The sequence below is a fragment of the Emys orbicularis genome, chromosome 1 (genome assembly GCF_028017835.1).
Source record: "Emys orbicularis isolate rEmyOrb1 chromosome 1, rEmyOrb1.hap1, whole genome shotgun sequence".
Classification (NCBI taxonomy): domain Eukaryota; kingdom Metazoa; phylum Chordata; order Testudines; family Emydidae; genus Emys; species Emys orbicularis.
The window spans coordinates 241,562,987-241,635,075 of NC_088683.1; the positions used below are offsets into that span (position 1 = coordinate 241,562,987).

General features: G+C 42.4%; 2 protein-coding genes across 2 annotated transcripts in view; both read right to left on the reverse strand.

The window, feature by feature from the left end:
* Window positions 1-311: 311 nt before the first annotated feature.
* Window positions 312-33,627, reverse strand: GYG2 (glycogenin 2). Its single transcript, XM_065423441.1, has 9 exons — window positions 33,414-33,627; window positions 16,489-16,630; window positions 14,412-14,586; window positions 12,965-13,127; window positions 9,523-9,649; window positions 6,469-6,691; window positions 4,770-4,907; window positions 3,054-3,164; window positions 312-473 (listed from the first exon to the last, which is right to left on the reverse strand). Exons 1-9 carry the CDS (start codon window positions 33,625-33,627, stop codon window positions 312-314), a joined length of 1,455 nt encoding a protein of 484 aa, XP_065279513.1.
* Window positions 33,628-45,063: 11,436 nt separating this feature from the next.
* XG (Xg glycoprotein (Xg blood group)) overlaps window positions 45,064-72,089 on the reverse strand; it is a 30,538-nt gene continuing 3,512 nt past the window's right edge. The window contains exons 2-8 of the mRNA XM_065423452.1: window positions 55,295-55,336; window positions 54,863-54,913; window positions 53,088-53,156; window positions 48,943-48,999; window positions 47,015-47,053; window positions 46,543-46,662; window positions 45,064-45,104 (exon numbers count right to left, since the gene is read on the reverse strand). Of these exons, the coding sequence (XP_065279524.1) occupies window positions 45,064-45,104; window positions 46,543-46,662; window positions 47,015-47,053; window positions 48,943-48,999; window positions 53,088-53,156; window positions 54,863-54,913; window positions 55,295-55,336 (419 nt within the window). The remainder of the gene's footprint in view (window positions 45,105-46,542; window positions 46,663-47,014; window positions 47,054-48,942; window positions 49,000-53,087; window positions 53,157-54,862; window positions 54,914-55,294; window positions 55,337-72,089) is intronic.

Consider the following 72,089-nt stretch of genomic DNA (forward strand, 5'->3'; position numbering starts at 1 on the left):
AATCTAAGGATCCTCTGGAAGTTTAATGTTATTACTGCAGAATACTATAGGACTTTTTCCTTAATGCAGGGATATCAAGTGGAGATGTCACAATTTCTGCACTACTATTTCATGAGGCACTCTAGGTCAACAATCAATATGAGGCACACACCAGAGTTAAAAAATTAGTGGTGCTAGGTTTGCAATTTTTTTCTTAAAATAGAGGAGGTCCATTTTAACTTCAATATCAAAGGAAGATAAACATCCCAGGGGTTGCATGTACACCACAAATGCAAACAGTGGCTGGTCAATATATTGCATTACAATTAAGTCTACTTTAAAAATTTATCCAATTTCTTTTTAATATGTTCAAAAGCATCCTTCCCCATGTAGTCCATACGGCCTTCCTCCCACTTCTTCCGTTCATCTTCTGCATTTGGCTCTTCCGGTTTCAGCTGAGTGGACAGCTCAGAAATAAGATGGGTAGTCTCATCCTAGGAAAGGAGACAGGACAGTGCAAAGCAGTCACTTCATTAGCCTCATTTTAGTGATGGGCTTAAAATCAGTTTCTACATTTTAATCATCCAAGTCAAAAAGATCTTGAAGAGATTGTTCATTATGATTTCCATGATGTGGTAGCATTTCCCCAGCTGTATCACTTACCAAAGTATCTTTGAAAGAGTCAAACATATTTCCTGGTCTTAACTCACAATCTGGCAAATTCAGAAATGCCAACAAAACTGAGGTTTTTAATGAGGATACATATGAATAACACTCTGCACCTGTGTAGAGTCTGAATAACTTTAGCAGGACTCCACATGGATGGAGATATCTAGACTAGCAGATCCCAGTGCCAGACTGGGATCAGAGTTTTGTCTGGTCTCCAAAGAGTTAATGGACAAGGCAGTAAGAACTCAAGCTAGAAACAGCAGCATGTGTCGGACACCAGTCTCACTACCCATGCTGAAACTCTTGTAAATTTTAATTAAAAACGACCATTCAATGCACAGATAGTTTGCGCCTCTGAGGGATATTTCAAATTTGCCAATTTTGGTTTGGAGACTCAATTAGCAAGGGTTATTATGTGAATAAAAGATAATGAACAAGTACTGATCATAATTTAATCAATGAAAGGGAAATTAATATACTGTGAAAGGAATTTCATTTCTGTAATACCTATGATAGACCCACCCTGTTCCACATGCATGATTTAAACAAAAATAATATTCCAGACTGACCTAGGACCTCACCCTGTACTCCACTACTCATACAAATAGCCCTTACTCATGCAAGTATGATGATCCAGAATGCAACTGCCAATTTTCATAACATATATCAAAGATAAAATGCATCTGTAACAAACTATTCTGTTTTACTCCAGATGAAGATCTAAGATCTTCCTTTCTGGACACGTCAATTAAGCATCATTTATATAAAAAAAGTATAATGTAGGGAAGAAAAATTATTAATTGACCTGACAAAGAAGTCAGTAATAAAAACCAAGGATCAGATGAATATATAGCAAAGGGTAGAATGTAAAAATTCCTAACATCTGCTTAAATAAAATCTATATGTAAAGATGATGCACAATGCACAGGTTAACGGAGATAGGGATTTTACTTTACAGTAGACCATAAATCAAGTCATTTAAAGGATAAAGTGAAATTCAAGTCAAAAATATAGACCGTCTTACAAGCAGAAAAGGACGGAACAGTTCATTCAGCTTGAGAGTGCCTCCTGCTAAATTACTTCAATCTTAATTGTCCTGATAGCATGACATAACCCCTAAGTAAAAATTAGGGGGGGGGGGGAGGGGAAACGCATGAAGCTATTTAATGTAGTGCCTCTCCAAACCATGTGGGGCAGACAGCAATATTACTATAGTATTAATGGTGTATGCCTGACATGCGACTACTGATAGAAACTGAAGAACCACAGGAAGATTTCAGCAGAGATACATGTGTTAATGAGTTCCTAAATCAGATTAAAAAAAAAAAAAAAAAAAAATCACAGGAAACTTATCTGGCATTTATTTTGTCTTCCTTGTCTGACTGTTATACTATTGGTCACGTTTGTAAAGTATATCACAGATAATGTTTCATCAGAAATTTTACAATCCTAAAACTGTGTCTAATATTTTAAGCCTTTTTATATAGTACTCACCAAATTTAAAATATTGTGGATTTAATACCAACCATCTAAATACTATGGCAGCTGATAAAGGAGGAGTTGAAAGTTTGCTCCATCTGAATACACTGCTCAGGAAGGCACACCAGGAAGCAGCTCCTCTGATGTTATGAGCAAAGGAGAACTGATTGTTAACTCATTCAGAAGGGTCCACATAACCCTTTGAACCCTTGCAAGAAATTCATAATAAGGCAGCTTCAAAATAAAACTCTTTCTGCTCAGCTCCCATTTCATTTACTTGAGGCCCAACAACCAAGGAACAAACGTTTTACAGAGTATACTTACTCCCTGGAGATATGCACGTGTGACAAAATCTGGCACTTATTTCTTAAGTAAACATATAATCCCTACTAATACATGTTAACCCATTTACTTACCTTTATTACATGGATTAAAGCTAACCTTTGGATATTAATGACAGAAGGTTAAATATTATGGGTTAAATCCTGGCTCTGTCCAAGTCAGTAGCAAAACTCCCATTGACTTCCACGGAACCAAGATTTAACCTATTATATGTTTTATCTTAAATTATTTCAGCAGATAGTACATTTGAGCTTTAAACACCAATTATTATTGAAACAACTATTTATTACAAGATACCCAAGACTAATTTCAGAAATTTACCACTTGGGGTGGAGCAGGGGGAAATATACATTCAGATAAAAAAAAAAAGTACAAATATTAAAAAGAGCTTCATAAACAAGGACTGGAAATGGCTAAGAAATTATACAGAGAAATCATTTCTATATCTGCCTGATTAGCTAAGACATACTTATTTGTTAAATTAAAACATAATTTGCTGATCTCTCCCAAAATTGTGCTGGCAAAGAATGAAGTAAATGCACAAAGACTTGCAACAAGGGTGGAACACAAAGAGCTGCATATACCAGTTTCAAGGTTTGCTGAGGGGCAGGATGAAAGGCAAGCTGTTCCAATGGCTGGTCTGGCTCAGGGAGACTGTCTTCAGAATTGTGTTGTTCAACTTGAGGTACAGGTGGCTGAAATGTAAAGTTTTATTAATTGTTGCTTTTTCCTCACAGTTTTTACATTAACAGAATTGGTACAGTAGAAAATAATTTCAGCTGGAGGAGTGGGGGATGGAGAAGAGACGCTAAAAATTCAGTTTGCTCTAAGGCCAGATGAGCAATTTCTATCTACAGAATGAGAGTAGATCAAGGTGATCCATAATAGAGATAAAGTACAGAAACTGTATTCAGGCCTGCATAGGTTATCAGAAATACACATTCACCTCTTCTGGCAATCAGAGCATAGAGCCCTTAAGCTCGAGTGTCTTCTCACTTACACCAGAGTAAAACAGAAATAACTCCATGAGGTCAACGGAGTTAGGCCATTTTAAGTGAGAGGCCCTTAATCTTAATTTACATGATCTTTTGAAGGATTCATATTTTATTTGAATGAAAAATTAAATGAGTAGCTTGTATACAACTAGCAATTTTTAAAAACCCAAAGAACCACGTTGTTAAGCAACATGTTTTAGAATTACCACCCAGTAGTGTATATGGTAATAGTCTGGGTCTAACAACATTATGACACCATCAGAAAGGTCCAACAAAAATTAAAATCCTTTAAATAAATTCAGTTTTTAAAAAGCAATTCTTGCAAATAGCCCATTTGCAGTCTCTCTCTAAAAACTCTAAAAAACAAAAAAATACCACACTTTTCTACAGTAATGGTCAAGAAACACTAAAATAGTGATATGTTTACAACACACAAACATAGTATCATTATGAAGCGTTGACACAGATTTAGCCATTAAAAATTAGGAAAATTATATTTCATTTGACCACTGTACTGGGAGTGTAATCAGTAAAAACAAACAGCAGGTGACACTGAAGCTACAATTTGATTTACTTTTGCTCAATCTACCATAATATAGCAAGTAGTATAAAACAAAAAATTTTATGGCTAGTAGCCCTGCATGGTATGAAAGTGATATTATGGACAAGGCTTTAAGGTGCCAGGATGAACAGAATAATGTACACCCAAGTGACCTCACTCCAGTGAGCATAAGCAATTCCAATTAAGTAAACTGATATACACAAGTGTAAAACAAGTATTCAAAGAGGAACTCAAACTGTCTTGCAGAAGTGAACGGTACATCTATATCAGAGGAATGCAGTCTAGGAAAGAGTCTTTGAGGAATACACTTAAGTTTTAAACAAATCTCTGTAGATATTAATGATAAAAAAAGATTCCAGCTTTAAATGTATACAGTGATAAGAATACTGTAATTCAATAAGGTTAACTTGGCAATAGAATTTCCCTAGGATTTATTTAGCACCCACTAACTTGTCAATCAATATTCTCTTGGCACTGTTCAATACAAATGTTTTAACCTCCAGATACATCAGAACCATTCTTGACTGAAGATTAAAGACAATACATTTTCATGATGAGACTTGAATTCATTTCGGAATTCAAGCACAACTCAATTGAGGAGGATGTTATCAAGAACAAATGCTTAAATTAAATTCTGTTTAGAGGCTTATGTATGTGTCATCATAAACATGTCCATCACTGGTAGTGCCCAATATATAAAATATACATAGATATTCACAAGAAATAAAAAAACTTGTATTTACAGTTTTAGTATCAAACTCTTCAGGTGGGCAAGTAGTGATGTCTATTTCAGATGTCTGTTCTGGAAACACAGGGATTTGCAGAGAATTGATAAGAGGATTCTCATTTTTCGGTCTAATTTCATCTCCATTGAAAATGTGCTAGAAAAAACAAATCACATCACTATAAGAAGAATTTTGCAACAAATTGTTTTATGGTACGTGTGATTTAACAAATTATAAAAAATATTTACACTTTCTTCATGACACAAGGTTCTACTGTGGTATTTTCTTGTTGATTGTCACAGGCCCTATAGAAGTTAAGGAATAAAGAGCTACAGGGGTTTCTTTTATCCCCAGACTGGGGCATAGGTTTCAGTGCAAGTCTCCTACCCAAACTTTGTAGCCAATCCAACACCCATTAAAGTCAATGGAAAGACTCCCATAGACTTCAGTAGGAGATGGATCAGGCCCTTAATACAAACCTTAAAGCCACCCCTGTCCACTGAGAAGAAATTATTCAATTTCCATACTAACTTAGTTCTATTGTTTCTTTATTGTACCAAGTATTGGAGGGACAAAAGTTAGGCAAACAAAAATTGCAAATATCCATAACCTGCAGCTCCCCTTCCTCACTTCTCCTTCCCAGTTTGCTAGGCATAAGAAAGGTTTTACAAACCGATTCTCTTCACATCAGTGGCAACAATCCAACTGTTTTTATGGGCCTGTTGAAGTTTTTATGATTATCATCATCCAATTCTAAACACAGTTGTGAAAATCCATTTACATGTATCAAGGAGATGCAATTAATAATGTGTATCAAAATCAAAGTATTCTCTGCCCCCACTACTTCTACTTGCTGATTTATCTCTTTTGAAACCACAATCTAATCTACTGATCAGCAACTAGTCTACTCTACAAAAACAACAAGGAGTCTGGTGGCACCTTAAAGACTAACAGATTTATTTGGGCATAAGCTTTCATGGGTAAAGACCTCACTTCTTCAGATGCAAGTCTACTCTAGCCACTTTAAATATGCAAATTAAGAGTATATTTCTTGATGAGAAACTAATTTTTTTTTAAAGTTTTACTTTTAAATTAAAATTGAGGTGCCAAACTGCTATAGCTTTACAGCATGCTTTCCGCTGTAAAGCTATAGCAAACTCTTTCCTCAACATAAACATTCAGACCTTTTTCAGGGCAACTTTATTCAGTAAGTTGAGAAGCTATGACCCACATACGAACAGTTACAATGCAGTTCTGAAAAGGTAAAGTGACGGTATTCCGAAGCCAGGTCTTCAGCTGATGTAAATCAGCTTAGCTCAAAGACAGTAGAGCAATGCTGATTTACACCAGCCGAAAATATGGCTGCCAGGCTTTTTGGGAAGGTTTAAGTGTCAGTTTACAAACATTATTAATCAATTGTCTTTACTTTTAATACAAAGGGGAAAAAATCTTTGGAGCACTAATAATAACAACTATACCTCTGTGCAAAGTATTAGCTTATCACATCCATCTCTAGCCAGCATCTGCATTTAAAAAAAAAAAAAAAAGTCACTGCAGATTTATTGCCATTCAAAAGCCATCGTGCTTTCCCATCTCACTCATCTCCCCATGCTAAAAAAGAAGTCAAGATGGTAATTTATTTTTATTTATTGAATTTTTGTTGGTGTTTTGATTTTGGCATATTCCTGTTAGTCTCCTTTCCAAGATACCACTTTACCTTTTGTCCCTGGGATTCCAGGTCTTCCATCTCTGGAAGTTTTTCTAACAAAGGCAATATGCTAGCGTAGTATATCTTCCACCAGAGTACAAGATATGAGAACTGATGCTGAGATCCTGAGGTGGAGCCATCTTGCATAATTGTTCTTGTTTGAGGGTTGTACTTGTAGTGCCAGGGCTTTGCTGACCCCAAAAAATGAACTACCTTTGCATCTCTGCCAAAACTGTGGAGGAAAGAAATACAAAGTTGTGTTATAGGAATGAATACATTCTCATTGGCATTTAAGAAGAAAATGTGTATTCTTGGTGCTATGGCAGGTGTGACATCTTGCAACAACTACTCGTGACAATCATTGACCTCTTATTAATGTAACTATCACCAGATGTGATCTCAGTTATGCAGAATAATTGAAAGCTATTGAATTAAATTATTTTATCTTATTAATCTGAATTGCTTTGCTTGAAAGAAAGGAAGGAAATAAAAGAGACTGCATTGTCACTTGTTTCCTACTGCTGATTCCAATGGAAATAGTTCATGAAGGAAACTGAAAGATTAAATTTCATCTCTCTTCTTGCACATTCCCTTCCAAACTAATAAAAATCACTTTACTGAATATCAAAGCAGCAAAATTCTTGATTATTGTGGTTCCAGTATTTAAGTTATCCAATGAAAGTTTCACACGAAGTTCATCGTAATTCACACTAATGGATCATTCATGACCCATTTTTGAAAAAAATTCATATAGTCATGCTTATAACAGTGTACTACAAAAGTTTATTAAAGAGAAAAAAAGAAGAGCATTTGAAATCATATAATAATTGCTAGCACCAATTTTGCTTCAAGGAAGAATCTTATGGACAGATTTCAATACCCTTACACTGTGAGCAAGGGCGGCTCTAGGCACCAGCAAAGCAAGCACGTGCTTGGGGCAGCCCATTTGCAGGGGCGGCAGGGATCCAGCATGGGAGCTGAGAACCAACAGGGGGCCCTGGGAGCTGTAGTTCCTTGGTTAGCTCCCTGCCTATAGAGCCAGCCCTGGAGCAGGGAAAGAACTACATTTCCCAGCATTCCCTTGGCCACTATCAACAGGAAAGAGGGGGAGGGAGTGAGGTAGCTGAGACCTCATGCTGCAGTGAATGGAGAGCTGCACTGTGAGTAGGGATACCATATTTTAACATTCAAAAAATAGGAAACTGCACGGGGAGGGAGGGTAGCCCCACCCTGCCACCAGCCACTCCCTCCGACTGCCCCCCACAGAAACGCCAACCCATCCTGCTCCCTGTCCCCCGATCACCCCCTCCCGGGACCCCTGCCCCTAACTGCCCCCCAGGATCCCACCCCCTATCTAAGCCTCCCTTCTCCTTGTCCCCAACTGCCCCCTCCTGAGACCCCTCCCCCAACTTCCCCCCAGGACCCCACCCCCTACCTGTCCCCTGACAAACTCCCGGGACTCCCATGCCTATCCAACCACTGCCTGTCCCCTGACTGCCCCCCCAACCCCTGACCCATCTAACCCCCCCTTCTCCCTGCCCGACTGCCCCCCCCGAACTTCCGCCCCATCCAACCCCCCTGCCCCCTTACCGTGCCACTCAGACCAGCGTGTCTGGCTCCATGCAACGCCAGACACACTGCTGCATACATGCTGCCGTGCTCCCCCGCAGAGCCACAGCCCTCTTTCCCCCCCGCAGCACCTGCCTTCCAGATTTGAACACCTCAAAATTCAGGAGTGCTCAAGCTCAGTTTGGGCAGCTGTTACTTCATTTCTCCCAAATCAAATATACTGATCCACTGTAACTTGCTGTAGAAAAAGTAGGATAAAATTGAGCAAGAAATGCTTCCCAGAGGTTATTAGGACTGGAATTGCTATTTTCAACAGCCATTGCCTTTTTTGTTTGTTTGTTTAAAAGGAAGACAGTGATATTGCATTGGCAAATTCCCCATAGAAAGAAAGAGGAACAAAAGAATAATAAAGGCACCTCAACTTTTCTTCATTTATGTAGGACAGTCTTATAATAGGCATCCAGATATCCTCCAATCACACAAGCTGAAAATTGTCCCACTTTACTGCAGTTCTGTAACCATATGGGAACCAATCCTGTCTGTGTTCTGTGCACATCTAAAATTCCTGCTGAATGACCTGCCCTAGGAACGAGTTACCAGTGACCCAGGGCTGTGGCGGAAGGAGGGTGCAGGGGGGGGGGGGGAAGAAGAGAGCCCAGGGCTGGGGCGGCAGGAGGTGTGTGGGGGGGAATGAGGGAGCCCAGAGCTGGGGTGGCAGGGGGTGTGGGTGGGGGGAGAAGAGCCCAGGGCTGGGGCAGCACGGGGGGGGTCCAGCGAGGAGCCCAGGGCTGGGACGGGGGGCAGCAGGGCCGGCTCCAGGCACCAGCTTGGCAAGCAGGTGCTTGGGGCGGCCACTCCGGAGAGGGGCAGCAAGTCCAGCTATTTGGCGGCAATTCGGCGGCCGGTCCCTCACTCCCGCTCCGAGCGAAGGACCTTCCGCCGAATTGCCGCGGCAGATCGCGATCGGGGCTTTTTTTTGGGCTGCTTGGGGCAGCCAAAACCCTGGAGCCGGCCCTGGGGGGCAGCCAAAAATTTTTTTTGCTTGGGGCAGCAAAAAACCTAGAGCCGGCCCTGACTGTGAGAAACTTTAATGAAAATCAATGGGGCTACTTTTGCAGTAAGAATATCAGATCTGTGCCATTAGGTAATCTGTGGTCTGTAGAATATAAGGAAAGTGTCACTGAAGTGACATATCAACCAACATATATCAATTTAAGTAATACGGTTTCAACTTTTACTTTTGTTCTCTATTGCAAGAGCTATTTAACAATACTAAGTGTTGAGAAATCTTGGTATTCTGCATCAGAGCAGATGCTAAAGGCTCTGCATTACTGTATTCCAACTTCTTATCACATGACTTCACATTGTGGACTATTGTGTTAGACTAACTTATAATCAAGTTTCAGACTGGGTCACTATCCTTCTCTTATAAATGGGCAAAATATATTAAAGGGCTCTATAGAATTGCAATCATCCACCAGTAATACTACTTACTGTTTGAAAGCAGGAACATACGTGTAGATAGCACTACTGCTTAAGTTGTAGATAAATGGTAAATGTTTGCCAATATCTGTTGTTGCCCAGTTACTGAAGAAACTATTTAGTAAGCCTTGATCACCACCTAGAGAATAAATAAAATTATAAGCAGTATCAACAAAATGTTCATGTAAACTACAATTTGTTTGAAGACTTAATAGCCAAGAGAAAATTCAGTACTGAAAAAAGAAAAAATGAGTTCAACTGAGACTCTTTGGTCTAAAATTTGAGTGATTTGAGCTATAAACCCACACAGGTTTACAATCCTGTGCAGTCTTCCTGGACCCTGAACCTGGGCGTGCAGGGTAAGTGGGTGCTATGCACCCATTTCTTGCTCCTCCCTGAACACATGGTTGGAGACTGGGCTCCACCGCCTCCACAGTGGAGCTGATCTAAGCAAGAGCCAATATCCCTTCCCTGTACTGTTCCTGCAGCCGTACAGCAAAAAGTACAATCTAGCCCACAATCATGAGGTAAATCTGTGTCCCCCACAGTATTTTAGCTTAATCCTTTAGACTCCAAGGAGGAAGTTATATGAATATTCAGTCTGTCTTGCTTTCAAAAGCCAGTTTGTGTATGAGAAGAAACTGCCAAATCTTCAAATTGGGTAAAAATTGCCTGTAAGCAGCAGCAGCAGCAGCAAGTAGACAAAAGAGACAACCGAGGTGATGGTGGGTGGGAAGATGAGGTAACAAAAGCAACAGCGTGATGCCCGTGTGTAACTGTTTGCAGAATTAGGGCCCTACTGGCGAATATACTGAAAGTTAATATAAATACAAAATATAATTATACAGCATGAATTTGATAGCATGAGAAATAAATAATACACTTATTAAATCAAATAATAAAGAATGGAAGGAAACAGACATTAAGAGTTCATAGAATCACAGAATCATAGAAATGCTGGGCTGGAAGGGATCTTGAGAGGCTACCTAGTCCACCCCTGTGCACGTAGGCAAGACAAAGTAACCCTAGCCCACCGCGAGAGGTGTTTGTCCAGCCTATTCTTAAAAACTGCCAGTGATGGGGATTCCACAGCCTCCCCTGGAAGTCTATTCCAGAGCTTATCTATCCTTGAAAGTTTTCCTTAATATCTAACATAAATCTCCCCTGCTGCGGATTAAGCCAATTGCTGCTTCTCCTACCTTCAGCATTTGCTCACCATAGTCTTTGTAACAACCCTTCGCATATTTGAAGACTTATCAGATCCACCCTCAGTCTTCTTTTCTCAAGGCTAAATATGTCCATTTCTTTCTTTTTTTCTTTTTCTTTTTTTTTTTTTTTTTTTTAAATCTTTTCCTCATTGGCCAGGTTTTCTGAACATTTTATCATTTGTTTCATTCTCCTCTGGACTCTCTCCAAATTGTTCACATCTTTCTTAAAGTGTGGCCTCCTGAACTGGACAGAGTACTTCAGCTGAGGCCTCACCAGTGCAGAGTAGAATTGGACAATTACCTCCCATGTTTTATGTAGGACACTCCTGTTAATACATCCCATAAAGTTCTGAGCCTTTCACTATTGCATGACACTGCTGATTCATAACCAATGTGCATTTGATTATGCCTCTCCAAGCATAGCACTTTGCACTTGTCTTTATTGAATTTCATCTTGTTGATTTCAGACCTGTTCTCCATTTTTTCAAGTTCACTTTGAATTCTAATCTTGTCCTCCAAGTTTGCAACCCTTCCCAGTTTGGTGTCATCCACAAATTTTATAAGTATGCTCTCCATTCTATAATCCAAGTCATTACTGAAAATATTGACTACTACCCCTGTGGGACCCTACTAGATACCTACTCCCAATTTAACTGCAAACCACTGATAACTCTGAGTACAGTCTTTCAACCAGTTTTCCACCCTTCTTATAGACCATATCATCTAGAAGACCACATTTTCCTAGTTTGCTTTTGCGAATAAGATGTGGGACAGCCTCAAAAGCCTAACAAAAAAAAAAAAAAATCAAGCTATATATCACGTCTACAGCTTTCCTCTTACCCACAATGCCAGTAACAAAGTCAAAAAAGGAAAATTAGATTGATGTGGCATAATCCATGCTGACAAATCCATGCTGGCTATTCCTTATAGCCCTATGAACCTTTAGGTGCTTACAAATTGATTGTGCAATAATTTGTTCCAGTATTTTTTCAGGTATCCAAGTTAGGCTGACTGATCTAGAATTCCTGGATTCTCTTTGTTCCCCTTTTTAAAGATAGGTACTATGTTTGCTTTTCTCCAGTCCACTGGTGCTTAACCCACCCTTTATGACAGTGTTTCTCAAACTGGGGTCACCACTTGTGTAGGGAAAGCCCCTGGCAGGCCGGTTTGTTTACCTGCCGCAGGTCCAGCCGATCGCGGCTCCAACTGGCCGTGGTTTTCTGCTCCAGGCCAATGGGAGCTGCTGGAAGCGGTGCGGGCCGAGGGACTTACTGGCTGCCGCTTCCAGCAGCCCTCATTGGCCTGCAGTGGCAAACCGCGGCCAGTGGGAGCCGTGATCAGCCAAACCTGCGGACGGGGCAGGTAAACAAACAGCCCCGGCCCGCCAGGGGCTTTCCCTACACAAGTGGCGACCCCAGTTTGAGAAACACTGCTCTATGAGTTCTCAAAGATAATCACCAATGGTTCCGAGATTACTTAAGGAAGTGACTGAAGCACTTTAGGGTGAATTTCATCAGGCCATGCTGACTTGAATACATCTAACCTATCTAAATATTCTTCAGCTTGTTTTTCCCCCCCCAATTTTGGCTTGTATTCCTTCCCCCTTGTTTTTAATATTAACTGTGATAAGTATCTAGTAACAATTTACCTTTTTAGAGAAGACTGAAGTAAAATAGACAAACACCTCAGCCATCTTGAGGTGTCATCCGTTATTAGCTCTCCTTCTCCAATAAACACAGAGCCTACACTTTCCTTCATCTTTCTCTTGTTCCTAATGTATTTATAGACCCTCTTCTTATTGCCTTTGATGTCCCTTGCTAGGTGTAACTCATTGTGTGCCTTAGCCTTTCTGATTTTCTCCCTACATGCTTGTGTTATTATTTTGTATTAATACTTAGCAATTTGTCGGTTTCCACTTATAGATATAGACAAAGGAAAGAATATTTTTTAACATAAGCTTTAAATGAAATAATGAATAGTGAGGCAGATAGATTCAGGTAACCCCTGTCCATCTTATCTGATCAAGAGTTATAGGGTTAGATCCTCAACTAGTGTAAACTGGAGCTATGACAATTTACATCAGCTGAGGATCTGCCCCCTAGGTTTTTTTGAGAGATTAAACCTTGAGTATTGTCATTTCCTCCCTCTGCTCTGCTAAGTAGGACACTCAGCCCTTTACAGTTGTGGAGAATTGGCTTGTTGAGGGTAAGGGTAATTTCTTGCACTATGTTCTCTCAAAGACTTACCATCAAAGCTGCCATGTTCAGTAGCAAACTGCAGCAGACGGTTATAAGTTTCTACAGAAGGACGAAAGACAAATACGCCACTATTAAAGCAATCTGGCCAGCCAGAATCAGGAGCTGCTGAAAGCTCTTCCCGTTCAAACAGTTCATCAATGTTACATAACACCTTGAAGAAAAAAGAAAAACAAAAACAAACAAAAAAAAAAAGAGTTAGACTCAAATTTAAAATTTTAAAGCAACAGTTTATGAGCACTGTGTTGCCTTTAACATCTGGACAGCTAAATCAAAACTGATGGATTAAATTACTATCCTTGTCATGGACGCTTTAAGTATTTAGAGCACATTAAACAGTGACAGTACAAAGGAGGCTGGCGATCAGAACTTTCATTTGTTAGTTGATAAGGTAACAATATTTATAGCTTTCCTTAAGTTCTAAGGCAAAACAGTGACCATAATGAAATTACAATATGATCACCAGGTTTAAACGGCAAGTCCCTCAAAATATTCTAGTGCAACAAGGAAAATAACACTTTTACACCCCAGGATATAAGCAGGCCTTGCTGGTACATTTTTATAGATATCTATATCGAGAGAGACAGAGAGACAGAACGGGTCCTTCTGGGCATGCTGCAGAGCCCATCTGTTTGAACAAGTGTAATAAGGGCTGGTGAAAGCTGTGTCTGAAAGATCCGGGTTGGCACTGACTCTGGGGACGGCTGAGTGGAGCACTAGTTTGGTTTTTTTAAAATATTGTTTGGGTTTATTTTTGGACTTGTTTGCCTGGTATGTTTGCCGGTTTCCTTCTTTTAAGCTTGAAGGGAACAGGAAAGACTGCTCCGTTTATACTACAACATTGAGGACCAGATCCTCTGCTGATGAAATTCTGCATTGCTCCTTCAAAATCAATGGAGAAATGCTATAATACATTAGCTGAGGATCTGGCCTGAATTTTTAATGGTTAAGAGAAGCCTATTGCATGGGATAGGTACTCTTTTATATAAACTATAAATCAGAAATTAAAATAGTGAATAAATTCCTTTTTGTGGTAAAGAAATGTAAGATTCAATAAAAAAAACAAAAACCCACTTCCCCTGAATATCTCCCTTTTTTGGTAAATAAAACACACAGTACGGAATCACAGCTCATAAAAATGTTTTTCAGACTCAGAGACAAATGTTCAACTACTTAACTTTCTAATATAAACAATGAACTGGCCCAACTAATCCTGCAAAATGAACTGCTTATGTGTAGAGGATGGCCAATGCGATCATGGCCATAATTTGTACTGGACAGCTAATTAAATGGGTGACTTTATTTCCATAGAAACTCTTTTGATCTTTGGGCCACCTTACTCTGATGGGTACCAGTCTGGATTTTTCTAGCAGAACCTACCCAGCTATCTTTAACATCACTCAGAATCCTAACAACGCGATCATCACTCTCTACTCACCAAAGTGTCTGCATCCATAAAGACACATTTGCTATACTGAGTGAGAGTCCAACAGTGAAGTTTGGTGAAGGTTACACCCAGCTCTGGCCTCTCCAGCAGAGCCAAGTGCATCGAGTCAGCACTGTCAATTGCATCCACTTCAATCACTTCATCAAACACACTGCAGAGGACAGCCCTGACAAAGCAAGCAACATACAGGAACAATAAAACTTAGAAACATTTCTTCAGTTAAACATAGTGCAAAAATTCTGGCACGGATATAACTGGCCCCACAATGACACTCAGTTCCGATTTAAAAAACAAAACAAAAAAACTAGAGGTTAAACTAAGATGCACGGTCCTTGTAAACAAGAAGTCTGCCCTGGAAGTAACTATAGGGGCACAAATTGCAACCTCCCTTCTACTAAGGGCCAGTGCATCTCAAGAAGTGATTGGTTCTGGCTGGGGAGGTGGTGTGACTAGGACTCTCACATTTTCAGTGCACCCCTATTATAGCATTTGCCAAGTGGACAGTAGAGCTGTCCTCTCATTGCATACCCATGCAGAACCACCACCACTGGCCACTTCTGCAGTGCATGGTCCCTCCCCAGGGTGTAGCAGGCCTTGCTGGTACAGCTATTTGCACCTCCCTGTGCCTGTCAAAGTAAATTTATCCTCAGTTATACATGTTTAAAATATGTGAGATATAGATATATTACTATTGTTTCAAGCCCTCAAAAGAATTTCAGTGGGGTGTGTCTTCATAATCACTCACAGAACCTTCCTAGACAATACTGTAAAAGTTGATGATTATCATCAATTTCAAGCCTAGAACAGGAAAAAATAATCTTTTTAAGGTAATTTATTTGTGTTATGGTATCACTTACAATATCCTATGTGTTGTCCAAAGAGAGGAAGACAAGCCCTGCACTCTGCAGTTTATAATTTAAGGACTAACTGGCTCTCAGAATCTGTCATTAATCACCAAAATATGATGGGGGAAGGGGAGAGTTAAGATTTGGTTTCGTTAGGGTTTTTCTTTTAATGTGGGGTAAAATTTTCGAAAAGTCCTGTAACTTTGAGATTTAGGCTCCCAAGTCATTTAGGTGCTTTTGAAAATATTATTCTCATCAATTAACGGAAGAAAATTGACATTTTTTGAAAAATTTTCAACAAAAAGACTTCATTAGATTAAAAAATTCGATCCAGCTCTAAAATTCATATTATCAATATCTTAGTCTTATTCAGGGATAGTATACTGTTCAGATTTGACCTGCGCTTAAAAATCCTGGAAACAGACTTGACAGTGCATCTAACCTGCAGCAAAAAAATTGCCCCATGCTTTACAATCACCACCACACCGCATTCAGAATCAGCAATGTGCACAGTTCCCAAACTGCACACAAAGCCAAACTCAGACCCAATATAAGCAGATGTAACAATTGAAGTCTGTGGTATTCTGTTTTACATCCCATTCAAAAGATGTAATGGGATCTTCAGCAATATACTGCAGCACTGGTTCAGTGGTAAGAGCGAAGATTACCATCTACTGATTTACCTGCATCATGTCCTGCAGTAACTGGGTCTCCCAGCGTATTGCTGTCCAGCACTGACCAAACTAATTTATTAGATGTGAACCGATCGAATGAGAATTCTGCACATAGAATGGCTGTGGAATCAGACTAAGTGGTAACGTGTGTTGGTTGTTTTTTTTGTTTGTTTTAACAAAACAAAACAAAAAACTATTTACATGTTCCACTACCAGAGACTTAGGGCAATATTTTCAAGTGATTAGTAATTTTAGGTGCCCAACCGGGGACATCTTAAAGAAGCCTAATTTTCAGGAGGGTATGCTGCCCCCTCCCCCGCTTTTGTGTGTGTGGTGGAAATAAAAGATTGAGAAACACAAAAATCACTAGTCACTGTTGAAAACCTTGGGTTTAGTTTCTCTGAACAGCAAGAAGCTAAGGTAAGAGTTAAAAATAAAAACACAGTAGGTTTATTTGTAGCTATGTTATGGCAAGAAATTCAACAGAAGTCCGGTTTGCAATGGATTATTTTTCACATTTACTACAGCTGAGAATTTGTGAATTCTTACCTCATGACACTGGAGACCTGTGGTGTAATTAGTATGGCCAGCTTTCTAGATGTCATGTGATTCCTCAAGGACTGTCCAAGAACCAGAGCTCCTTGGCAATAAACATCATCTGTACCAAGGGTCACAAATGCCTGATCTGCTGCTGTGAACAAATATTTAGAATGGTTATTCTATTTATGTAAAATAAGCGTTCTTGGCAGCATCCCACCATCCATCTTCCCCTCCAGCTAACAAACAAGCTATAGCTTATAAGAGCCTGTGCTCTCTATGATAAGCTTCCCAAGCCCTGCCAAAAGACAGAAAACTGAATAGAGAATTCCAAGCACACATTTGCATAACGTGTCCAATTGTTTTGTTTTTTTGTTAACCCCTAATTTAGGCTAGTATCTGCTATGAGTTTGTGGACTAACCTTAAATTGATTTATAAACAAATCATTTCCCAAGTGGTGTTGCATAACCCGACTGCCAAATCATGCCAGTTTACCTGTAATAAATCTTTACAATATTATTTGAAGGAAAAATCTATACAATATAATCCAACTGATTAGGTAAATTCTCTCATTCATGTCATTATCACAGAAAAAACACACTGCTGCATGTTGTTAAGGCAGGAGGACAAGAAATAGCTAGAATCCATCTATCTTTTTGTGACCTCCCTGAATCAAACCAATATTCAAAAAGGATACAGAGAAGAATAACATAACAGAGTTACTAAGCAGGCTGGGTAAGTAGGTGTACCTCAGCATACCTGCATATAGCCCCTAGGAGTAACTCCTCTCAGATGGCAAAGACCCCGTATCACGAAGTAACTCTCAGAAGATGTTTAGGGGCATGCCTGTGCTTCTTGCCCCTGAGGGAAATGAAACTGCCACAGCACCAATAGGAGGAGGCAAGCTGTCTCTGCACATTCTTGCAGTAACAGTTGGTTATTTTATTTACTGGGCTCACATCTGCATCATTATTCCAGGGTCTCTGCCTGCTGGTGTTAACCTATTAATAAACACGGTTGCATAACAATATATTTTTGCTTTCTAACAGGAATGTTATTACTGGGGCAGCCCAGGGGAAAACCAGAATCACACAGCCAATAGGTGAATGGCATCTCTCTGAGAGCGAGCCACCCATCAACCAGCACGTCTGGGCTAACTAGGCCACACAAAAAGAACAGGAGTACTTGTGGCACCTTAGAGACTAACAATTTTATTTGAGCATAAGCTTTCGTGGGCTACAGCCCACTTCTTCGGATGCTTAGAATGGAACACACAGAAAGAAGATATTTATACATACAGAGAACATGAAAAGGTGGGAGTAGCCATACCAACTGTAAGAGGCCAATCAATTGACCAGGAGATCGTTGTTGGGTGGATGCCACTGACTCCTACGAATTGTTGGATATCTTCAGTCAGTATTTGTTTTGGAAGCATTATTAACTCAACCCCACCACTTAAAAGTACAGGCAATTATGCAGAAGCAAATTATACCAGCAATAGCATAAGATTTTCTCAAGGAGATTGTCTCAAGTGGAATTTTTCTGAAGCATGGTACTATATTAACAGTTCTGGGCAAAACCAACATCGCTGGGTGAAGCAAACTGTTCTAGAGGAACATAGTACATACAACAAAGAGTCCTATAGCACCTTATAGACTAACAGAAGTATTGGAGCATAAGCTTTTGTGGGTGAACACCGACTTCATCAGACAAAGTGGGTATTCACCCACAAAAGCTCATGCTCCAATACTTCTGTTAGTCTATAAGGTGCCACAGGACTCTTTGTTGCTTTTTACAGATCCAGACTAACACGGCTACCCCTCTGACATACAAACTAATTAAATAGTAAAAAGGTTTTGATATCAAAGTGTGTTTAATTTTTAATTAAATGAATTTATTATTTCTACCCATTATCAGCAAGAGAATCTGAAGATGTAATGCTTTAAAACTAGAACTGATTGGTGTACTGAACATTGCTAAACAAGCAGAAGTTGACAAAGGACTCTATTTACTCTGTATAAGGCTATTTCTTTACTAGCACTTTTGTTGGTATAATTTATGTCGCTCAGGGGTGTGGAAAAAAACATCCCTCTGAGTGACATAAGTTACACCAACAGAAGCGCCAGTGTGGCCAGTGCTGTGGGCAAGAGACACTCCCACCGACATTGCTACCGCCACTCGTTTATGTCAACGGGAGAGCTCTCTCCTGTCAGCACAGAGCGGCTACACGAGCAATCTTACAACAGTGCAGCTGCATCAGCACAGCTGTGCCGCTGTGAGCTCACTAGTGTTGACATGGCCTAGATAAAGCCGTTCAAAAATGTATTCCAAAGCTAACAGCTTTACAGGCTAGGGAAAAAAAAATACTAAAACCACCCTCAGAAAACAAAACAAACAATGAGAGTAGGCATTATATGTGGCAAAGTTCAGGAGCAAGTTTGTATGGCACAGATGTACCACAGCAGAGAGTTGCAGCAATCCAAAACGGAAGAGAGAAAAACAGGCATGTAAAGTTCATTATGATTGCCTGAGAAAGCATCAACCTCTATCCAATTTGTATATAGTATCAGCATCGACCCTATTTCAATGCAACTGGAGCAAGTTGATCACTGACTTTACACAACCAGATTACAAATTTAAAATAATCATTAAAACCCAGAACATTTAGGTCAGTTGAGAGCAGAGGAAACAGATTCACAAGAAAGACTCCCACCTCCATTTGTGCCTTAGGACATGGCTGCTGCCTGTGCAAATCATTAGACTGAGTCTAAACCTACTAAGCGTCCTCATCTCCTTTTCACATCCAAACCTGAATCACTAGAAGTAGACTGGCTGTTTTTGTTGGAATTCTTCGAGAGTAGCATGCATTCCCCCCAGTGCCAGCTCAGCTCTGTTGGCTGATTTGTATGGGCAGCACATGGAGACCTGGCCCAAACCTTGCCAAACCTGTAAGCAACATCAGAATGACACAGCCATTATATTCAGGAGGCCTGGTCCTGCAAAACATTGAGATCATTTGACTTTTATTAACTTAAGTCTGGATATTAATGGGAGTTGAGGGCGCTTAGTATTTTGCAAAATGGGGGGGGGGGGAGGAGGAGGAGGAGGAAGAATAGAAGAAACAGGGTCATGGCTCCCTCAACTGTAAGGTAGCAAAGTGAAGGGGTGTAACCCTTCACCACACACTGTCAAGGTATCCCAGACACTTATCTTCATGGCATACGCTTTTTATTTAGAAATGTTTTAAAATCTTTTAACAGTCAGGAAATTGTTCTGTTTTTTTGTTTTTGTTTTATTTTATTACACAACTGTCCAGGACAGGATACCCTAATCCTAACTACTTTTTCCACAGCCTTCTCACTTTTACCTGACAAGGTACAGGCTGGGCCACAATATATATTATGAAGTTTGTTCACCAAGGGGAAGTCGTGCCTGACTAACCTGATTGCCTTCTATGAGGAGATAACTGGCTCTGTGGATGAGGGGAAAGCAGTGGATGTGTTATTCCTTGACTTTAGCAAAGCTTTTGATACGGTCTCCCACAGTATTCTTGCTGCCAAGTTAAAGAAGTATGGGCTGGATGAATGGACTGTAAGGTGGATAGAAAGCTGGCTAGATCGTCGGGCTCAACGGGTAGTGATCAATGGCTCCATGTCTAGTTGGCAGCCAGTTTCAAGCGGAGTGCCCCAAGGGTCGGTCCTGGGGCCGGTTTTGTTTAATATCTTTATTAATGATCTGGAGGATGGTGTGGACTGCACTCTCAGCAAGTTTGCCGATGACACTAAACTAGGAGGCGTGGTAGATACACTAGAGGCTAGGGATCAGATACAGAGGGACCTAGACAAATTAGAGGATTGGGCCAAAAGAAACCTGATGAGGTTCAACAAGGACAAGTGCAGAGTCCTGCACCTAGGACGGAAGAATCCCATGCACAGCTACAGACTAGGGACCGAATGGCTAGGTAGCAGTTCTGCAGAAAAGGACCTGGGGTCACAGTGGACGAGAAGCTGGATATGAGTCAACAGTGTGCTCTTGTTGCCAAGAAGGATAACAGCATTTTGGGCTGTATAAGTAGGGGCATTGCCAGCAGATCGAGGGACATGATCGTTCCCCTTTATTCGACATTGGTGAGGCCTCATCTGGAGTGCTGTGTCCAGTTTTGGGCCCCACACTACAAGAAGGATGTGGAAAAATTGGAAAGAGTCCAGCGGAGGGCAACAAAAATGATTAGGGGTCTGGAGCGCATGACTTATGAGGAGAGGCTGAGGGAACTGGGATTGTTTAGTCTCCAGAAGAGAAGAATGAGGGGGGATTTGATAGCTGCTTTCAACTACCTGAAGGGGGGTTCCAAAGAGGATGGAACTTGGCTGTTCTCAATGGTGGCAGATGACAGAACAAGGAGCAATGGTCTCAAGTTGCAGTGGGGGAGGTCTAGGTTGGATATTAGGAAACACTATTTCACTAGGAGGGTGGTGAAGCACTGGAATGCGTTACCTAGGGAGGTGGTGGAGTCTCCTTCCTTAGAGGTTTTTAAGGCCCGGCTTGACAAAGCCCTGGCTGGGATGATTTAGTTGGGAATTGGTCCTGCTTTGAGCAGGGGGTTGGACTAGATGACCTCCTGAGGTCCCTTCCAACCCTGATATTCTAGGATTCTATGATTCTATGTTGACAGATTTTGTTTAAACTAGCTCCCTGTAGCTCAAGAGACTACTCAGACCAGAAGCAACCCACTAGTGTTAACACAAGTCAAAAATCTCTGCTTTATCTGTATTTAGACAGAATTAATTTGAAGCTACCCATCCTCCAATATCAGATTATTAGTAGGACAGCACAAAAGTAAACAATGGTATAACATAAGTGAATCACTACTGCAGCTGACTAAAATCAGTTTAGCAAGGACATCTCTGATAGTACTTTCCAATCAAATTCATAAAGGAAGCAAGCAAAGAACAAGGGACCATTAAATGTGGATTCCTGTGGACCTACTGATATTAAGGTACAATTTTGTGCTCCAAATGGCAGTAAGACTAGGAATAATAAAAGCTCACATCCTTTAGTCTCTTTAGGAGTATCCATAGTTTATTTAAAAAACAAAAAACCTCCAAATCAAAACCAGCATTTTCATTTAATCAATATTCAATCAAAGATACTTTTGAACTTAAGTAAAACTGTACCCAATGTGAGATCCAGATTGGAACTGTTCAAATAGATTGCTGTGTAGGTGAAAGTACTACGGACCCTGGACTTCAGAAAAGCAGACTTTGATTCCCTCAGGGAATAGAGGGGCAGGAAACCCTGGGAGGCTAATCTGAGGGGGAAAAGGAGCCCAGAAGAGCTGGCTGTATTTTAAAGAAGCCTTATTGAGGGTGCAGGAACAAACCATCCCAAAGGGCAGAAAGAAAAGCAAATATGGCAGGCGACAAGCTTGGCTTAACAGAGAAATCATCGGTGGGCTTAAACACAAAAAGGAAGCTTACAAGAAGTGGAAACTTGGACAGATGATTAGGGAGGAGTATAAAGATATTGCTCGAGCCTGCAGGGGTGTAATCAGGAAAGCCAAGGCACAATTGGAGTTGCAGCTAGTAAGGCATGTGAAGGGTAACAAGAAGGGTTTCTACAGGTATACTAGAAACAAGAAGGTGGTCAGGGAAAGAGTGGGACCCTTACTGAATGGGGGAGGCAACCTAGTGACAGATGATGTGGAAAAAGCTGACATACTCAAATGCCCCCCCCCCCCGTCTTCACAGACAAGATCAGCTCCCAGTATGCACAGTATGGGGGGTGGGGGGAAGAGGGGAGGGGAGCAGTCTTCGGTGGTGAAAGAACAGGTTAAGGACTATTTAGAAAAGCTGGACATGCACAAGTACATGGATCCGGATCTAATGTATCTGAGGGTGCAGACAGAGTTGGCTGATGTGATTGCAGAGCCATTGGCCATGAGCTCTGAAAACTCATGGCGATCGGGGGAGGTCCCAGACGATTGGAAAAAGGCAAATCTAGTGCCCATCTGTAAAAAAAGGGAAGAAGGAGAATCCAGTGAACTACAGACTGGTCAGCCTCACCTCAGTCCCTGGAAAAATCATGGAGCATGTCCTCAAGGGATCCATTCTAAAGCACTTGGAGAAGAGGGTAATCACGAACAGTCAACATGGATTCACCCAGGGCAAGTCATGCCTGACCAACCTGATTGCCTTCTATGATGAGAACTGGCTCTGTGGATATAGGGAAAGTGGTGGACATGATATATATATTGACTTTAGCAAACCTTTTGATACGGTCTCCCACAGTATTTTTGCAAGCAATTTAAGGTAGTATGAATTGGATGAATGGACTATAAGGTGGATAGAAAGCTGGCTAGATTGTCAGGCTCAACGGGTAATGACCAACGGCTCAATGTCTAGTTGGCAGCCGGTATCAAGCAGAATGTCCCTGGAGCCGGTTTTTGTTCAACATCTTCATTGATGATCTGAATGATGCGATGGATTGCACCCTCAGCAAGTTTGCAGATGACACTAAGCTGGGGGGAGAGGTAGATATGCTGGAGGGTAGGGATAGGATCCAGAGAGACCTAAACAAATTGGAGACTTGGGCCAAAAGAAATCTGATGAGGTTCAACAAGGACAAGTGCAGAGTTCTGCACTTGGGACGGAAGAATCCCATGCACTGCTACAGGCTGGGGACCTACTAGCTAATCAGCAGTTCTGCCAAAAAGGACCTGGGGATTACAGTGGATGAGAAACTAGATATGAGTCAACAGTGTGCCAGCAGATTGAGGGAAGTGATTATTCCCCTCTATTCGGCACTGGTGAGGCCACATCTGGAGTATTGTATTGAAAGGATGTGAACAAATTGGAGAGGGTCCAGTGGAGGGCAAAAAAAATGGTTAGGGGGCTGCGGAACATGTCTTACAAGGAGAGGCTGAGGGAACTGGGCTTATTTAGTCTGCAGAAGAGAAGAGTGAGGGGGGATTTGATAGCAGCCTTCAACTACCTAAAGGGGCGTTCCGAAGAGGATGGAGCTAGACTGTTCTCAGTGGTGGCAGATGACAGAACAAGGAGCAATGGGGGAGGTCTAGGTTGCATATCAGGAAAAACTATTTCACTAGGAGGGTGGTGAAGCATTGGAATGGGTTACCTAGGGAGGTGGTGGTATCTCCATCCTTAGAGGTTTTTAAGGCCCGGCTTGACAAAGCCCTGGCTGGGATGATTTAGTTGGGGTTGGTCCTGCTTTGACCAGGGGGTTGGACTAGATGACCTCCTGAGGTCTCTTCCAACCCTAATCTTCTATGATTCTACTCTTGTAAACATTTTTAGAAAAAATCACTAAGTAAAGATGACTCACATATAGGTCAGGCATTTATAAAAAAAAACACACAAACACCAAAGCAGTAATGGCCGAGAAAGCCGCTTTAGCAATGAGTAACAGATGAAGCTTTCAAAAGGAAGAGATGAAGACTTAAAGGGAGACATTTCTTATAATATAGTAAATATATGCCAAGTGCACTGTTGACCAAAAAAAAAAAAAATATAACAAAACAAATACTGGGAGGAACTAAAACCAAACTGAAATGTACTTTTCTTAACATAGAAACTAACCATGAAACGAGTGGGAGTTTAAATATTAAAATACTATTTAAAATAAGAACCATAAAGCTAAAACAAATCATTTTCTTATGGCTTTTTAAAATGCTACTAGTTACCAGACCTGAATATTTACACAATACATCTAAAAACAGATGAGTTACTCAAATAACTCAGCAAGTTGGGATGGCAAGTTATTATACCCCAGACATATTTTCATTCTCTGTATATTCCAAACCAGAATTGTAATAAGAGCTACAATGGAATCAACTACATCAGCGGTTCTCAAACTGGGTCGGGACACCAAAGTGAGTCGTGACCCACTTTCAATGGGGTCACCAGGGCTGGCTTAGATTGGTGGGACCTGGGGCTGAAGCCCAAGCCCCACTGCCCAAGGCCGAAGCCAAAGCCCGAGGGCTTCAGCCCTGGGTGGCAGGGCTCAGTTTGCAGGCCCCCTCCCTAGGGCTGAAGCCCTTGAGCTCCAGCTTTGAGCCCCCCCCCCCCCCCCTTACCTGGGGCAGTGGGGTTTGGGAGGGCTCGGGCTCCTGTCCCTCCTCCTGGGGTCCTGTAATAATTTTTGTTGTCAGAAGGGGGTCGCGGTGCAATGATGTTTGAAAACCCCTGAACTACATTATAAACAGTAACATCTCTAACATTTTTGACACTTCTCAAATAAGAGGCCTATGTGCTTTTCTTTTTTGACAATTTATTATGGAATACATCTGTTGTTTATTTAAGTATAGTATATAGCTACAGAAGCAATTAAATTACTGATTAAAAACATATCAGTTTAGAATATTGTTGATGCAAACAAGAAACATGCTTTCTACTATAAAAATCACACATGAGCATCACTAATCATGAAAGGTCCATATGGGGTAACAGGTTTAAAAATAAAAAACAAGAAATTCTTCAAAGTAGCGATAAATGATGTATGCTTTTCATATAGGAAGCACGGCTTGATAGTCTCCTAATTTAGGAATTTGTATGCACTTATAATGAACATGACTTTTTTTATATGATAACCCTGAAGACCTTTCAAACTGTATTCAATTATTATCTTTAAAATTAAGAGCCAGTTTCTGCATAGTTACCCATGCAAGTAGTCTTATTGGGTAAAACCCTGGCCTAAATGAAGTCAGTTTTGCCATTAAATTCAATAGAACCATGTTTCACTCATTGACTCTTATGGACTTGTCAGGGTAGTAAAGCAAGCAGAGTTTGGCCTTCAGTTTTGGAATCCAGGGCTGATGACATATAAGATTCACTTTAACTGTGTATTCTGAAGTGTCCTACAATTATGCATTGTAATGATAATGAAATACTTTTAAATAACTGTGCATTCATCAAAACATTGTGTTTTACTTTATAGAAAAACCTATCATAAAGCATGTTCACACTAAATAATGGTTTTCAAGCTGTGGAATCCTAAAGATAATATACTTGGAGTTAGGGCAAATGAGATAAAAAGACAGTCAGCAGCAGATTTAATGCAACTCCAGGTCATCAGATAAATATACAGATGTACATATTGTAAGAAAGTTTTCATTTGCTTTTCCAGATAAAACAACTGTATGTGCAAGGTCAAAGTCAGGAGAGGCAAAAAAACGTTCTACGGATCTGAAATAAATAACTATGGCCAACATTTGTTCATTGGTTTTAATCGAAATTTACCACATTACCTGAAGAAAAGCATGCTGAAACAAACCAGAGTGTTTCCTGTCCATTTAGACAACTTCAGTGAATGACTTGGAAATACTGTACCAGGATAGATCATTTTAAATGGACAGTAAAAATAAACTAAAGTACTGGAGAGGTCATGGCAATACTGTGGGGGGGACCTGGTAACAATAGCGTTCTGTGAGATCACCAAGTTCTTGTGCTACTTACCCAAGGATTTGCTTCCCACAAAACCAACTCAAGCGAAAAATCTTTCATAGACCTGTAAGCCAGTGCAGGGCCCTGTTCAGAATCTGGAGCAACAGGGCAATCAAGGTTTTGCTCTTTTCTATGGTCAAAAATTAGTAGGCATGAACTTGAAGTGGCATGGTGGGAATGAATTGCCAGATTGTGCTTAGAATTTCAGGAATCATGCACTTTGTTCAGCAAGCCAAGGTACATATCTAAGTGCTAGCTTCTAGAGTAGCTGCATTTTTGGCGAATGTATTTCTGTGCTGCCTGTGGTGGGCAGAGAAAGGACAAGGGAGTTCCATCAATAGCACCACAAAGTTGAGAAAGGCCTAGCTGCATTCAAACCCATCTGTTACTTTTTGGATATTTTAATGGCAAACACTCCTCTGCCAGACCTCATTTATTGCTGTACAGACACTTCTAGCACAACAGGTCAAATTGTCAACTAGCCTACACCAAATATGTGCTAGTAAATTGTACCTGTATACTACAGCTCGCATCTAAGTGTACTTCCACAGTATCACAGGGCCAAGCTCTGCTATTATCTCTCTGCGGATGTCCTGACCCATTCAGAAGTTCTCCAGCTCCTCATGGTCTTCCTAGGCTGGTGCTCCTCTTGCACCAGGTCATAACCAGAAAGCAAGTAAGGAAGGCGCTCATGTCAAATTACTCATCCTGAATTTCCCTAGATCAATGTTCTTAGTAGCGTTCTATCCATTTTGCCCATTCATTGCAATCTAGAGATATTTAGTTTCCTTGTAACTTCTGCTATAGCCTCTTCTGGGGATCAGCAACCACTCAGCCTCCTACATCATCCCTTCTCAGATAAAACAAACAGAGGTGGCACTGCTTCCTCGGGGGTGTAGACCATGTTGAAGTTCACAATGGAAGCAATAATGAATAGGCCTGGGAAACTCTGCTGCGATGCCTACAAAAACTGGACAGTATTTAAACACCTGGTGCACTGTACTACTGCTTTTCGTGCTGATCAGTATTGTCTCCTTGTTACTTTGCGCTTCATCACTTGTTTGCTACACCTACCTGTTGGTCTCTTGTCTTATACATAGGCAGTAGGGCAGGAACCTTGATGTTTCCTTGATGTTTGTACAGAGCCTAGTACAGTCGGGCCCTGACCTATAACTGGGGTTCCTAAATGCTACTGCAATACAAATAATTAATAATGATATCATCCCGGGATACTCGTACCTAACTCTTTAGAACACCTTTCATCTTCCAGAACATTTCACTATATGGGGGCTAACAATTTAGAAGTTACCTAAAAGTGCTTGCTCCCAACTGCAGAGGTAGGCATTATGGCCATTTCGGGATCCCAGATAAAAATGGTACAACTACACAAATTATATGGCTATGCCAAAATGTTATTTTCCCCCACGACTCTCCACTCCCCTCTTCACCCTCTCCCAAAAAGTGTGTTGTTGTGAGGCTGCACTGAACTATTGCAAGGACAAATAATGTTACAAACCATTTCATGCAATCAGTATCACTGCTGTATTTCACTGGCCTAGATGAATATAACTTTAGATATAGCCAAAGGATTTGGAATAGAAGTGTCAGCTGAACCATAGCTTTAGAATCTCAGCAGCAGTGCTTTACTACTTCTTTTACAGCACGTTAAATACACAGCTGAACAAATGTATTTGTCAGGTGTCAAAGCAGAGCATCAGAGAGCTGGACATGACAAGGCTGCAGTCACCAAAGAGGCCAGGCCTAGTAGTCAACTGACCGGTGGCAATTTGGACTCCTTAATACAAGGAATTAGCAAGCAGGAGCAGGAAACAGGAGGTTTGCGAAGGAATGACTATGTGACCCTTGAGGTGCTCACTTGCCATGTGCTTGCTTGATTACAGATTATAGTTGCTTTTTTGGGGGGGAGGGCCGTGGGCCAAGCCAAGCAGCCTTTCAGGCTTGGCAGAGAACTTACTAAGGAGGCTCTAGCCTGCTATCTATTAAGAACATAAGAACGGCCGTACCGGGTCAGACCAAAGGTCCATCTAGCCCAGTATCCTGTCTTCCGACAGTGGCCAATGCCAGGTGCCCCAGAGGGAGTGAACCTAACAGGTAATGATCAAGTGATCTCTCTCCTGCCATCCATCTCCATCCTCTGACAAACAGAGGCTAGGGACACCATTCCTTACCCATCCTGGCTAACAGCCATTAATGGACTTAACCACCATGAATTTATCCAGTTCTCTTTTAAACGCTGTTATAGTCCTAGCCTTCACAACCTCCTCAGGTAAGGAGTTCCACAAGTTGACTGTGCTCTGCGTGAAGAAGAACTTTCTTGTATTTGTTTTAAGCCTGCTGCCTATTAATTTCATTTGGTGACCCCTAGTTCTTGTATTATGGGAATAAGTGAATAAGGAAAAGTTATTTACTTTCTCCACATCACTCATGATTTTATATACCTCTATCATACCCCCCTTAGTCTCCTCTTTTCCAAGCTGAAGAGTCCTAGCCTCTTTAATCTCTCCTCATATGGGACCCGTTCCAAACCCCTAATCATTTTAGTTGCCCTTTTCTGAACCTTTTCTAGTGCCAGTATATCTTTTTTGAGATGAGGAGACCACATCTGTACGCAGTATTCGAGATGTGGGCGTACCATCGATTTATATAAGGGCAATAATATATTCTCTATCCCCTTTTTAATGATTCCTAACATCCTGTTTGCTTTTTTGACCGCCTCTGCACACTGCGTGGACATCTTCAGAGAACTATCCATGATGACTCCAAGATCTTTTTCCTGACTTGTAGCTAAATTAGCCCCCATCATATTGTATGTATAGTTGGGGTTATTTTTTCCAATGTGCATTACTTTACATTTATCCACATTAAATTTCATTTGCCATTTTGTTGCCCAATCACTTAGTTTTGGGAGATCTTTTTGAAGTTCGTCACAGTCTGCTTTGGTCTTAACTATCTTGAGTAGTTTAGTATCATCTGCAAACTTTGCCACCTCACTGTTTACCCCTTTCTCCAGATCATTTATGAGTACGTTGAATAGGATTGGTCCAAGGACTGACCCTTGGGGAACACCACCAGTTACCCCTCTCCATTCTGAGAATTTTTACCATTAATTCCTACCCTTGTTCCCGATCTTTTAACCAGTTCTCAATCCATGAAAGGACCTTCCCTTTTATCCGATGACAGCTTAATTTACGTAAGAGCCTTTGGTGAGGGACCTTGTCAAAGGCTTTCTGGAAATCTAAGTACACTATGTCCATTGGATCCCCCTTGTCCACATGTTTGTTGACCCCTTCAAAGAACTCTAATAGATTAGTAAGACACGATTTCCCTTTACAGAAACCATATTGACTATTGCTCAAGAGTTTATGTTTTTCTATGTGTCTGACAATTTTATTCTTAACTATTGTTTTGACTAATTTGCCTGGTACCGAAGTTAGACTTACCAGTCTGTAATTGCCGGGATCACCTCTAGAGCCCTTTTTAAATATTGGTGTTACATTAGGTAACTTCCAGTCATTGGGTACAGAAGCCGATTTAAAGGGCAGGTTACAAACCTTAGTTAATAGTTCCGCAACTTCACATTTGAGTTCTTTCAGAACTCTTGGGTGAATGCCATCTGGCCCCGGTGACTTGTTAATGTTAAGTTCATCTATTAAGTTTATCAATTAATTCCAAAACCTCCTCTATTGATCCCTAGACAAGGGGGCAGGGCTAACTCAGGGAGAACAGGGATTTAAAAACCCAGCTAGGAACTAACGAACAGGGGAGTTTAGCGAGGGAGTTTAGAGAAGGTGTGTGAGAGACAGATACACCTAACTAGTATACTCTAAACCCAGACCAATATCCAAAGGGAAAAAAAACCCAAAACAAAACAAAAAAACCTCCTACAACAGTCAAAATAATGCAGGCAGAAATCCAGTAGCAGAGAAAATGAGTGCTATCCCATTTACTGCATTGAATGCAGCATGTATGGTTACCTCCTTGTGGGCAGGTGGTATAAGTATGCATATGGCGGAAGCAATTCATGGCCTTCAGGGAGATATTACAGGCTCTTGAGTCCAGAGTGTCTGAACTGGAGGAGCTAAGGGACACAGATGTACATAGTGGAGACTTTCAGGGATGCAATAAAGGAGGATGAAAGTCTCAGGAAAGGAGAACATCAAGCTGGAATGGAGAGACAATCCCATAGTTGGGACCCTGCTTCCAGATGATATTCACTCACACTGAGGTTACCCCTCCTGAGGAGGCAACCCTAGTTCCTAGGAAGAGCCAGGTAATAGTAATGAGGGATTTGGTTATTAGAAACCTATAGCTGGGTCTGTGATGATCGGGAGAACTTGTAAATTGCCTGCTGGGTGCAAAGCTTGCAGATCTCACGAGGCATCTAAGGGCATAGCTACACTTGCAGATGTAGACCACCGGGAATTAAACTGGCCCTCAGAGACCGCAGCAGGGAAAGTGCTGCCGTGTGTTCACACAGTCAGCTGCAAGCGCAGTGGCGTGGCCACATTTGCGGCACTTACAATGGCATTGGGAGCGGTGCATTATGGGCAGCTATCCCACAGAGCACCTCTTCCCATTCTGGCGCTGTGGCTTGTGGGAACGGGGCTGTGGGGGGAGGAAGGGAGGGAGGCCATCCTGGGTCCTATCCCAATACCCCGTGATGCATTGCTTCGCATCCCAGCAATCCCTGTGCTTCCGTCCACATTTGGCACCATCTTTCAACGTTTTTTTGTACTGAACACTCTGTCTTCCCTTTCGGTCTGCGGGAATGGCTCCTGAACTTGTGAGGAATATGCTGATGGGTCTCTCCAGCACGTAACGAATTGCAGTCGAGTTCCTCCTTAAGCTACAAAGTGACAGTGAGAAGTCTGACAATGATGTTGACTCGCATAACGCATATGACACGAGATTGCTTGTGGCATTCACGGACATGCTCACCACAGTGGAACGCCGCTTTTGGGCTCGGGAAACAAGCACGGAGTGGTGGGATCACATCCTCATGCAAGTCTGGGATGACGAGCAGTGGCTGCAGAACTTTTGGATGAGGAAAGCCACTTTCATGGGACTGTGTGCTGAGCTTGCCCCCACCCTGTGGTGCAACGACACAATATTGAGAGCTGCCCTGCTGGTGGAGAAGTGCATGGCTACTGCAATCTGGAAGCTGGCAACTCCAGACAGCTACCGATCGGTCGCTAACCAGTTTGGAGTGGGAAAGTCAACCGTTGGAATCGTGTTGATGCAAGTTTGCAGAGCCATTAATTGCATCCTGCTTAGAAGAATCGTGACTCTGGGCAATGTGCGTGACATTGTGGCTGGCTTTGCACAAATGGGTTTCCCTAACTGCGGATGGGATGCATATTCCAATTCTGGCACCAGACGACCTAGCCACCGAGTACATAAATCGGAAGGAGTATTTCTCAATGGTTCTCCTGGCGCTTGTGGATCACTGTGAGCATTTCATGGACATTAACGGAGGCTGGTCCAGAAAGGTGCATGATGCACGCATCTTTCGGAACACAGGCCTGTTCAGGAAGCTGCAAGCCAGGACTTTCTTCCCAAATAAGAAGATCACCATAGGGGAAGTCGAAATGCCCATTGTGATCCTTGGAGACCCCGCTTACACTTTAATGCCATGCCTCATGAAATCCTATACAGGGAGCCTTGCAGCAAGGAGCGGTTCAACAACAGGCTGAGTCGGTGCAGAATGACTGCTGAGTGTGCTTTTGCCCATTTAAAGGGCTGCTGGCGCGGTCTGTATGAGAAGCTGGACCTGGCCGATGACAACATCCCCACGGTTATAGCCGCGGGCTGTGCCCTCCATAACATTTGTGAAGAGAAGGGTGAAGGCTTCACTCAGGGATGGAGCACAGAGGTTCAACACCTGGAGGCTGAATTTGAACAGCCAGAGACCAGGGCTATTAGAGGGGCCCAACGCGGGGCTGTAAGGATTAGGGATGCCTTGAGGGAGCAATTCAATGCTGAAAGCCACCAGTAATGTTTGGTGCCCTGCACAGGAGTGAAGTGCAGTGGTTCCAATGCTACTAGGCATCTGTGTTTGCTATGTATGATGCACTGACTTGATACTGTAGCCCAGGAAAGCAACAGGCACTGCTTTTACTTAATGCAATAAAGAATATTTTCAAAGCCAAAAAATTCATTTGCTGAAAAGAAACAACTGCTGGGGAAACAGAAAGGGCATGACACATCTGTACTGTGTGGGAGGAGGGAAGGGCGCGGGGTGGGGAATGGGACAATCAAAGATTTGCACATGTCCTGTTATGTTCAGCCTTCCTATCTGGAGTGCCATGCAATGAGTCTGCACTTCAGGCTGGCTAAAATGCATGGTGATGGGGGTTGAGTGCAGTGGGTAAGGGTCATAGTTTGCAGGGCTGGGTGGTGAAGCTACAGGTGTTGGAGGCAGCTGGTGGTGATAAGAAACTGGATGTTGGGGGAAGTAGGTTGGCAGTGACATGGGGGGCACAAGGGAAAGAGTTTTGGAGCAAGGGCTGCAGGGCGGGGGGGCAGGCGCGGATCTGCTCCGCCTTCAGTGCTGTGAGCAGTTGCATTGAGTCCACTAGGCGCTCCATAATGCTTAGGAGCCTCTCCGTGCTTTGGTGCCGATGATCTGCATTCTGCTGGTGGACCCTCCTTTCAGTCTCTTGCCATTCCTGTACTTTTTGATTTTCAGGAAGATTTCCTTGCTTTTTCGTGGACGCTTCCTGATTCTTTGCAGTCTTTTGGTCATTGATAACATGTACGGCTGGGATCTCAAGGTTGCATCTGTAAAACCGAAATGCAACACTTAACAGAGGCAGTATTGTTCACACTAGACAGAGCAATGATTCTGCCGAACTTAAAGACAAGTACAGTCTACACAATAGCAGAAAGTGCCTGTTCCAAAGCGAGCGCACATAACTCACAGGAGCCCCAAAATGGTGAGTAAGCACAGGGGGACTGATTGTTTCAGGGCCATACTGTCCTCTGGGTTTCTGTGCCTTGGGGAGAGCCAACAGCTGCAGGGGGCCCCTATACAGAACACTGTCCCCACATTTTCCACAGGATGAGTTAGTCCTGGAAGATATCTCGCTGCTGAGGGTGACCTGGGAAGCAAGGGAGGGTCTTCTGCTACAATGCGGCTTACGCCCTGGCCCTTATACCGCTTACCTGTGTGCGGCAATGGTCCTCCCCGCCCCTCATGGCACAGTGGCGCGGACATGTTAGCCTTACTGGGGCAAGGAGCACAGTAGCTCTGCCAAGGAATCTGCGCAAGCGGATTGCCCAGCTTCTGCACGAGACCTTCGATGAGATCACTGAGGCTGATTACCGTGATGTGAGAGCACATCAACGCCCTATTCTGCATCTAGGCATGCATGCAGCCCTAACCCTTCTTTCTGCAACCCTCCTCGCCCCAAGAGCCCGCACCAAACAACTACCTTCCCAAAATAGAAGCCACTTACCGGGCACCTCCTCTGCTGTTTGTTGTTCCCCAAGCACCATCCGCTGCGACTGGCTACCTTCCTCCTGGCTTGAAAACAGCTCCTGGCTGCATGCATCTAGGGATACCGGGCTGTCCTCTGGCTCCGGGCCCCGCTCCTCCTCAGCGCCCTCGCTCCCGCTTTCCTCCTCCTGCCTTGTTGAACGCTGGGCTGCTACAGCCTCTGAAGTGTCCATGGCACTCTTCGGAGTATCGCTTCCAGCTCTTTGCAGAAACGGGAAGTCGTGGGGGCAGCACTGGAGCGGTGGTTTGCCTCCTGCGCTTCATGGTAGGCTTTGTGCGCAGCTCCTTCACTTTAACCCTGCACTGCAGTGCATCCCGATCATGGCCCCTTTCTATCATGTCCCTTGATATCTGCCCGTAGGTATCATAATTCCTACGGCTGGAGCACAGCTGGGACTGGACAGCTTCCTCCCCCCAAACACTGATGAGGTCCAGCACCTCGCCATTGCTCCATACTGGGGATCACCTGGCGCGTGGAGGCACGGTCACCTAGAAAGATGCGCTGAGAGCACTACGTGCCTTGCTGAGCAAAGAGGAAGGGGAATTTCAAAATTCCCAGAGAATTTAAGGAGTCTGACGGTTGGTCACCTGAGGGCAGGGCAGTAGAGTTCAAAGTGATGACCAGAGTGGCTAGAACAGGCATTGTGGAACACTTCTGGAGGCCGATCGGAGCGTATTAATAGACCAGGGCATCCACACTGGCACCGCGGCGCTCCAGACGGGGCGCAGCAAGCTTTATACTTCTCGTGGAGGTGGATTACCATGGGCGCTCCAGCCGCAGTGTCCAGGTTCTCTACGTGGCTTGCCAGTGTGGACACCTCAGGAGTTAGGGCGCCCAGAGCTGATTTAATGCGCTCTAACTTGCAAGTGTAGCAAGGCCTAAGACAGACTTATGTGCAGTGCTGGAAAGGAACTGGTGGTACATGAAGGTACCAGTGACCGAGAAAGGTAGGAGAGAGGCTGCTACATAAGAGATTAAAGTCCAGGACCTCCATGATCGCATTCTCTGAACTGCTTCCAGTTCTACATGCAGAGCCAGGAAGACAGGCAGAACTGCAGGGTCTCAATGTATGGCTGAAACAATGCTGTAAGTAGGAGGGGTTTAGGTTTATTAGGAACTGAGAAACCTTTTTGGAAGGGAGGAGCCTATAGAGAAAGGATGGGATCCACCTCAACCAAAATGGAACCATACTGCAGAGAACTTTTTAAACTAAGGGCTGAGGAAAGTGAACAGGTGTGGAAGAGCACATGGTTCAGGTGGATACATCCATAGGGATGAATTTATTAAAGGAGGAAATCTATATCCTAATAAAGGGATAGGAAAGTAGTTGGTAAAGTACAGGTAGGAGCTAGTGAGAAACAGTCAAATATAAAAGAATCACATTTAAAAAGAACACATGAAGGCAAGCAACTAAATATTGACAAAAATATACAAGTGCTTATTATAAACAGGCTAGAATTATTATTATGTTAATATTATTAACATGGGTGAACTAGCATTAAGTGAGGATATTGCTATAATAGGCATCGTGGAAATGAGGATGATCAATGGGACATGGTAATACTAGGGTACAAAATATATAGGAATGATAGATAGGTTGCACTGGTGTGGGAGTGGCACTACATGTGAAAAAGCCTAGAGTCAAATAAGGTACAAATTTTAAATAAATCAAACTGTACTATAGAATCTCTATAGGGATAGAAATTCCACACTTCAACAATAAGAGTCTAGCAGTAGAAATATACTACCAACCACCTGACCAGGATAGCAATGGTGACTGTGAAATGCTCAGGGGGATTAAAAGGGCTACAAAGGCAGAAAACACAATAGTAAGGGGGGATTTCAACTATCCTAATATTTACTGGGTCTGTGTCACTTCAGGAAGGGGTGCGGATATAACATTTTTAAACACATTAAATGACTGCTTCATGGAGCAGCTTGTCCTGGAACTCATAAGAAGAGAGGCTATTCCTGATTTAGTCCTAAGTGAAATAAAGGATCTAGTCCAAGAGATGAGCATAGTTAAAACACTCGGTTATACCAACCATAATTAAACTTAACATCCATGTAGGGGGGGAAATACCAAAGAAGCCCACCACATTGATAAAGTAATGCACATTGGAAAAAATAATCCTAACCATAGATACAAAAAGATGGGGTCTAAATTAGCTGTTACCACTCAAGAAAAAGATCTTAGAGTCATTGTGGGTAGTTCTCTGAAAACATCCATTCAATGTGCAGCAGCAGTCAAAAACAGCTAACAATGTTAGGAACCATAAGGAGAGGGACTGATAATAAGACAGTAACTATCATAATTCTACTATACAAGTCCATGGTGCGCACACACCTTGAATACTGTGTGCAGTTTTTGATGTCTCATCTCAAGAAAGATACATTAGAATTGGAAAAGGCACAGAGAAGAGCAACAAAAATTATTAGGGATATGGAACAGCTCCCATATGAGGCGAGATTAAAAAGACTGGAATTGTTCAGTTTAGAAAAGGAGACAACTAAGCGGGGAAGGGGATATGACAGAGGTCTATAAAATCATGAACAGTATGGAGAAAGTGAATAGGGAAGTGTTATTTACCCCTTCACATAACACAAGAACTAGGGATCACTGATGAAATTGATAGGCAGGAGGTTTAAAACAAACAAAAGGAAGCACTTCTTCACACAACACACAGGCAACCTGTGGAACTTGCTGCCAGGGGATGTTGTGAAGGCCAAAAGTATAACCGGGTTCAGAAAGAATTAGGTAAGTTAATGGAGGATAGCTTCATCAATGGCTATTAGCCAAGATGGTCGGGGCGCAACCCCATGCTCTGGACGACCCTAAGCCTCTGACTGCCAAAAGCTGGGAATGGATCACTCAATAATTGCCCTGTTCTGTTCATTCCCTCTAAAGCACCTGGCATTGGCCACTGTTGGAAGGCAGGATACTGGGCTAGAAGGATAATTGGTCTGATTCAGTATGGCCATTCTCATATTATGGTCCTAAGAGTAACCACTAAGGTCTGGCACCTAACTGCTTATCTTTAAGCAGGTGATTCATCCCTTTATACTGGACCAACTTCCGTTGGTGAAAGAGACAAGCTTTTGAGCTTAAATAGAACTCTTCTTCCGCTACAACAATACTGCAAACAATCATCTGCTTAATGTTACACAGTTAGGTCCTGATCCTGCCGACACTTACCTAACATTGTCCAATAATTGAACAGACTCTCCCCTGAACGCTAAATTGGACACGCTGGTCAGTCTGATCAGAAAAGGATCACATTTTACCGTGAGACAAATCCAGTTATTCATTTTTTTTTAATTACTAAACATCGTTATGCTTTGCATAGTTCCCTCAAGGGAACAGTAGTAATTGCATCTCAAACCATGTAACTTCTATTGAATTGTATTTATTTTCAACTGAGAAGTAAGGTATGGTCTAATCACATAACTATCAGCCTAGAACTCATGATTTTTAATATGATCGATGATCATGGTGAAAGCCAAATAAATAATACGAGAAAATGGTTTGGACACTTGGTTAACCATAATTCTACTGCACTCCATATTAATCCCAGGATTTTAACATATCGGTTTAAAAAAAAAATCAGTTATTAAATTTGGCCATGGAGCTGCTGGAAATTCTGACTTTGGAAGGATAGGTAAGAGGAGTCCATGCAATGCATCATTAGATTTCCCACAAATCACAGTTCAGTATGCTACCAAAACCAAAATCAACTCAATAAGACATCTGTATAACTCTTCATCTTGACAAATAAGGGTGCCTAAAATGGTTTCTTTTATAATTTATGGATTCCTTCCACACAATTCCTTCCATGTATCATTCCCAACACACAAGGTTCCACACCACTGCCACTATCTTTGTGGTCCAGAACAGAGTGGAATTCTCTTCAAAGCCCTCAGTGAGGCTCCTTAATTGGTCAGAGAAATCCGTTTTAAACCATGTGAGAAACCTTTTCCACCACAACTTCTATACCACAGTAATCCTGCGCAGTGCTTACATTTATCATGAAAGAGGTGCTGGGTCTCAAGCAATCTTTTTACATTCATAAATTATGCAGCAAGCCCAGAGGTGGAGGGAGGGATGGTGGTTATGAACTGCCAAGCCTAGAGGTGCTGGGGCTCAGCTCTGGCAAAGCCCTGGTACAAATTAGGCAATGATCCTGGGAATAAGCAGGCAGGAAAATCAAACCCAACTATGTCCTGTATTACAACAAACTACCACTTGTCTTTTCTTAAAATGAGGGCTATTCACAAATAATACCGGTGTCGCTATTAGCAGCATAAAACAAAGAGCTTTTCTTCACCCAGATCAAGAAAGTCAATAAGTATGCTTTTATACCAAACATAACCTTATGAACCTTTGAAATCTCCATTGATAAACCAGGTAAAGGACTTTATATTTGCATATGTAATAGATAAATGAGTTTAGCTCCTACCAGCCAGATGGTTTAAATCCTAATCCAGGCCTACTAATTACAGCATACTATTATTCTATTGTGAACAAATACTGCACACACTAAATGACATTGTTTTTATCAAGAAAAACATTGGGAAATCCGTATGCATCCTAAAAACAAAGGTGGGTGGGGAGGAAACCTATCCTACTCTACACAGCTCTACCACACCTGATGTATTCTATTCAAGACAAGGGGCTTAAAAATCAAATGAAGCCTAGTTAATTAACAAGATCCTCAGTGAGAGAGAGAAAGAAAACCTACTCACCAGCCATCCTCTCAAGCCAGAAGGGTAGGCTGTTGTTGGTGTGTAGGGTAAGGACACTGGCAGCAGCAACAACTCCAGCCCGTCTCCCTGGCTCCCAACAGGCCTGGGCTGAGTGGACAAATCCTCAGCTGGTAATTGGCCTCCTTCCTGCGGCTGGAGACCCAGGAAGGGAATTACAAAGTCATGCTCCCTTCAGCCCCCGCAGCAGCACGGTCATTAGCAGGGGACAAAGCCTGACCATCCGGAGGCTCTAGCGTGCATGCGAGACACACGCCCTGGCCGATTGCATTTGCAATGGGCCACTCCCCGCTGCGAGCTTGGGGTCGCGTCTGTCGCCGCCTCCCAGCCCCGCACTGGGTCCCCCCGCCCCGCGCGCGGACAAAGCCCAGGGTGCAGCAAGCAGCCCGCACCCAGCCCGGCGCAGATGCTTTTATCAGGGGCGGGGGCCCGCGCGCTGCCCCCCGCGCGAGTCCTCCAGCTGCCCTTGCGCAGCCATTTGCTGGGCAGCGGGGCTGCCTCCGCCCCCAGCGCCGCCCGGCTGCACTCAGGTAACCTCTGGCCAGCTGGACTGCGCCCGCTCCAGCGGTGCTCCCTCCTCCTGCTAGCACACCTTGGCTGCTCGCCTCCTGCCCTGCGTGCTGGTGCTCCAGGGACCCCCCCCCCCCCCACACACACACACACACAAGCTGGGGGGGGGGGCATTCTGTGGCCATTTAACCTGGCTCCAGAGCATTTGGCTTGTGTGTTTCACTGAGATCTTTACAATCTCAGCCCCACTCTGTCTCCCAGTGCCTTGGGCCGAAGGGGGGGGGGGAGGAGGAAAAGCCATAAAATCCCCCCACCCCCCATCTCGACATTGTTGTTTGGAGGAGGGGGCGTTATTGTTTGTAGAGATAAGCAGGCAAGAAAGAACACAAACGGACGTTTCCAGAGCTGGATGCCTTAAATTAGGTTCCTGAAGCCATGTTCAGGGACTTAAATAAAAGCGCTTTGGGGCAGGGACCAGCTCTCTGCTCTGTGTTTATACAGCACCTAGCGCAATAGGGCTTGGTCCACGCTGCTCGATGCTGCCGCAATACAAATAATAATTTCCGGATTTGTCAAGCTCACATAAGCTCCCTTTGAGGGGTGATGCTGTTGCTCAGCACCTTATCAGAGCAAAGCTGGTGGTGAGTGACCTGGAGCAAGTAGAGCCAGAGACCTTTGCTGTGGCTATTCTGGACTGTGGGGTGACTTGGGAAGGGTTGTAGGCAGCATAGTCATCATCCCTGAGGCTGCTATAGCTTATTTGGGGCCACACTGGCTGAGAATTCAGGCAGTACAAAGGTTAAACAAAAGCTACCTTTGCTAGTACATTCTTCAGCTTGCTCTTCGGGGAAGGTACTTCACATCATCTGCCCGTGAGTCTGCACATATGGGCTGATACACGCACATGCATGCTCAAAAAAGAAAAGCCAGGAAAAGGTACACAACATGCACCCCTTAGAAGAGTCTTGTTTTTTTTAAAATTATTATTTTTATTATTTTGCATCTTAGGATAAGGTGATAGAGTTTTGGTTTTAAAAAAATCCCACCATTAAAGAGCATGGTGGCTCACATGGAATCTAATCCAATTTGTGGTAACCAAGAAGACAGAGATTCACCACTGCATTACTCCTGTTTTGCTCCTGTGTAATTCTGGTTTTGGAGTTCTCTGAAGCTATTATATCGCCTACAGCCAAATGCAAGCTAATACTGTATTTGGCCACAGTAACATTTTGAATGTACGTAGCATGTTTTAGCCAAGGATCTCAAAGTGCTTAACGAGCATTCAATTATGCCCCACAATATCTCTGCAAGGAAGTTTTGATCGTCCCCATTGCACATATAGGAAAAGTGAAGCAAAGAAGCTTACCCAAAATCACACAGTAAGTCAGTGGCAGAGGCAGGAGTGCTAGGCTGTATTCTTGGCTCTGAGTCCTGTGATCTGACCACGTGACTGTCTTCTTTTCCTATTCTCATAAATTAAAAGCTGCCAAAACCCAAAAACAAACAAAACATCACCAACCAATAGCAATAGCAGCCAAACCAAACCAAACCCAAAACAAAAACAAAAAAACCCCACCATCCACTATGTGTATGCAATTAGACCACTGAGAATTTTTTTTAAACATTGTTTTTCTTGCTTAGCCAACTCAAGTGGCTGAGTCAATTATGCTTAAACTTGCAAAAATAAAATCCACCTTTTGGTTGAGAAAATAAACATAGGAAGTTTCCACTCAATAGGGAAGTGTTTATCTTGTTGGTTTTTTAAACTGAATGAACAAATGAAAAGTAGGGTGTAACAGTGGTTCACCCCTAACACTGTTTCGTCCTTGTGTGCCTTAAGGATATACAGAGGCACTACTCCTTAAGAAAGACTGCAGCCCATTCTTTCTCCCCAATATCCTTAAAGACGAAGTGTCATGAATAGTTCCCTGCCTCCTTTAACATGACATGATCTATTTTGTTCAGAAGCATCAGCCATCATTGTTTCCTAGAATATAACAACCAACACCAATTCATCTTAGATAAAACAAAAGAAGTATTTATTGAAAGTTTACACTGGATAGAACAGAAATAAACATCTTTTAATATTAAACAACTGAGAAAAATACAACAATTTCCTTCTAGATGCGCTGAGTTATATATTATTTGGATGCTCACCTGTTGCACCACCTGTTTCAGAAATCTCTTAATACTTCAACAGGTCAAATCTGTGTCTATGCTCTAACATAGCTTTAACCATCAACATGGTGGTCTGACACCTTTCAAAGAATATCTTGTCTCCTTAAAATCAAGTTAAAGAGAATTTACCTCACCTGTGATGTAAAAGTAAAAGAGTTATAAAGAGGTTATTTGCTTTGTGTGTTGTCAAAACATCTTCATATTTGAAGTGAATTAAGAGAATACTCAAAATTACAGGCTCAAAACACCTACTGACATGACTAAAATGTCCTTCCCTTAATAATTCCTTTCCTCATTTACTGAAAGGATTGCAATGGATATAAACTATCTTTTAGGGTTTTTTTGGAGAGGGACGGGGGAAAGAGAGAGAGAGTGTGTGTGTGTTAGGGTGACCAGATAGCAATTGTAAAGGATCAGGACACTTTGGGGGAGCGGGGGCAGAGGGGTATAGTTGCATATATAAGACAAAGCCCCTAATATCGGGACATCTGGTCACCTGTGTGTATGTGTGTTTTTGTGGAAAGAGCTCTCTCTTTTCAAATGACCTCTTCTGTTCATCACCTTTAGAAACAAAATTTCATGCTCATTTCTTCATTAATTGTTCCTTTCTCTTACTAAACGAGCACAGATTGCACATCTTCAGGCTTACCTCCATTAATGTGTAACTGAAAGCACAACATACTGTATATATTTGTTCATAAGCTGAATATTTTTGGTAAAAAAGTGACGCATTAAAGAGCAGGGGTCGGCTTATAAACGAGTCTACACCAATTTGATGATTTTAAACTCTATGGAATCATTGAATATCTAATACATTGTCGTTTTGTTTACTTGGAGTGTCTGCAGGCATGGAGAGCCGAGGGGCTTCATGCCTGCAGATGCGCCAAGTAAACAAAACGTCCCGCCAGCGGCTTACCCTGACAGGCCGGGAGCCAAAGTTTGCCGACCCATTTATTGATGTCAATACTGAAGCCTTTTAAAGTTGCAAAGGCTTTGTTTAGTGGACTAGATTGGCTTGAAAGGAATACTAAAGGAGCAGTGCTGCAGATCTGCATGACATTTGACCCATGCATTTCACAAAATGCTACACCTTACAAACCAATCAGAAAAATACAATGAATGATAGTACTATAGCACTGGTGTCAGTCCGCTACTGTATAATTTGATCTCTTCATGCATTTCTACCATTGCACCTCATAAGTCTCGAGCCAATATGAAAATATAACGTGCAGAATCGATGGAATCTCTAATAAAATTGAAATTGGCATGTCTGTGGGGATAACAGGCTATCTACAAGGCTGCTTTGAAATAAACAAAGAACAATAATAATTTGACAGTGATAAAGCATGTGACATTCCTATATAAAGTCCTACAAAATCTATAACTACAATAATAATAATCTATTTTCATACTAGTATTTAAAATGAACAACGGTGAAATCAAAAGAAAAAGGTCTGCTTATCATGCAGCGTTCAAACTTAAAGTTGTTGAATATGCAGAAGCAAACAATAATTGCGCCGCTGCTCGTGAATTCTGTATCAATGAGAAGCAAGTAAGAGAATAGCGAAAAAATAAAACAACACTAAAAGACATGCCAAGAAGTAAGAAAAAATGTCCAACAAAGTGCGCTTCATTTCCTGAGCTAGAGAAAGATCTCAATAATTGGGTTGTTGAATGTCAACAAAATGGGTACATTGTCACTAGATCTGGAATTCATCTGCGTGCTCTGCAAATGTCGAAAGATGACAAATACAAGTCAGTAAAGACATCAATGTTTGTTGCATCAGTGGGTTGGTGCACTCGCTTCATGAACTGTCATGGTCTCTGTCTTCGTCAGCGAACAAAGATAGCGCAAAAGCTGCCGAGATCTGGAAGAAAAAATCGAATCTTTCCAAAGGTTTATTATAAAATATCGAAAGGAATATGCATTTGAACTGTCACAAATAGGAAATATGGACAAAACACCAATCACATTCGATCTCCCGAGCAACAGAATGGTAACTGGTGTTGGTGAAAAAAGAGTTTTAATTAAAACCACTGGCCATGAAAAAATCCATTTTACAGTGGTTTTATCATGTTTGGCAAATGGATCAAAGCTCCCTCCTGTTGTTATTTTTAAAAGAAAAACCTTGCCTAAAAACATGAAATTTCCTGCTGGTGTCATCGTATGTGCATACGCAAAGGGATGGATGGATGAAAGTGGGACTATTGAATGGCTGAGAAAAGTGTGGAATAAGAGACCAGGAGCACTTTTCAAGAAACCTGCTATGCTCATTTGGGACATGTTCAGGGCACACAAGACGGATGAGGCGAAAAATGTGGCCAAAAATATGAAAACTACTTTGGCTGTAATACCTGGAGGCTTAACTTCAGTTCTACAACTGCTTGGTGTCTGCCAGAACAAACCCTTTAAAGACAGGCTACGCAAAATGTGGTCTGAATGGATGTGCTCCGGCATGGCAAAGTTGACAAAAGGCGGGAATCTTAGGAAGCCCAAAATCAATCTGGTCACCCAGTGGATCAAGTATGCGTGGGTGTCCATTCGCTCGGAAATGATAGAAAAATCATTTAGGAAATGCTGTATCAGCAATGCACTCAACGAGTCAGAAGATGATGCCATATTTGATGATGATGACACAACAGAGGCTAATGATGAGAAGGAATATGAGTCTGAAGACGACACTGCCGACATCTACGATGACAATGCAGATGCAACTGTGACTGAAGCCAAGTTTAATGAACTGTTTGGTGAATCAGAGACTGATTCAGACTTTGAAGGATTTTAAGACTTTTTAAAGTCTCATATTGTTCTAAGTTACTTGTTTTAAATATCCATTTACTGATTTTAAATATTGACTGTAATTTTGAAGGTGAATACATATTTGTTCAGTTATTATTATAACAACAACAGATTTTTCGTTAGATTACATTAAAATAATTCTAGCAAAACTTTTGAGTGTTTCTTGTGATGCCAGCTTTTGAAATATAGCAGGGGTTGGCAAACTTTGGCTCCTAGCCCATTAGGGTAAGCCACTAGCGGGTCGGGACGTTTTGTTTACTTCGAGCGTCTGCAGGCACAAAGCCCCTCAGCTCCCAGTGTCCGTGGTTTACCGTTCCCAGCCAATGGGAGCTGCGGGAAGTGGCACTTCCCGCAGCTCCCATTGGCTGGGAACGGCAAACCGCAGACACTGGCAGCTGAGGGGCTTTGTGCCTGTAGACGCTCCAAGTAAACAAAACTTCTAGGCCCGCTAGCAGCTTACCCTAACAGGCCAGGAGCCAAAGTTTGCCAACTCCTGAAATATAGGGTCGGCTTATGAAAGGGTCATACAGTTTTTGCTATTTTTACCTAACCACCTTGGGGGATCGGCTTATAAACGAACGGGCTAATGAACGAGCATATATGGTAGTTCATTTGTAAAATAAAGGTGAAAATGCTGAGTTTAAAGATGAATAGAGACTACATGATTAAAATCATAAGAACAACAAACATATCAAAAAGATAAAATTTAACAGATTGGTTATATGTGACTCAAGATGGGGCTTAGAATTCAAAGCATCATGTTTCCCACCCACAAGCATTCTCCTTGCATACTACATCTGTAATCAAATTGATTCCTTCCTCCACAAGAAAATTCTGACTGTTTTTGTAAAAAAGGCCAGTAATGTGGTGATTATGATGACTGATTTAAAGAACTACCGCAATTTAGTTTCTATTACAGGGTCTTCAAATTTCCTGAAAACCAGTACCTGTGGGGCTGATTCAGGCCATTAAAGACAATGCGAGGGCACCCACTGACTCTAATGGATTCTGGAACTAGCCCTTTCTATATTAAGAAATTTCATAGAAAAGAAGCAGGATTCAAGCAAGATTTGCAGAACTTAAGTGGAGCTAAACACATTTCCTTAAAAATCAATGTGTGCCCCTCATATATGGTTTGGGGCTTCCTTTCTATCGGTGGTTTTGCAGTACACAGTACATCTCCCTTGTCATTTTTTGAAAAATGAAGGATGAAAATGCTTTTTTCAACTATAGATTTTTCTATTCAGCAGAATTCAGATGTAAAGTATAAAATAAAGGAAAGTAAAATCTTTAAACTTTTTTCAAAACTTCAAGTATTTGCCTCAAACTTTATAAAAAATACAAATATACAAGAGAACATCAATACAACACATAGGCGGAAGTTCCTTTTTTCTCATCACCTAAAGTATTAAAAAAAATAGGCATAGAAAAAACACTGAATAGTCTGTGAACCCAATGCTCAGACACAAACCTTTAACCTTAGAAAAATATTATAGCACATAATTGAGGAATTATCACGGAGTTAGCATCTGAACTAAAATATACATTCATATGTATAATATGCATCAGATTGTACTATGTTACCCATTCATATATTACTTAAGTACATCTTAACAATAAGTAGTCCGGTGTTGTGCAGAAAATATTCATTATCACTGGGCAGTTCCTCTTTTGCCAGCTTACACAGTTGTCCCACCTAAAATGGAAGATTGTAAAGAAAATTTTAATATTCTGGTATGGATGCTTATTCAGATCTATACATCTCTATCCTTTACTACAGCTCCTCCCTGCCCCTACGGAAGGACAGATAACCTTTGTCCTCTCTCACTGCTCCTGCTGTGGGCTCTATAGGATCTCCGATGGCAGAGGCTGCTCAGGGGATGCACTGATGCTATAATCCTACCCCTCTTTTGGGTCTGCCATGCTCTCCTATATAGCCCCCCCCCTTTGCTGCAGGGAAAGTTGCAGCTGCCTTGTACCACTGCAACTTCCACTCCCACCCACCATCACACTTTCTGACACTGAGGACCTAGGAATTTTATCATTTCAATGGTTTACTTCAAATTTGTGGAAAGAGTAGGCATGCTAACTGTTAACAAATATCCCTTGCAAACCTAGAAAACAATGCTAAGATTGGGATTTTCAAAAACAAAATCTGCTCTCACGGAAGTCAATAGTAAAACTCCCATTGACTTCAATGGAAGCCAAGTTAGGCCAGCTGTAAGCACCTTTGAAAATCCCACCTAAATATTTAATTCATTATTACATTTGCAGTTCTTATCGGGCAGCATCTGACTGCCTGACCATCACATCCATGAATTTTCAACCTTAATTTCAATTTCATTAAGTTTGTGTCTGGGAATAAAAATATTTTAAATATAAGTTCATATTCAGGACCCTGCACTCTTCAGGGCAGAGATAGTGTCTTCCACTCTGGGAAGCACATAGCATATTGGTTGTGCAATTGCAATACAAAAACTAAAGATGAACAATGAAGCTGCAATTACTACTCAAAACATTATAGGTCTTGCAACTATTTGAGTAGAGTAAATTGAATTCTTTAAACCAGGTGCACTATATTTTATTATCCAAACTCAGAGACTGAAACAGATATATATAGGTCATTTATTCCCTCCATGCCCATCCACCTACATACACTACACACATTTTCAGCTAATGTTTTCTGTGGTACAAAAACAACAGCAGCAAAGTATATAACGTGCAAAAAGAATGTACAAGATGGTTTTAATTTATATTACAAGAAATAAGAAAGTGCTGTTTCAATCAGGATCTGCCACAGTTCCAAAAAGAGAACAAAACAGCTAGTGTAATTCTTACCATTCGCTTTAAAACAGAGTTGTTTCTTCTTGTAAGCTGTGTAACCAGCTACTGATCCAACAACTAACAGCACAAGCACAGAAATCACAGGTGACGTAACTCCAGCAATTACTCCAGAATCTATTGGAAGAAAAAACGTATTTTCTTCAGAAGCAACAAAAGAGCATCCTTATTATAGAGTACATAAAGTGGACACTGACCCATAATAGCAAATCATTGCAAACACAGTTTGACATGAGAAAGGGTTCGTACAACTTTTGAATTTCATTTGCAGCATGAAATAAATCATTTTTAAAAATATATATAAGGACCAGAAACCATAATATTACTACAGACAAGAAAATAGTGACTTATTTATTTCACAATAGTGAAAACTACACATATGTTTTATATGGGTTTTAAAACTCTTTTGGTTCAGCTAAGACTGTCCTAAATATACTATAAGATAATATGTATATATGTGTTTACTGACCAGTGTTTCCACCATGATTGACATTACTCTCCTTTTCTCCTGGAAAAGAGGAAATAACTTCATTGTTGGAAGAAACCTTTTGGAGAAAAGTCACAGCTAACACACAGCAAAACAACAACAAATCCCATGCAGAGGCAGTCTGCAAAATGATATTTGGTTAGAGTGGGTGGGGAGTGGGAGTAAGGAAATGTGGGTTCTAATCCTGACTTCAACCTTAACTTTTTGGAGGCACATCGTGTCACTCCTCTGTCTTAATTTCCTCAGAATGATAATACTAATCACCCCCACCCAATAAAATGGGGCTGAAACTGCTTACCCACCTTCATAAAAAATGTTGTACATTTCAAATAAAAGACAGCTGCCAGCATGGGGTGTGAGACAGGGGAGTAGCCAGAGCACTGCAACACTCTGGCTAGTCTCCACTGACAGACAACCACCCGGGGAGCCATTGGCTAACTCACTATAGGTCCAATGCTTCCACCTTTACACCCTCTGAACAGCCCCTTAATCTGTAAGTAGTCCCACTGAATTCAACCAGACTATGGGCCCAGTCCTGCAAGGTGCAGAAGACCCTTTCCAACCCAGCAAAGCACGTAAGCACAGGGTGGATAAAAATCAATGATTTACAAAAAAAAAATTAAAAAATCGGATTTTTTTTATTCAAATGGGATTTTTGATAAAATGTTTTTTGAGGAAAAAACCTATCTAAAGATAGTTTTAATTAAGATACATTATAGCTCAAAGGTATCTCATCATGGAATATGGATTATAAATTCTAATTCTATAGTATGAGACAATATATTCATGTAATGTTTAAGAAAAGTTTTGTAAATGAGTTCCAATAGTTCATGGATTAGGGACCCAAATTTATGGGGTTCCACAGGCTTCTGTATAGATTATTTAGGTAATCTTTCTATCTACTCAATGGGACTCAGTGCTCATTCTAGAAGCTTAGAGATGCTTATTTTTGCAGTTCTCAAACTGTGGATTTGTGTCTCCAGAGGTAACATGCTTGTTAACAGCAAAAATGTTTTTAAATAAATAAATAAATAATATGTAGCAGTGAGAAATAATAGACCTCAACTCTATTGTCCCTCTGCAAATTTGTTTACACAGAGTCAATCCCTTACCTCTCTCTAAAAGTGCAAAGTTTCAAAAAGTTCAATGAATAGAAGATTGTTGGGGGTGGAATAGAGCTGGACAAGGAGAAGAAGTCTGGAGATAAATGTGAGAAGCGAGGGACATACGCTTTGTTAAAATATTATATGTTTGCGGTTGAAGAAAAAAATCCAGAATACTTAACGTTGTTGTTTTAGTTAAATAAAACAATTTAAATGTCTGTCTGGTGATGTTCTCCTCCTAATACAACATGGCAAGAAAATCCTCCAAATATTAATGATTAACCTGTTGAATTGGAGATACTTCACCTCCCAATGACTTCATAAATATTTGCTTCAATTACCTTTGGTAAATTAAATAACCAATCATTCATTTTCTGATATAGCTGTAAAACTAATCTGAAAAGTTTTCAAAATAAATCACCTGTTTAAAAATGTATAGTGTGTACCTTCTAAAAATGTAACCTACATCTATCTCTGAGTTGTGAAGAATATGTATTAGGATTATAACAACCAACAAGGATGCACTTTTATGTAGAAAACCATGATTAAATCGAGTCTTCCTGACTAGTGATTTAAATCAAATCCACCCTGCTTAAGCATGTTCTTAAAGTGATTTATCTCTTCAGGACTGACCACTCGACATCTTTTAGCACTATTTGTGGAGCAAGAGATTGCTCAATATGTGTAAGAGTAGGAGAATCTGGCCCTATACCAGCTACATGCAAGTCTAAAGCAAAAACAGGCAGCTGTGGGATATGACTATATGAGAGAGGTTGTGAAATATTCAACAGAATTGGCATACAGTACCTGCGGGCCTTGGGGGTAGAGGTTTCCCATCATTGAGATCTAAGTCACTGAAGCGGTCTGTAAAATTAGCGTGTTATTCATTATTCAAACTTATCTGAAATTTCAGCTTTTCCCCCTCCCTTCCACTACCATGACCTGTTTATTCTTGGTGTCCTAGGAGAGGATCATTCCCCCAGGATCCTTAAGTGGAGGCAGACCCTTTTGGGCATAGAGCCCACTTTCTGTCTTTCACCTCAAGGTCAACCATTAGAATCTATTTGAAGGCTAGAATTCCAGTCATGTCAATAGAAAATTTTTGGTTCCTATCCATTCCCAGGATAGGTGCAGCTAAATTTGTCAACAGGAGTGGAAGGGAAAACAAGATGATTATCAACATGATTTTAGGTCCAATATCTTCTAAATTGTTCAGGCTAGATATACTTTGTTGGACAGACACTAAGACCCAGTAACCTTTTTCAAAAAGTGGACCTGGAACGTTGAACAAACAAACAAGCAAACAAGCACATAGCAAACCAAAAATTCCCTACAGTGGTTAATAAATAAGTGCCCCTTCAGAGTATTGTGATTAATGTATCAAACTTCCGGGAAGCTGCAAAGAGCGAGCGCAATAAAATGCTGCAAGCATAAGCAAAATCTAGCTAGGAAGCTTTATAGACTAAGATTAAGCAAAAAAGGAAGCTCTGTGAAATTAGATATGGACTTGTAGTTACTATGCACTGCAGTCGGATACTTCTTTAGGCTGACTCAAAATTTGAGTCTAGCAAATTGACCACAATTAGGACAACTAGCCACATAAAGAAAAGATGAGCTGGGCACAGGTGCACAGTTCATAAGATCAAAACAACCGCAAAATACCACACTAAGACATTTGGCCACCTTAATTGGTTGACCTGCTTTGGAACACAGCCAAAAAATAATGTATAAAGAGGTGCAAAGGCGCAGGTGTCTGTCTGTGTGTGTATTGACCTAAAAGAGATCTCTCTTTGATCAGGCTCACACACACACCCTGAACCGAAGGGACATGTGCTTCACCGACTATCTGTGCCTGGCCAGTGCGGAAAGCGGTCGACTGAAGGGTAACGTATTCTCGGGAAAATGCAGGGTAAGGTTTTGAAGCAAAGAAGTCTGGTTGTGCTTGGCCTGGTTAATCTTAAGTCTGTATCGATACTATAGTTTAATTATACTAGTATATTGTTTAGAAGTAAAAGTAAGTTGGGTAATAGTAGTAGTAAATCACTTAGGAATAGTAGTAGTAAATAGTTACTCAATATATAATAACTGTATAGGTTCTGGTGCCTTGCTGGGAACGGGCACAGCACGGGTAGAGCTAGTAGTTGATAAGTGATAGTAGCTTTGCATGTCACTGTGCCTGTCTTCAGTATAACCTGCCATTTATATTAATCCTAATTCAGTGCTGGTCTTTAATTATTCTCTTCTTATTCTGTCTATGTTGCTTTTATAGTCGTAAATCATTGAAAGCCTTCTTTGAGGAATAATTAGTTGTTTTAGTTTCTCTTTTGCGGACAATACTCAACCTCATTATATCTGTGTTGGGTGGTGGGAAGTAGTGATCACCCAGGGTACAATAAGGGCCCTGATTCATGTCTCCCCCTTCCATAATCTCCACAAGTATACCATCCATAAATAAATGAATAAAAATCTGACCTAAATAATTTTTGGTTCTAACATTCTTAAGAGAAAATATTCTTAACAGAATTGCTATACCTTCCTGGTTGCGGGTGAGCAGGTAGATATGGCTGAGGTTTTGGGTGGTCGTCTATTGATAATAAATATTGTTAGAAGGAAGGAAGGCCAAAGTTTCAAAAGTGCATACAAAAGTAAACAAGAAGTGTAAAACTTTGGGATTTTTATAGTCCATTGCTGATTTTTCCTCTAATAGATTCAGAAAAGGTCCTCCTCATTAGTTAAAACAGTCGCAAGAAGGGCCAAACATCCTGAGCCTGATTTTCTTGGCACCAGAGAATTCCTGCTGACTACAAAATGTTAGTCAAAAAATTTCAATCTTCAGTGAAAATAAGAAAAAAAACCCACCACAATTTTTGAGAAAAATATTTTGCATTTTTTAGCCAGCTCCACTATTATGAACATATCACAGATACTGACATCAGGGGAGGATTGTGGGATATTATGGGTATCATGCAGGAACCAGAGACCAAAATGTCAATGGAAAATTGGCTGAAGGAACCAAAAGTAAAGAAAAATAATAAACTGTAGTGGATTGAATTGGGTATTTTATTTATCTAAAAGAGATATTAAGGCAACACATTAATAAAATTAACCAATAATAATAATAATTTGAAGGAGCTTCAAACACCAGTATGAGCAAAAAATAATAATAAAGAAGGGCCTAAAATGATTAAATAAAATAAGTATGGGGGGGGATGGGACAAAACGAGATTCAATTTTGAAAAATATAGACTAACATCTGAGGAAACAGGTATCAAATGGAAGAAAGAAACCTGGAAATGCTAAAAGATGTAGGGATGAGAGAGGATAGTATATCATGCCTGGTTTTGAAATGTGTGTTATACGACAGTAAAACAAGCCATTGCAATTTTTTGGCCTACAAATGCAAAGGCATAGTATAACAGAACCGGGAAGTAATAACCCCTCCGTACAGCCCTGATTCAACAACATGTTTAAGCAAGTGTGTAATTATAAGCATGAGACTAGTCCCTATTTATTTGGGACTACTCTTATGCTTGAAGTTACAAATATGCTTAAGTACCTTGCTGAACTGGGACCTATGAGATCACAGCTGGATTAACTGCACACAGCTCCAGGCTCCTCACTTCTAGGAAGACATAAACAAACTGAATACAGCTACAGATATAACAAGAGGAATTAAGGGGTTGATTTATGAGAAAAGAATAAGAGTTTGGCTAAGAGATGACTAAATGGGCAAATATTTATAAACATGTAAAGATATGGACTAATATTTTAAAATGTGCCTATGATTTACAATCCTAAATCCTGTTTTCAAAAGCAATTAGGTGCTTAGGAGTCTAAACACCTGTATCACTTTAGAAAATGGGACCGTAGGTACTTCTGATAATTTCACCCATGGTTATTAGTGTTTTCAATCTCTAATTTCTAGTAGTCTAACCATCTTAAATATGATGCTGGGGGAATTATTTTCTGAAATGTGAAAGCATGATAAAAAGCAGTCTAACATACTACAAAACTTTTAGGGAATACCACCACCAGGGGCATCTCTTAAACAAAGAAGAGAGTAAACAGAAGGCACTTTGGAGAAGGAGTGAAATGTTAGTTTTAAATAGGAAATGTAAAGCAATTGTTTAAGAAGAGTGGAAATATGTTGGGGCAGGTCATCTGCAAGTGCTTTAGCAACTCACAGAAGATGACTCAGTATTTTGAGAATTTTACCTCCACTGCATTACATGGAAAGAAGGATTATTGCCCACATCATTCTCCAATGCCTTGCTAGCAAAATTTCAAGACAGCTCTGTGTGCTGGGGATATATGGATGAGCTGCATTTCAGTTTACAGTTCCAAAGTTTTCTTCACAACCATGAAGGCTCAAAGCATTGTATCTTTTAAAATAAAAGTTTAGATTCCAGACTAGCCATTCAATCTCCAAAATATTTCTCATCAAGCATGACGATGGAGAAAGTAACAGTGATGAAGAATAAGGGGAAAGAACATTTTTTAAAAGCTGTGGTGTTTTAGTTAGGAACAAAAAGGTGAGACATACTGGGACACATGTTTTAAATAGATAATTTTAAATTAATTTTAACTCAAAGTAATTCACAAATTTACGTGAAGATTCTTATAAAATTTTGTCTTTACCCAGAATTTATGAGCTGTAAATTTGGGGCGCTACACCAAATTCTTTATAAAACAACGAAGAGGTTGAATCTGTGCTGTAAATAAAAAACTCAGTGAAATGTGGTGTCCAGACCAGCATATCTATAATAGATACACAAGCTATATTTTATATGTCAAAAAATAAATTTTAAAATCAGAAATAAACATATTGATCCCATAAGCATCTAGTAAAAATAAATATTTTCATTATCATAGCACAATGTCCAACAAAAAATGCAAACCAAAATTAACCAGTTGCAGCCTCATTTATTTTTAATGCACAAAAATATTCTTACCACCATCATTGCCATAGCTTCCCGGCTGCGGCTTGTGAGGAGGACGTGGGTGAGGTTTTGGATGATCATCTATTAGCAATAAAGATTTCAAGATTTTAATAACCTTTACCTTTTGGTCAAACACTGGACACCTTTGTTCTCAGCCCAGGAGCACATTTTTAGAATGTTTGAGCAAAAACTGTTCAGCTACTTTGAGTAGGAATATAGTGCGTGTGTGTGTGTGGTGGTGGGGGGAACGGGACACCACATTTAATCAGAGGACAGAGTCCCCAAGTAGCTCATATGCCTTTCTGGGATCTGGTGAAAATCAGTTTTGCTTTGGACAAGTTGTAAAGATTTTAAAACATGCTTCATGCCTGTGCATTGTTTTTTGTTATACTAACGATCTGCCAACATTCCACTGGTGCTGCACATGTGTGCACGCGAGTTGAGTGGAATTTTCCATTCAGTAGACAATCTCTCAACTTCTATTGCAGTTACACATGCACAGAAATGTTGAGTGGAATTTCATTTAGAGTGTGCAGGTCTGTCTGAAATATGGTCTTTGAGGGTGAGTATGGAATGAGGCGGAGCTCTAAAAGGACAGTGACTCCTTCTGAATAATATGTAGAGATACATAAGGAGGGGTTCCTTAATCTAGAAGAACCCCACCCCATTCACTAAAGATGTAGTGTAATGAAGCAGGGAAAGTGGGAGAGTACATCTATCTAGATTTTTATGAGTAAATGAGGCAGCGGTCCTGCTCCATGCACTATATTATTTGTTCAGTGTATGGTGTAAGAGACAGAGGTAAGAAAGGACTTTTGGCCTCATGCAATGTGGGGGCTGGGACACTGCAATGTATAAAACATGAAGCCATGCACCGCATAGCGACAGTACAAATATTTAACAACTGCCGCATACATAGAACAATGTCCAACTTGTGCACTGAATGAGACAGGATTCCTGAGGGGGAAAAAACTGTGATTGTGTAGTGAAAGACTCTACCATAATGCATAGTCACAAGGGAAATAAATTAAGATTGCATGGCAACCGTATCCATTTCCTGATTCCTGAATGCTTCATTTTAGAACTTTAATTTTCTTTCAGCGTAGTATGTGGAATATCATAATCAAATAAAAAGTATTTTTAAACGGAGAGAATGAGAAAAAAAGATTTACCCTTTTAAAATTAGTTTGTCACATCCAATCTCCTCCAGAGTTTATGGCTTTAAAACTTTCTAGTCCTCCTTTACCATTCACAGCTCATTTCTGTTCATTGGCATAGCCTGTTGTAGAACTATTAAAAGCCATGCTAACAATGAATGCCAGAAGAGGGGGTCCATCAAATTTTAAAAAGTCCCACGCATATAAGACTTTAGTCTCCAACACTAATAACATTTTTTAAAAGTCATTTGTTGTGGACTTGTCTTTTCCCCTGCACAAATGTTTAGTAAGGCAAATACAAAAGCTACAGTTGTCTATTTGTATGTTCCTTGGGGATTTCAGGGCAAGTAAGAGATTACCAAAAATTATCAGCCAATACAATTTCAGTGTTGTCCAGTCACTGTCTAAAGCCATATTATACTCATTAAGGAACTCTTATTATTTGGTAAATGTCCAAGAGAGTTCCTTTAATACTTTTTTTTAACCTATACAGTACTTGATACTTAGACAGTTATCGCACAACCTTGATCTCAGATGCTGCACATGGCACACATCACGATGAATCTGGTAGAAACTACAAATGTGAGATCATTGTCATGAACCATTAGCCAATTTAAATTTATTACTCACCAAACACTGGCCTTTTGGTAGCCGGTGGAGGCTTCTTGGTAATTGTTTCCTCTATGAGACACAGTGAGACCATAAAATCAATACAAACAAACACTTTTCAATACATCAAAGGGAGGCATCTGTAAATCTTGATAAATATTCTAGATAAAGAAAACTTAAGCATCACTGAGACCACAAATTAAGTGCTAAGGTCTTATGGCCAAGATTCTTTTAAAATAGAACCTGAATATAAGCAAATTTTTAGAAGTAGTCTGATTATCAAAAGTGCTATATCCAGCATTTCCCATTGACTTTTATGCATTTCCTTTAAATTAAATTAGTTATGTTGTGGTCCAGTTTTCATAAAATGGAAAATGTATTAAAGATGTAGCAATAATATTAAACACAATAGAGCAAACAAAACCCTTTTTTTTTTTTTGCAGTGTTACTTACCTGGATGATCAAGAGCATCCGATAAATCAAAATCACCTTGACCTACGAAAAGAAACCACACATTAATGTCTGTGTGTAGGAACATTTTATACCTATTTCAGTTCATTCAGTTCAGTGTGGTGTTCATTTTTATGGGTGTGAATCACCGCCAGAGCTCTGCTGGTAAGGCATAGGATGCAGGCACCTAGTGGTGGAAAGTCCAATAAAGGGGTACATGCCAGAGAAAGCTGTTCATGAGCCCCGCTCTGCCAGGGGGGCCTTTGTGTGATCACACAAACCAGCCCATTCAATTCAAAAGGGAAACTCCAATAGAACAGGAAGGATTTGGCCCATAATCAAAATGTAAAAATTCCTTTGAAGAGCATGCTTTGGCAAGTACAGCAGCCAGAAACCTACGGTGTGTCCAAAGAAACAGAAACAAGATTTTGCACAGTACTTTCAAACTGTTTGCTCAGAGTGGTACTCTGTCTCCCCCCAGTGGTGGCTAGGCCAGCTAATGATTGATGAGCCTGCATGGTTAAATGAGATGTGTCTTTTTGCTCCTGGAGTAGAGGCTCATGCATTAAGCTCCAGAGGTCCCAGGTTTGATCGCCCCTGCCAACAACCCTGGGTGAATTGGTGTCACCAGTGGCATGTTATACCATAACCAGGAAAAGTGATTTTAATAAATTCATTAGTGTTTTAACAGCTCAACTTTACAGATCTGGTTAAAAGTTTTACTGACACACCTGCCTTAAAATCACTTGTAAATTAAATCTGCACAGTTTAACTTCTTCCTCTGACATATGGCAGCATTTACAACTGTCAAAGTGTGTTTGTTATCTACACCCATTTGCTCTCCACTGCACCCTGAAACATCTGAAAGAAAAACAACATCTTCCTGCTCTGTTTTAGGTGTTAGTGATGTCATTAATTGTTACAAGAGAAAAACCACCATCCTGACAAGAGGACTTGGCAGGAAAATAAAGCTGGGAAAGATTTAAAATATTGTACCCTAACAGCTTGTATCTGAGTCTACTGATCTGTTACTGATTTGGGATTTCCTTTTTGTTGTTGTGGTTGGCATTTTTTGCTTTAACTGAAAAGCTTTTGTAGATCACCTCTTTATGAAATAAGCAGCCATTGACTTTCATGCAGAATGCAGCACTATTTGTCTTCATCCACTCCTTAATATCTGTTTAGACCAAACACAAGAACAGCTGGCACAAAGTGAAAAAAAAGAGTTTCTGGGAGTCAAAGTCATGGCTTTTATTCCCAGCTCTGCCACTGACTTTGTGTGTGACCTCAGGCAAGTCACTTGATCTGTGCCTGTTTATCAGTCCGTATAAAGGGGATAATAATGCACTTTTCATCAGTAGACCCCAAATGCTTTACTAAAGGAGTATCATTATCCCCCTTTTACAGATGGAGAAATTGAGGCACAGTAAGGGAAATAATTTTTCCAAGGTCACCCCACAAACCAATGGCAGAGTCACGAATAGGCAACACTGCCTCCTATAATAGTAGAGTGGCACTTCTGTAACTCACAAAGCTCTTAGAAGGCTTAATAAACGTTAGTAAAATACTGAGATCCTCAAACGAGAGGGATCACAATGTACAAGTTTAAAACATTTTTATTCTTGTATTATACTTTAATTGAAGTGCATGTTTCGAGGACTTAATTATATAGCCACACACTCTGACAGGAATGATAATATATGGTTGGAATTCCAAAGAATGAGCTATAAAACAAGACTACCCTTGTCCAACAGTATGTTGTTTCTGAAAACCTATACTACGAAGGGGAAAGTAGGTCACAAAACCAGACCATCCAGTTAACATAACTTGAGTAATATTTCTCTTATTTAACTGACTGAATATTTTAGAACATTACACACCATCCAGCTATTACCTCCCCTGCCTTAGGGACTGATCTAATCCTGATTGAAATCAGTGGGTTCTTAGATTTCTAGTCCTAAGCAATAAGACCTAAGGTTTTTCAGTGATGGGCTGCCAATATTTTAACAAAGGTCTCACACAAAAATATTCCCCTTAGTCTGCAATTACCATGAAGGTTTATGATGGCAAGGAGGAGGTGTGAGAGCATGGGGAATCTGTTTGTTTCATTAACCATAATAAAAGCAGGCGTTACCCCATACATACACATACACTTAAGCATAGTGTAAACTGGTAGCATTCTCCTCTTCTTGCTCCTAACACAATATATAGAAACTGGTTCTGGTCCAAACATCCTCTTCCTGGAGTTTTTCTTTATTGTAAACTTTAACAGCAGTAGCAGCAAAACATAAACCTAAGCTGGATTGTCTTTAGGGTTTCTGCTTGTATAAACCTTCTGTTTTGATACCTAGTTTTTATTGTCTCTGAGAGATGCTGAAAAGCCTCAATCCACAAAGGTATTTAGGTTCCTAAATTTTGGGTTTAGGTGCCTAAATCCCTATTTTAGGCTCTACTGCAGTCCACACAACTCCTGCCAAACGCTGTTTTATACTACATTTTATACTTGCATTTTATACTTGCAGATATTAATCTTCTAGGTAGGCAACTGGGAAATTAGGGCCAAATTCTACCTTCAGTAATATCCAGACAGGTCCACTAACCCCACTGGCTTCAGTTATGGAAGCCTAATGCTATAGATTTGTACTTAGTATGCTTGCTCTGTCCTAGAAATTGCGGTGATTTTTCTTAAAAGCTTCCGTACATATTTTTGTTGTGAAAGTCTCTACTGATTTTTTCCCTCTGACTTTGACGTTGCACCTATTTAACTATATTCTCACAGTGATCCTTGTTCAGACTTGCAGACTGAACTGTTCCAAAGACTCAGACTGACTTAAACAAACTCAACCACTGACTAATAGTCATATAATGAAAATAAATTAGACCAAAATATTCAAATGGCACCCAGTTTAGATATGCAAATCCACCAAAGTGTATTCACTAGTTATGGTTGTTCATGCACAAAGAACCTGAAGTGCAAGCACACTAGGGATTTGTGTACCTAAGTCAGGTGATCAGAAAATGCATACAAACTTTTGCTCATATCCATTATTTGCAAATTTGGCCTTATGTAGAGAATAATATTTTTACCATATGTTTAATTTAGTTGCCCAATTTAATTTACTTTGTGTCCAAAAGAACCACTAACTTTAACTGTACAATTGGCTGCTTGGATAAAGATCAGAGTATCATAATTTCATAGAAATTTGGGTCTTTAAGGAACCTTGAGAAATCATCAAGTTGAGCCCCTGTGCTCAGGCAGGACCAAGTAAACCTAGACCATCCCTGACAGGTGTTTGTGAAACCTGGTCTTAAAAGCTTCCAATGATGGGGATTTCACAATCTCCCTTGCAAGCCTATTCCAGAGCTATAGTTAGAAAAGTTTTCCTAATATCTAACCTAAATCTCCCTTGCTGCAGATTGAGCCCATTACTTCTTGTCCTACCTCCAGTGGACATGGAGAACAACTGATCACTGTCCTCTTTATAACAGCCCTTAATAGATTTGAAGTCTATCAGGTTGTTCTCTCCCCTCCCCCCATCTTCTTTTCTAAAGACTAAACGTAGCCAGTTTTTTAAACCTTTATAAACCTTTTATCATTTTTAATGCTCTCCTTTGGATACTCTCCAATTCGTCCACATCTTTCCTAAAGTGGGACACCCTGAGTTCGACACAGTACTCCCGGTGAGGCATCACCAGTGCCATGTAGAGCAGGACAATTACCTCCCATGTCTTACATATAACACTCCTGTTGTATACCCCAGCATGATAGTAGCCTTTTTCACAACTGCATCACATTATTGACTCATATTCAATTTGTGATCCACTAGAATCCCCAGATTATTTTCAGCAGTACTAACAACTAGCCAATTATTCTGAATTTTGTAGTTGTGCATTTGATTTTTGCTTTCTAAGTGAAATACTTGCAACATGTCTTTATTGCATTTTATCCTGTTGAATTCAGACCAGTTCTCTCATTTGTCAAGGTCATTTTGAATTCTAATCCAATCCTCCAAAGTACTTCAACCTTTCCCAGCTTGGTTCCATCTGCAAGTTTTATAAGCATACTCTCAATTCCATTATCCAAGTCATTAATGAAAATATTGAATAGTACCAAACCCAGAACTAATCCCTGTGGGAAGCCACAGGATACCCCCTTCCCCAGTTTGGGAACAAACTATTGATTACTACTGAGCATGGTCTGTTAACCAGTTTTGCAACCACCTCATAGTAATTTCATCTAGACCACATTTCCATTGCTTATGAGAATGTCATGTGGGACTGTGTCAAAAGCCATATAAAAATCAAGATGTATCATGTATACTTCTTCTCCCCTATTCTCTAGGCCAGTAACCCTGTCAAAGAAGGAAATTAGGTTGGGTTGGCATGATTTGTTCTTGACAAATCCATGTAGGCTATTACTTATAATTCTACGATCCTCTAGCTGCTTAAAGATAGATTGCTCAATAATTTCTTTCAGTATCTTTCTAGGTATCTAAGTTAGGCTGACTGGTCTATAATTCCCTGGGTCCAATTTGTTCCCCTTTTTACAGATAGGTACTATGTTTGCCCTTCTCCTGTCTTCTGGGACCTCACCTGTCCACCATGAGCTCTCAAAGATAATTGCTAACAGCTCCAAGATTGCTTCAGCTAGTTCCTTACAAACCCTAGGAAGAATTTCATCAGGCCCTGCCAACTTGAATATATCTAGGGTTACCATATTTGAACTTTCAAAAAAGAGGACACTCCGGGGGGTAGCCCCGCCCCCTAGCCACTCCCTCCCAATTCCCGCCCCCCTGACTGCTCCCCACAGAACCCCCAACCCATCCAACCCTCCCTGCTCCTTGTCCCCTGATCGCCCCTTCCCGGGACCCCTGCCCCTAATCACCCCCCGGGACCCCACCCCTTATCTAAGCCTCCCTTATCTTTGTCCCCAACTGCCCCCTCCTGAGACCCCCCCCGCCCTACCTGTCCCCTGACTGTTCTGACTCCTATCCACACCCCTGCCCCCGCCAGATCCCCGGGACTCCCACGCCTATCCAACCGCTGCCTGTTCCCTGACTGCCCCCCCCCGAACCACCAACCCATCTAACCCTCCCTGTCCCCTGACTGCCCCAATCCCTCTCCACACCCCTGCCCCCTGACAGGTCCCCCCAGAACCCCTGACCCATCCAACCCTCCCCTGCTCCCTGTCCCTTGACTCGCCGCGCTCCCTGCCCTGCCCCACCCCAGCTCACCTCCGCTCTGGCTCTGCCTGCTCCCCTGAGCGCGCAGCCGCCCCGCTTCTCCGCCCCGCCCCCGGCTTGCCTCGAATCAGCTGTTCGGCGGCAAGCCTGGGAGGGAGGGGGCGAGAAGCGGAGCGGAGTGGCGCGCTCAAGGCACCAGGCAGAGGCGGAGCGGAGGTGAGCTGGGGCGGGTAGCGGTTCCCCTGTGCCCCCCGTTACCTGCTACGGGCAGCCCTCCCCGCGCCCCCCTGCCCCAGCTCACCTCTGCTCTGCCACCTCCCCTGAGCGCTCCGCTTCTCCCCCCTCCCTCCCAGGCTTGCCGCGCAAAAGTCTGGGAGGGAGGGGGGTGGAGGGGAAAAGCGGCGCGCCCGGGGGAGGAGATGGGGCCTGGGATTTGGGAAAGGGGTTGGAATGGGGGCGGAGAAGGGGCGGAGCCGGGAGCGGGGGGGGGGGCGCAAGCACCCACTGGTGCCGGCTACAGTCGGTGCCTATGCCCCACGCAGCGCTGCCGGCGTGCTGAAGCTGCAGGGGAGGGGGAAGCGGGGGAGGGGCTTTTGCTGCCGGAGCGGCCCCAAGTGAGCCGCTCAATCCGGCGCGGCTGCCCTGTCAACCGCTTTTGGGTCTTTAGATAGCCATCTGGGGGGAAATCCCGGACATTTTTAGCTTTTTACAAATTCCCCCCGGACGGCTATTTAAAGACCCAAAAGCCGGACATGTCCGGGGAAACCCGGACGTATGGTAACCCTAATATATCTAAATTATCTAAATACTTTTTAACCTGTTCTTTCCCTATTTTGACATGCGTTCCTTCCCCCTTTTTGTTAATATTAATTATATTAAATATCCGGTCACAATTTACCTTTCTAGTGACAACTGAAGCAAAGTAGACATTAAACACCCCAGCCTTCTTGATGTTCTCCATTATTAACTCTCTTTCTCTAAGTAGTGGCCCTACACTTCCCTTTGTCCTTCTCTTGCTTCTAATTTATTTATAGAACCTCTTCTTATTGCCTTTGATGTCCCTTGCTAGGTGTAACTCATTCTGAGTCTTAGCCTTTCTGATTTTGTCCCTACATGCTTGTGCCATTCTTTTGTACTCCTCAGAAATGGTATCCCTGTTTGACTTTTTGTAGGATTCCTTTTTGATTTTCAGCAGAGACATGACTAGTTTCTGCAGACAGTAAACACAGCACATGAAAAAAATATTGCTCGAGCATGCAGGAGTGTAATCAGGAAGGCCAAAGCACAATTAGAGTTGCAGCTAGCAAGGGATGTGAAGGGTAACAAGAAGGGTTTCTCCAGGTACGTTAGCAACAAGAAGGTCAGGGAAAGTGTGGAACCCTTACGAATGAGGGAAGCAACCTATTGACAGATGATGTGGAAAAAGCTGACATACTCAATACTTTTTTTGCTTTGGTCTTCACAGACAAGGTCAGCTCCCAGACTGCTGCACTGGTCAGCACAGTATGGGGAGGAGGTGAGCAGCCCTCAGTGGTGAAAGAATAGGTTAAGGACTATTTTGAAAAGCTGGACACACAAAAGTCCATGGGGCCAGATGCAATGCATCTGAGGGAGTTGGCTGATGTGATTGCAGAGCCATTGGTCATTGTCTTTGAAAACTCGTGGTGATTGGAGTAGGTCCTGGATGTTTGGAAAAAGGCAAGTATAGTGCCCATCTTTAAAAAAGGGAAGAAGGAGAATCCAGGGAACTACAGACCGGTCAGCCTCATCTCAGTCCCTGGAAAAAACATGGAGCAGGTCCCTAAGGAATCCATTTTGAAACACTTGAAGGAGAAGAAGGTGATCAGGAACAGTCAACATGGATTCACCAAGGGCAAGTCATGCCTGACCAATCTGATTGCATTTTATGATGAGATAACTGGTTCTGTGGATATGGGGAAAGCAGTGGATGTGATATATTTTGACTTTAGCAAAGCTTTTGATACAGTCTCCCACAATATTCTTGCCAGCAAGTTAAAGAAGTATGGATTGGATGACTGGTCTATAAGGTGGATAGAAAGCTGGATAGATCATCAGGCACAATGGGTAGTGATCAATGGCTCAATGTCTAGGTGGCAGCCAGTATCAAGCGGAGTGCCCCAGGGGTTGGTCCCGGGGTTGTTTTTACCCCCACATCTTCATTAATGATCTGGATGATGAGATGGATTGCACCCTCAGCAAGTTCACAGATGACACTAAGCTGGGGGAGAGGTAGATATGCTGGAAGGTAGGGATAGGGTCCAGAGAGACCTAGACAAATTGGAGGATTGGGCCAAAAGAAATCTGACGAGGTTCAACAAGGACAAGTGCAGAGTCCAGCACTTATGACAGAAGAATCCCATGCACCACTACAGGCTGGGGACCGACTGGCTAAGCAGCAGTTCTGCAGAAAAGGACCTGGGGATTATAGTGAACGAGAAGCTGGATATGAGTCAACAGTATGCCCTTGTTGCCAAGAAGGTTAATGGCATATTGGGCTGCATTAGTAGAAGCGTTGCCAGCAGATCGAGGGAAGTGATTATTCCCCTCTATTTGGCACTGGTTAGGCCACATCTGGAGTACTGTGTCTAGTTTTGGGACCTCCACTACAAAAAGGATGTGGACAAATTGGAGAGGGTCCAGTGGAGGGCAACGGAAATGATTAGGGGGCTGGAGCAGATGACTTATGAGGAGAGGCTGAGGGAACTGGCCTTATTTAATCTGCAGAAGAGAAGAGTGAGTGGGGATTTGATAGCAGCCTTCAGCTACCTAAAGGGGGATTCCAAGGATAATGGAGCTAGGCTGTTCTTAGTGGTGGCAGATGACAGAACAAGGAGCAATGGTCTCAAGTTGCAGTGGGGTACGTCTAGGTTGGATATTAGCAGGGCCGGCTCCAGGCACCAGGCAACCAAGCTGGTGCTTGGGGCGGCACCTGGAGGGGGGCGGCGCGGCGCTCGGGCCGCCGGGGAGAGCGGGGCCACAGCCGGGCTCACCGCCCTCCCCCTGGCGCTCTGGCCGCCCTCCCCCCCGCGCCCTCCCCCCGGCCGCTGGGGGGAGAGCCGAGCCCCCGCCGGGGCTCGCCGCCCTCCTCCCAGGGCTCCGGCCGCCCTCCCCTCTGGCGCCCTCCCCCCGGCCGCCGGGGGGAGAGCGGAGCCCCCGCCGGGGCTCGCCACCCTCGCCCCGGGGCTCCGGCCGCCCTCCCCCCGGTGGGAGAGCGGAGCCCCCGCCGAGGCTCGCCGCCCCCCCCGGGCTCCGCCCCCCCCTCCGCGGGGGGGGGGGGGGGCGGGCGGAGGCTTTTTTGCCTGGGGCGGCAAAAAAGCCAGAGCCGGCCCTGGATATTAGGAAACACTATTTCACTAGAAGGGTGGTGAAGCACTGGAATGGGTTACCTAGGGAGGTGGTGGAATCTCCATCCTTAGAGGTTTTTAAGGCCCGGCTTGACAAAGCCCTGGCTGGGATGATTTAGTTGGGGTTGGTCCTGCTTTGAGCAGGGGATTGAACTAGATGACCTTCTGAGGTCTCTTCCAACCCTAATCTTCTATGATTCTATCATATACACACAATTACTGGTGAAAACTTCAGTGAAGAACAGGGCTCGTAACTGGAACATTCAGGAATCATCCGCATTAGCCACTAATGAAACAAGTTCCATTATCACCGTCAGAAACAGCCATAACCCTCTCCAGTGCTTAATTTGTAATGAAAGTGGTGCTCAAATAATTAGGTGCTGGGGACCAAACAATTCTTTTACTTTCATAACTGACGTGGCGAGCCCAGAGGTGTCGGGGCTATGAACTGCCAAGCCTAGAGGTGCAAGGGCTAAGCCCAGGCATAAATTAAGCATGGACCCTCTCCATAACAAGCTGGCCAGCAGGTCCATTTCAGATCAGTGTGTAGGAGAGGTAAGGGAACCACTTTCCTTACAAACAGTAGGAGTTCTGAATATGATTCTCTGTGTACTGTGTTGAAGTCATAGTTCAAGGAGCTTAACCAATACTAGCCCGCAGATGATTGATCAATTTTGAGGGTAGTAGTCTTCATTTTAGGCTAACATGCTAATAAAGAAGAGATTTCTAGAGCTAATGGGTCTACACTACCTTTGCACATACACTGTTTATTGAATCATTCTGGGCACAGATCTACTTTACTCAATTGTTGGGTTTTTTAGCTGTTTAGCAGTGGCGTAGGTAGGAGTGGAAATGTGGGTGGGCCCCAACTTTTGGGTGGACGGGTAATGACAGACTGTGCTATCCACTGGCCATGCCGACTGGCTGTGCAGCCTGCCTGGGCTGGGGAGGGCGGATCTCCTCAGATGTGCCATGACTCTGCAGCGGGGGAAGAGAGGAAGCCATTGCCTTGTTGCAGGGTATGGGCTGCTGCCCTTCAGCTGGGGGCTCGCGTCTCCTACGGCCCCCGTGCGGGGTCGGCTCTGGCTGCACTGCGGGGGCATGAACAGGGGCTTGCCTGTGTGTGAAACTTGGCCTGGACTCTGTACTGAATTGCCCAGCAAAGTGTATCCTCTCCAGGGAGTGCTGCAAAGAGACTGGCCTTGCCGCTGCCTTCGGCCGTGCAGGGGATGAGCTGTGTGGAGAGCACTGCTGGCCAATGGGCAGCCCCTGAGCACCTGCTAGCTCAGCTTCTCCCCTGACCCACACCCTCTTCCTAGCACTGGTGCACCCAAACGCAGGGCTTCACCTGCCGAGCTGGGCACGTGCATGTGGCGACTCAGAAAATGGCTGGAGTGTGGCTTTCTGAAGGGTGGATGCGTAGCTTCATCCTGGATTTCGGGTGCTGTAGTGGTGCTCTGGGTCACTGTAGCAGTTCTACACCTACTCAGATTTGGGTGGGCCTGGATGCCAAGTGGGTGGGCCATGGCCCACCCATGGCTATGGCCCTACTGCTTAGAAATGGAAATGGCAACCACTCTGACAGTGTGGCTTTCCAAGTGCCTCTGTGTACTCTGCTGAAAAGCTGTTTTAGACCATTTTACAGCAACACTCCTACAGTCAGTGAATCATAGCCATAACTAGGAATTCTTACAGTAACATAGATGTCTAAGAGGAGGCAAATTGGCTTCCATTTATGCTTTTTTTTTGTGGGCTAATTTTATGTGGGGTGGGCAGATTTTAAAGTCAGCTCAGAATTACTATCACTGTAGTCATTCTAATCACAATGATGTGACCTTTTTTAAAAAAAACAAACAAACGTACACACTTTTTACTTTTGTGCTCCATTCATTTCCAGTGAGTGTAAGCTGGCAGGGTGACTCAGCAGACATAAAGCAGCATAACGAGCAGGAGCCTATCTCTGTCAGTATAATCAAACTAAGTTACCTTAAGCAAACCAACATAAAAGAGTCCCTAACTTTGGGCGTATCTGGGCTAGGAGCCCTATGTTCTCACAAGCATTCTCTTCCTTCTGTGTCTCCTTCAGCTGCCTGGGCGGAGGAGGGGGCACTTCAGCAAGGTGAAGGGCAAGTGGAGCTAGAGTTAACCCTTTGTATATTGAGAACCAAACCCGTTCACTGTCATAGGAAGCAACAATAATTTTTACACCATAATTATTTTGAACTTTATAGAGGTGTCTTAGGCACGGGTCCAATTACTAGCTATTCCTTTCCATCTCTAGATTTAGACCTTGAGCCTGCATTTGGATCCATATGGGCAGATGCATCTCCCCAGGCAAAGCCTCAGTGACCATACTCTCCAATGGGACTCTGTGCAGGCATAAAGGTCTGCCTGAGTGGCTCAGGTTACAGGACTGGTGTCTACAAGAAACAAACATCTCAGTTATTTAAAGTGTGTGTAATTGTTTTAAAAATTAAATATAAACGGAGAGATAAAATCAAAATGATATGCTTTAAGCTATGGTAGATAACTCTAGTCACTCTGAGTTAATGCATTAAAATATTTGGATTTGGATTTAAAAAAAAATAAAAACGCTAACTTGAGACCACTTACGCCAAGACTGGGTTAAGATCTTACAGATAAGCAGAAAAAGGCAATTGGTAGTCTTTATGAGGGAGATAACATTTTGTTATTCCTAAGGGAAAAGCAGCAGAGCTAGCAAATATTTAAAAAAGGATTTCCTGAGCATATCATGTGGCTGGAATATTTTGTTCCTGCCTGTGAAGCTAATAGTTACACAAACATAAAATGCTATGAAACGGGGAAAGATCCAGGAAGAAAGAGTATTGAGTGACTTGTGGTGAGGATGGAGACAGACTAAAATGTGAAGGAAAATATTGGTTAAGCTGCTTCTTTCAAAGGACAGATAAGGACTTTTTTAAAATGCTTTACCTCTAAATAAATAAAATAAATAAAAATAAAAATAAATAAATAAAATAAAACCTCTGAAACGAACTTCTAGAAATAGTTATACCATGAGGGAAATATGTATTTAGGTCCTGATCAAGCAAAAACTTAGATACTGCATAATTTTATTAACGTGAGTTATTCTATTCACTTAAATAACACTACTCATATAAGTGAAGTTATGCATGTACATAAGTGATTGCTGGATTGCAGTCTTAGAGTGGACAGTTTTAGAAGAATGTCAATGTGATTTTTTTGATGTAAAGCTACTATGGTTTATATTACCTGGTGAAGCTATTGTAACTAAATTGTGTTGTGCTCCCCCCCAATATTGCAGATTATTATCAAAATTCATTCACGTAGCACTGTAAAATTAGTGTGCCCTGGAAATATTAATTAAAATCTGTTCTTTGCTGTTGAGAGCAGAGCACTGATACACCTATTAAAAATGCATCAGTTTGAACTACTGTACTTTTGCTAGTGTTTTGGATGAAAAAAATTACTTATAATAAAAAAACAACTGAAAACTACCAAGTAAGAGAGCCTGACAGGACAGGAGAGATGACAGCCACATCCTGTGTCTGTGTGGTATGCTTTGTATCAAGCCTTAAGATAAGAAACTTCCATCAACAAGCATTTTTATGGCATATGATTTTAATGAGGGTGTGAAGAAATAGTAGTTGCTAGTAGGGGTTGCCACCATAATTTGCCTTGAAAGAATCACTAACCAACTGGATATGCCAGATAACCATATTGGTATATTACTACTGAAGCAGCTCTGGTCTTTGAGCAAATACTACTTTATCCTATCTTTGGTTGAAGAAAACAGAAGAGTGAGACAAGAACTAACATGTTTTAAATACAGCCTATGCATCAAAGAAATCTACAGTAAAACATATACATTATTTTTGGCTGTGGCATAGGTAGGATAGATTTGAGTAATATTGCTCTTCAGCTAATGCCAAGCCAAATTTATACCACAACTTCAAGTAAGTTCAGCACTGTTGCAAAGAGATCATTTTGATCCAGCAGTAATTTCAATTACTGCTGGATCAAATTACAATTTCAGCGATAGCTCTTTTAACGGTGTACAAAGCGAGAGCTTTTCTTTATATTCTCTGGATAAAGTTCTATGGTGCAACTTCAGTTTTGGCCTTTTGATGTCATAAAGGTAAGGAATAGCCTATCTGTGTGTAGTCATTTATATCTGTCCAAAGTGGGCATATAACGCTACCAAATCAGAATGCACAATGGTGGCATTTTAAACTCAGGCTATGTTTACACTTAAAATGCTACAGCAGCACAGATGTCTAGGGAGGGGTTCTCTCGTCGCTGTAGGTAATCACCTTCCTGACAGGTTGTAGCTAGGTCAATAAAAGAATTCTTCCGTCGACCTAGCACTGTCTACAGTGGTTAGATCAGCCTAGCTACGTCTCTCAGGTATGTGGATTTTTCATACCCCAGAGAGATATAGCTACGCTGATGTAAATTTTCAGTGTGGACCTGTCCTCACTCTCTGCTGGAGCAAATTACTACACAAGGAGCATAGCAGCAGAGAATCAAGGCTAATGTCTTCTCTATTTTATGCTACTGAAGCTACATCTACACTACCAACACTACAGCTACAGCTGAACTGCTGTAGTGTAGACACTTACTATAGCAATAAGGATTTTTTCCCCCCCAATGCAGTAGTAAAGTAAATCCATCCTCTTGAGAGGCATCAGCTAAGCTGATGGATGCATTCTTCTGTCAACCTAGAAGCGTCTATACTAGGCTTTAGGTCAGTTTAACTATGTCTCGCAAGGGTGTGAATATTTCATACCCCTGACCAGTATAGCTAGGTCGACATGACTTTTAGGTGTAGACCAGGCCTGAGAAAATGGGCTCTATAAAACAATGCTACTGTTGTGCTGGAGGGTACTAGTGGCTGCCAGCAAGTGTGTCTTTGATCAATGGGCAATTACACACCTCACTGAATCTGATGGGTGTGCTAGCCATCTTTCATTCACACTAAATGGATGAAGTAATTAAACACTTTTATGGAGTAAGATAGCTGAAACAATAGAAGCCATCAGCCCAGCACTCCATGGGAAGACATGAACAAGAACTAACTCAGGGAAAATAAGAGGGGTTTCCCTGGCACTGACTGCAAACACACAGGCTAAGGCACTGATTGGTGGAACTGTGTGTGTGTGTGCCCAATGTGGACAGGACCAGAAATCCAGCAGAAAGCCTGAGACGCACTGTAGCATGGCCTGGAGAAGGCACAGAAACAGAGCTCCTTGAAGCACAGGACTGGCTGGGAAGCAGGCTTGGATTTCTGAACAAGGAAATTGCCTCCTGTTTGTTCCTACTGTGTTCAGAGCAGGGCCGGCTCTGGCTTTTTTGCCGCCCCAGGCAAAAAAGCCTCCGCCCGCCCCCCCCCCCCCCCGCGGAGGGGGGGGGCGGAGCCCGGGGGGGGGGGGCGGCGAGCCCCGGCGGGGGCTCCGCTCTCCCGCCGGGGGGAGGGCGGCCGGAGCCCCGGGGCGAGGGTGGCGAGCCCCGGCGGGGGCTCCGCTCTCCCCCCGGCGGCCCGGGGGAGGGCGCCGGAGGGGAGGGCGGCCGGAGCCCTGGGAGGAGGGCGGCGAGCCCCGGCGGGGGCTCGGCTCTCCTCCCCCCCCCCCCCGGCGGCCAGAGCGCCGGGGGCAGGGCAGCGAGCCCCGGCGGGGGCTCGGCTTTCCCCCCGGCGGCCAGAGCGCAGGGGGCAGGGCAGCGAGAGGGCGGCGAGCCCCGGCTGGGGCTCGGCTCTCCCCCCGGCGGCCAGAGCGCAGGGCGGCGAGCCCCAGCAGGGGCTCGCCGCTCTCCCCCCGGCAGCCGGGGGGAGGGCGCGGGAGAAGGGCGGCCAGAGCGCCGGGGGGAGGGCGGCAAGCCCGGCTGTGGCCCCGCTCTCCCCGGCGGCCTGAGCGCCGCGCCGCCCCCCTCCAGGTGCCGCCCCAAGCACCAGCTTGGTTGCCTGGTGCCTGGAGCCGGCCCTGGTTCAGAGAAAGGACTTTGTGTACATTTTTTGTAAATAAACAAGATTATTTACCAATGAAATACTTGACTCTATCATCGGTTTCTCCTCCTAACAGAAACAATCTGGCAAGGCCTTGAATACTAGCTAACTGTTTGGGCCCAGGGGCAACACCACCAACCAAAAAGGAAGTGGAGGTTGCAACAATACTGAAAAAAATTCAACCACAGACTCTTCACTTACCCTGGATGTATGTTTTCAGCATGATGACTTGAGTCCTGATTAACATTACAATAAATTGTGCACATCTTTCTCTGCATTTTACTTAGCACGGCACAAATGGGACAGAGAGCTGATTCTAAACTTCTTTCTTCCCAACCCAGACATAAGGGACACCCTGAAGAGATTTAGAATCGGCTTTGCCAGCTTCACAAACCTTGGGGTTTCCCCTCCTGGGGTGGAAACCCTGGCTGTCTAGGTAGGGCAGCTCTCTGAGGTGGTGGAGCTGGAGTACACTGGGCTCTGGTGATGTTAAGTTCAACAACAATCATAATAGTCATTAACTCAGGCCCTGCCTCACTCCTTGCTGCTGGCATGGGGGTGAGGCATAAAGAAGGACTGCCCTTAGAGTGCACGTAGTCACTAGTGCCTACCCCCAGCCTTCACTAATTTATCCTTTGCAAGCATTTTACTGTTTTCCTTCTTTGGCATTATACCTCCACTGACACATACATTGTTTGAAAAGTCAAGACAGCTGGGTCAATGTATGCAGTCTAACATCAGAGGAGATGGTGGCAGTGTGTTACTCTGAGGATATTTTTCTCTCTGGAGCTTCATAGCTCCCAACCCAGGCAGGTTCATTGGTATGTTTTGTTTTGTTTTGTTTTTTGCTCCTGGAGAGAAAGATATTGCATTCAATGCCTGGAATCAACTCATGAGAAATATGGATCAGAAGTTAGTGACCCCCCCCCCCACACACACACACAAGATTCAGTTAACTTGAGACTTCCCTAGAAAAGATAGTAGGAAGTAATCTGTCATTGTTAACAAAGAAGATCAAATTAACCTGGAATTAAATAATTGCAAAGTATTACCTATTACAGAACCTGATCCAAACTTGCACAATGTCAATGGAAAGGCTTCTACTGACCGCACTCAGCTTTCGATCAGATGTCATAAACTAGTGCGCAATCATGTCACAGGCTGGAGACCCTGAAAAATAAGTCTTGGTCTGCCAGTCTCCAAGTAATAGACTTAAGCGAGCGTGCAGAGAGAGGCAATCCTCTTCTCACTTTACCAAAACTGTTAAAAGAATTGTTGGATGAGGAATTCAGTCCCATATTGTCTATACAAAATGTATCTCAGTTGTCTCTCGCTCCGACCATCTTGAGACAAGATGGCATGGAGAGGCAAGAGATGTCTTAGCTGCTTTTAATGTTTATTTTTTTCTTGAAAATAGTTATACTTTTGTTTCCATCAGGATGGATGGGTATTAGCTTTCCCTGGTGCGGTTCAGTAGAAAATCCCATAGACTGAGATTTAAATATTACACAAGGACCCTTCATACCTACGTAGATCCCCACTGATGACTACTTGTTTTCTACATAGCACAGAGGACCTCCCATCCCAGAATTGGCACCTCAGAGAGGAGTTTGATAAAACAGAAGTGTAATTTGCTTTTATTATTGTTATTTTACTCCAGTGAAACTATTTATTCGTGGAACCATGTAACATTTTCTCAAATTACAAAGCGGTCTGTTATTTTGTACTATCAAATTGCTTGTGCAATTACCATCAGGTGCCTGAAGATCCTGTTGGCTTTGAGTCTACAAAACCTTCCTGACCTTCAAATTAGTCAAGATGGAAACACAGTGTATTGGATAACAATAAATGCTCTCCCCCTACCCCGAAATAGCATATACATGCCATGGAATTAATTTAATGTTTTCTTAATGTAAGGAGGTTTTATGGGTCACCCCTGCAGGCAGCTAATCATTAACAGGAGCCCTCACCCAGTGTCCTTCTGCTTTGGCCGCAGGGGGTTTCAACCATAGGTGTTGACTTTCTAATGTGCTGGGGGGTGCTCCCCTACTTCACCCCATTCCCCCAAGGCTCCACACTGTCTCTTCCTGCCCCACCTCTTCCTGCCCTGTTCCGCCCCCTCCCCCTGAGCACACCCCACCGTCACACCTCACCCTCCCCCACCCCAGCACCTCCTGCACGCTGTGGAACAACTGATCCGTGGCGGGCGGGAGACGCTGGAAGGGAAGGGGGAGGCACTGATCGATGGG

What these genes read in the sequence shown, in the direction of transcription:
- GYG2 (XM_065423441.1), bottom strand. Translation starts at nt 33,627, where the DNA reads ATGGACACTTCAGAGGCTGTAGCAGCCCAGCGTTCAACAAGGCAGGAG. An exon ending in TGAACATGGCAGCTTTGATG is followed by an intron (nt 9,650 to 12,964) that starts GTAAGTCTTTGA and finishes TTTATTCTCTAG; the next exon opens with GTGGTGATCAAGGCTTACTA. An exon ending in TGGAATCCCAGGGACAAAAG is followed by an intron (nt 4,908 to 6,468) that starts GTAAAGTGGTAT and finishes TGTTTTTTCTAG; the next exon opens with CACATTTTCAATGGAGATGA.